This window comes from Pyrus communis, chromosome 1 (genome assembly GCF_963583255.1).
Source record: "Pyrus communis chromosome 1, drPyrComm1.1, whole genome shotgun sequence".
NCBI lineage: Eukaryota > Viridiplantae > Streptophyta > Magnoliopsida > Rosales > Rosaceae > Pyrus > Pyrus communis.
In genome coordinates this window covers 38605193-38676061 of record NC_084803.1, presented here as the reverse complement: position 1 = coordinate 38676061, position 70869 = coordinate 38605193, and the positions used below count along the sequence as shown (strand labels likewise).

Here is a 70869-nt window from a genome sequence, read left to right as displayed (position 1 = left end):
AAAATCTTTAGCAACCATTTTATATCTCTCTTTGTAATTCTACTTTCAAAAATTTAATAAGCACATGCATAACGTGTATACAGTTGTTAATGTTTAGAATGTCCAGCCCTAAACTAATACCTTATCCAAAAAGAAAACAAAGTTTTCAATTCATGTAAGTCAAACTTGAAAAGATTGCTAATTTGTGTTACCAAACCAACCCTAAATTGCACAAACTTTGGGTTTTGCAAAATTTATAAGAGTAATGTCCTCCCTCTTCCACACCAAGTTCAAATTTCTCTCGAAATTTAGATAAATGTAATTTGAATTATGTTGTGAGAAAACTATAAACTTCATGAAACCCATGATTTTCTTTTTCATTATTTTAATTAAAATAAATAAGGAAAAGTGGTGTATAATTTCATTAGAAACTTATTATTTTCCACATTAATGTAAAACAAGCAAGAGTTGTAGAGAATGATTGTCTAGAGTAGAGCAGTATGTTGTCCCGCTTGCAATTTTGATGCTCACACCATTAAAAAAACTTTCATTATTTTTTTTTTAGTACAACGATATATTTTACACTAAATGAAAGAAAAAGTTCAGTTAAACCACACAATAGTCAACCTAATTTGATACCAAATTCGCTATCCACAAAATTCGAATCTAAAACCTCTCACTCACAAGTGAAGAGAAATACTATCAAATCGTAATACCGAGTAACAAAAACTTCCATTATTTGAATATTGCATTTTGGGTGCCACATTATAAGCTTATTTAGAAAAGCTTTTAAAATGACTAAAAATGTTTTTTGTGGAAATGTTTTTTAAACCAATTTTTAAAATCCAAGAAGATCCTAGAAAAAGTACTTAATGTGCTTCCTACATGAAATACATATCTATCTAGTGCTTCTTCCAAAGAACACTTAAAGTCCTTTTGAAAACCAAAACCATTTTCAATAAAAACACTTTCAATCATTTTAAAAGTACATCCAAATCAGCCGTATATGAACTCTACACAGTCCCGTGCCTGATTTAATGGAAAACCATGTTAATTTCGTTGGTGTTCTCTGAGTGTATCTACAAAATGCCATTAAAAATGGTGGATAGAAAACTAACAATATCAACACTCCTGAGTCCCGAGCAACACCGTCTAAGCAACAGAGCCAACAAAGGCCAAACCACCTACATCTCTTCTATCTTCAACAATCAAACACAAATCAGGGCTCCGGATCGATAAATCCTCATAGGCCACCTCAAATCCTACATCACTACGACGCCCTGCTTCAAACTTCTGGTATAAGACAATGCCAATGAGAAAGAGGAAACCAAATTCAAAGGTGGTTTTCCTTCTCATCTGTTGTTCTCTTCTGCCGGAGAGGACTTGTTGGTGCAGCAGGAATTCCAGCTTCCTTGTTTGCGCCTGATTGTTCAGGTTTTTCAACATTCCTTTCTCTAAATGGGTTGCCAATGTTTGATGCAGCAACTGATCGCATGGCCCTTGGTAGCTTCATAGGGATGCTTGCCTCATGTCCTCTGTTATCTGGCCTTCGAGGTGCTTCAGCAACTTCTGGCTGCGGGGGAGGCGGAGCATTTGTAACAAGTTGAATTGTGGATTTTCGCCACTTCTTTCTCTGGTTAGGCTTTGGTGCGTTGGATTTGACCTTCAGTTGATAAAACCATCAAAACGTAAGCCAAAATAAGTCTGAGACTTGTGAAATAATTAAATTCTAACCCCTAAAGACTTTGCACAGATGATAAGGGAAGAGTGAAAAGCAATTCGATAAGACAATCCCTCTAAATAGGTCTATCAGGCGAGACTAAAGTATACCAACGTATTTCCAATTTCGGAAAGAGCCTTCCTTCTTGGTTCACCATCATCAGTTGTCTCGCTAGAGTTATCAGCTAATGCATTCTGAAGCAACCTTGCACCATGAGTAACAAGAATCTGATTCTTCTCTTCTTCATCAGTCCCTATCTCATTTCTAATCACTTCAGACACCTCCGCGTGTGCAGATTCTTGCGCCACAAGTGACGCTGATTCTCTATTTGAACACCTTGCAGCCGTACAGCCACATGATGACCCACAAGTGCCTCTGGAAGACCGGCATTCGCATTTGCTAGTTTTGCATGAGGAGCTTTTGCTGCAAGAGCAGCACACGCCTGATTCACTTTTCTTCACAGACACAATCCCCTCACCTGAAGCATCTAATTTGAAGCCTCCAACATTCTTAATTTCTGACTCATTATATCCTCCCCCACTTGAACTTCCACTTTTGGACTTTCTCTTTTTAGATGGTCGTTTCCCTGACATTACCCAGTCGCCATCCTCCTCCGCATCAGATTTTTCTGAATCAGACGTATCCATATCCTCCCAGATAAACGATGCCCGGTTTTCCTAGATTCACAAAACACGTCAGTCATATAAAGATTAACAATTATAAGTCAATTGTAATCAGGAAATAGCAACAAGTAGTTTAAAACAAAAACAATAAAGAAAACATAGTATCAAGCAAAAGAGAATGTCACCCGCACTTACCAGTTTGCGCAAATCATACTTGTGTCCACCATTGCTTAGGTCCGCATCCTTGGAACAGTTCATGGCAAATTTCTTCAAGGCTGCATTCTGTTGCAAGCAAAGAATAATCAGATTAAAATATAAAAGAAAAATGAAGACTCTAAAAGCTAAAAATCAGAAACATTTCAGAAAATTCAGAAAAGCAAATCTGTCCACAAAATTTAAGAATTTAGAAAGAAAGGAAACAACTACTCAAGGATGAATGCCAGGAGTCAGTCGAATAACGACAGGAAGATAGAATATCATGGTTTCACACTGGCAACAACATAATCTAATCTAAGACTTTACCTGATGAACAAGTTCAGACCTCTGCATCTCTGATTTTCTAAGCAAACGACTCAAGCTTACAACTTTTTCCTTCAAATCTCTTAGTTCCAAATCCCCCTCTCTGTATGCAACTTCTTTATCTCGCAACAAGCACCTTGAAAATCAAGGAAACATTTCTTTTTTCAGCGGCATTCCAAAGTAACTACTGAAGCTAAAATCAATTACGCTGACATGCCCACACTAGAGGTTTTTCTTTCAGACATAAACTAGAAGAAATATTTCTATTCCGGGAAAATCTTTGACCTGAGTATAACCTATTACCTGGAGGAAGAAGCTAAATTGAACAAATGATTCATCACATTTTTTGCATCAGCAAGAGACCGAACTTGGTTCCAGCGTGCCCTCCCAGTAAAACCCCGCTCGCGCTCTTCTGCTTCTGATAATTGTGATGCCATAGAAACCAGGGTGCTAGATGAAGTAGCAAGCATGTTTTCAAGTGCATAAATCCTCGAATTTCTCGCACCAGGAGACATAGATTCGGGGTAATCTCTACAATTGGCACAATTCAAAAGAGAGTTATGTATGTCAAGTTAGCACCAAATAATAAAGAAAATTTGTTCAAACAGAATATTCATCTACAAAAAAAGCTCACCTGAAATTAGTTCGTTTTAACATTTCTGCTTCTTCTTTTAGCTTTGCAACCTCCTTGGCCATCCTAGCCCGCCTGAAATTCCAAGATTTAGTGAAACTGATTCTGCACAATTGTGACTGAGATAGAATCTCTACACAATCTAACAAACAGGTACAAAAGAATTCAAGGGAAAAAACAACCAGCATTGGATATGATTCTTGGCACAACTAAATACAACATTTCAACATAATATTAGGCATGGAATTTTTTTCAAGTTAGTCAACTCTAAAAATCTCATAGACCTAAGTAAATTTATAAAGTAGTCTACTAGAATGGAAAGACTTACTCCTCCATTTGACGCTCATACTCAGATCGTACTTCATGCACCCGAACTGTGACTTCAAGCTCATGTTCAATTGCCTGCATCAAAGCCTGTATGCAGAAAAATTACACACAGGATAAATACATACCAGTACATAAAACAGATATACTAAGAAGTTACAAGCTGTGAAATGGACTGAAAAGCAAATTTTAACCCTATCACAAGCCTTGCAGTTTCCACATTATAAGAACACAGGAAAATTCTTCTCTAAATAGCTTAGTAAAAATTTCAAAGCAACTGAAGCTGAAGTTTCATTATCAAGTGACATAAAACACATGGACCTCGTCCAATATGGCATAGATGATGTGACACTATCAATTTATGTGCAGATCTACAACATTATCCATCTCCATATCATGCAAACAAAAAAATCCTTCTGATAAATGACTTCTTTCTCATTAGATTCTTAATAGAGTGACAAGTACCTGAACTCCAGGACCATGTCCACTGCCAGCTCCTGCATAGAGTTGTAATAAATTGTTAATACATTATAATGACCAGAAAATAGAAACAAATAAGGTATGTTGCATGACCAGAAGTTTCACGTGAAGAAGTCTTTCGCGATTCTAAAAGATCTTTTAGCCTTTTTGTGGCCATAGAAGCTTCTTCTGTCTTCCGTTGCAAAACCTGACATTATGTGTAGAAAAGAGTGAATATCTTTCTATAAATGAAGGAAGCACATCCTAGCAAGCATTTTCTTACCATTTTTTGCCTCTGATTCAAAGCTAATAGTTTATGCATTTCATACTCATTCCTCCTCCCCTCTTTCTTAAGCTGATAATTGGCAAAAAATGAAAAGGAAGATTTCGTTAACTCTCCAGTTTCAAAAATAGATGGTGAAGATAAAAGAGAAGACATCATAGTCATGCAGTAAACTACACTATAGGCTATAAATAGCATCTCATAATTGTTAACACAAAAAAGGAACACATGTTTTTTTTTTTGGTCCGAAAAAGGAGAATTCATATTATTCATCAGAAAAGGTAGATTTCTGCCAACCCAAAATATATGAAAATGAATAAATAATACTTCAAAAGATAAAATGAACTTTAGATAATTTATAAAATTATCTAAAATGTGATTTCTAGATCACAGTTGCCTTTGAAAATCAAATAAAATAAAATGTGTTTTCCATATCATGATTTGAAACAGTATTCTACAAAGCACCATCACTGACACACTTGCAGATTCCAAGATCATTCACATGATAAGCATATGACCAGTATGATTTGGCTTACACCATCAGAAATCAGATAGATGCAAGCTATTTAAAAATTTTATATACCTGAAGAACTTCTTTTTCTTGTGATGCTTTCCATAATCTAAACTGCTCAGACTCTTGTTTGATCTTGTGTTGCAGTTGAACCTAAGAAATAAAAATTGCATTTAATATTGAAAACAAAACGTTACTAGTATCTTTTTGCATCAACAGGCACGTTCTTAGCAAATAGCACCTTTTGAGTCTTTATTCTCTGTATTTCATCCTGAAGTCGCTTCGCAGCCTCATCACTTTTTTGTTTTTGTCTCAAGAGTTGAGCTTGAGCATCTTGTTTCTTTTTGAGCTCAGAAACCTGCAAAGCAAAATTCAGCCCAGCCGCCCAAGACATGAAATTTCCATCAAAAGGTTAAGGCATTTGAACTCACCTGCCCTTCAAGGATATTCAACTTGTGTAGATAATCTTCCTTCAACTTTTGAGCACCATCATCAGAAGTAGATGATATATTTGAAAGATTGTGTCTCAAATCCTCAATCTCTTTCTGCAGAACCAATAGGCAGAATTTATAAGCCAGACCTTTGAACAGACCACAAGTATTGCAGAGAGAAAACAAACCTGCAGTGTTTTCTTTTCATGCTCTAACTCCTGAACTTTCTTCTCATAATGTAGTTTAAGAACCGAGGTATCAGAAGTAGTAAACCGCTTCATTTCAGCCTTGAACAAGTCAAAAGTAACCAAATTAGAATAAAATAGAGCAAAATGATGAAACACCCACACCAATAGAAAACAAACAAGCATAACTTAGACAATAGTAGGATGTAAAGAAATACTCTTGAAAGTTAAATAGACTTCTTTAAGAAAAAACAGTTGGCAACAGTTAGCATGTCATTCAAAATAATATTTAGTGAAAGGTTTCTTCAACTTTATGGATCCTCGAAAATCTATTTCAAAGAAGTAATCCAAAGGGAAAGGATGGAAGCTCAACAATAAATCGCTTTAACATCTCATAGGATTGAAGTTATCCAATTAAAATAGCGCAACAAAGATTTTAATCAAAAGTTAAGAAACCTTACCTCCTTCTGTTCAAGAGCTTTGTCCAATTCTTTGAGCTCCCTGTCAAATTTTTCTTGAAGAGAAGAAAACTCTTGCTCCTTTTGCTCCTTTTCATGATCTTCAATCTCGTCAACTAGTAAATTATATGGAAACATAAATATTTTATTAGGATAATAACAATGGAACAAGTATAGAGAACACTAAAACATCTAACCTACCAGCTGCTAAAACATAACAAAAATATAACAATACAACACAGCTATATAACATGAAACATTAAAAGAAGCTTACAATTGGCATGAATGAGAAACAAGGGGATATCAAGAAAATCGAAGCACACAATGATGCCATGTATGAAACTCTATCCCACAAGCCCCTTGCTTCCTCCCCCATAGAATCCTCAAAAATCCTCTTACTTGGTATAAATTGTCTCACATTTACATAGACATTACTAGTTTCAAATACAGGAACCCAAAATTATTTATCAATCAAACCCACAAGCAATCCACAGCTTGAAATACATGCCAGCAAAGAAGACAATTTTTTTCTTTATACACTGAGAACAAAAAAAAACATACGAATAAAAAATGAAAAACTGACAAGTAGTTGTAAATGAAACAGTACTCATGAACAAAGCTTGGTGTTAGATGAAGTTAGAATGTACAACCAAATCAAACAAGTATAGAAGCAAATAACCAAAAATAAAAAGACAAAAGATTAAAAAAAAAATTCTACCTGAAATATCCCCAGCTTTAGTATCATAATCAGATGAATATTCATTGATAGAGGGGAATAATATATTCTTAGAGCGAAAGCTGTCATCATCTGACTCAGCACAGTCAACAAATCTCTTGTGCTTTGAGTTGTTAGAGTTTTTCAAGCACAATAATTCCCCTTCTAACTCCTGAATTTTTGACACATAACCTTTTAGCAAGTCATAATCCTGCAAAGAGTTTAAAAGCCATGTCTGAGTTCACATTCTTGATTATCGAAGAGAGAAAAAAATTGTGCAACATGAAAAAGAAAACGATTGCCTATACAAAAATAAAAAATCAAATGCATACTACCAAGTAATGAAAGATAAAATTAAAAAAACGAAAAAATCACTATATACCAACCTGAACTGAATTCGAGTCAATCTCATCCCAAGGTTTACCACTTCGTGCTGATTCAATTATCATGGCCAGTTTATCTTTTTCAACCTAAAATATTGAATATTAGTGAAACCCCATAGGAGATTGAACAATGACATAACTTTATAACTATTTATAGAAACCTGAGCCTCAAGAGCACGTTGCTTTAGATGTTCGCATGAAACTCGACGTTCTTGAAGCTCGTGACGCAATTCCACATTGCTTGCTTCGAGTAACGATACTTTGTGCTTCAGGATCTAAAAAAGTTAAAGGTCAATGAAAAGTCTGAAAGCAATAAACACATATTCTCACTGAGAAAGAGCGATTGTTATTGCCACTTGTCAATCATATACCTGAAGTTCCTCATATGGCGCACTAGCATCACCACGATAAAATAAAAGTTCAGTCTGTAACTGTTCAATCTGGCTTCTCATTGTTTGCAACTGAGCTGCCATGGGATCACGATTGACCTATACACAATCAAGAACAAAAGAGAAGATCAGTAGAAGACAAAAAGCAAAAAACCTTAACAAAATCATATTATTGCACAAAAACTCACAACTGCCTTATTCTGGATGTTGCGAGCACGATTAGCATATTTCAAAGTATTCAACGTCTCTTCAGCATTTGTGTCAGCTGGACTAACACAAGCTAGGTAAAGACAATAATTTTAGCAAAATTAGTATTGGATAATTTGAAATGCATATCTTAAATGGAACTTTACCCTAACAAGAAAAATCAACATACCAATCATCACTGTCTTACTATTTCCTCCGAGCGAATCCTAAAAATACACATTGCGAAGATTAGTCAGAAACAGAACTAAGGCATCTTTCCTTTTATTTATTTACAGTGAGTGAAGGACTTCGATTTGGAAAATAACCAATTATATTTTTTTTTAAATCAAATTAAATTATATAATTATCTACATAAACACTTCAAGAGATCAGGAGTCAAATGCTAAATAAATTATGATATACATATCATTTCCTATAAGACAATCTATAACCTCAAAAGGCAGTATAAGTTGTCAAAGGGAATTAAAATTCTGCACATTCTTCTTTACGTTGCTACTTTTTTCTCCTTATCTAAAGTAAACATGATGATAAATACATCTGAACATAAACGTATTGAAGACAGAAAATATGTCTCTAATTTGCAAGCTGTCATAACATGTATCAAAAGAATTCAAAGGAAATTTAAATGATTTGCATGCCTGTAACAAACGTGTTAATTTGCTATCACGATATGGAACATGGCCGCCTTCTTTCCGCTTCTTTTCATCTCCCAAGGCACTTATCACATTGCCAAGAGCAAGTAAACCCTTGTTGATATGAATGCCTAATATAAGGTAAAATATATGAGTAAGTAGTAGCCAATTCAAACTAAATGGGAAAAAACCAATCAAAGGATAATTTTTATCTCATTTATTTGAGGACAGTGACGTAAGGCTAATGCAGTTAAAGCTATAAATAAAAATGTTATTTTCATACAACCCTATGAGAAAGATTCCATATAAAGTACATCGTAATTACCTTCTTTCAACCGCATTCCGTCAGCACCTGTCCGTTTTGCCCGCTCAGACCCTGCTAAATCCACTAAATGGAGTTTGGCGCATAAGATATCATCACCAATATCATCATTATTTGCTCCATTCACAGAGTGAGCTATCCTCTTCTGCTCCATAGTTATTGTAAATATTGCATGTGAACGGCTGCAATGTGAGAAGAAGAAAATATAAAGGATAATATGTTAGTTCATCCGGTATGAATTCAGCCTTAAAGTAAGAACAACTAAGACTGTAATATAAATATGGTACTACAAAATCAAATCATAACTTAACAGATATAGAATTCAAAACACCCTGAAAAGAAAGTATCTTTATTCAGAAAAAAAAAAATTACACATATTACTTAGTATAAAACCATCTAATCCTAACTAATAGAAAGCGCAGGCATCGCACCTTGACTGGCTGTTCATATTGGTGCTCCCAGTAGCACGAGATAATGATCCACGAGTGAGATATGATGCCATCTCTTCTTTTGTTCTAACCTCTGCCTCAGTGACACCAGCAAGGGTTATCCCTCCATTCACTGTTTCTCTAATTTGTATAGGGACCCTTGCTGGCACAGGCTTTGCCCCTTCGTTTTTGTGGAGTGATGATGAATTTGGGTCAAGCAAATCAAACACTTCCTCCTTAAATATCTGCCATAATACACATTCAACATCAAAATATAACTTAATAATTTAAAGAGAAATACTATTAAGGCTTTTTAGCCAAAATGGTCCCTGAGATTTGAGATCAATAGAAGTGGTCCCTGAGTTTGTCCACCATCAATTATTTTGGTCATTCCATGAAAAATTATATTAAATAAGGATCAAAATGACAAAAATGCCCTGAGCCAAATGATTTGACATAATTAAGGGTATTTTTGTCATTTTAGCCTTATTTAATAGAAATTTTTCATGGAATGACCAAAACGATTGCTGGTGGACAAACTCATGGACTACTTCTATTGATTTCAATTCTCAGGGACCAAAGTGAGGAGTTATGCAAATCTTAGGAATCATTTTGGCTAAACATCCTACTATTAATGAACTAATGGGAATCTTCATACCTCAATAAATGATACCCTGATCAAAAACTCTGTGTTATCTTTCGTTGTCTCCACTTTCTTAAATATACTTTCCATCACTTTGGGTATTATTCCACCATTACTTCCTTCTCCAGTATAGTTAGTCCCCATTGTATATGTCTTACCGGAACCCGTCTGCAATATTAAACGAATTCAATGTGGCTACTTTGTTTTAGCTCAAACATAAAGTAAAACAAACCCAACAACAGTTTTCATAAACATTATACCTGTCCATAAGCAAGTACAGTCGCATTGTATCCATGGAAAAGGGCATCAACAAGCGGAGCAACACAATCGTCATACACCGCATTGGAAGGAAGTCCGGAGCTACCATACACATAATCATATGTGAATGAATGTGTCCCAATTTGCACCTGTTCACATATCCCAATCATAAATCATTCATTACAAACACATTCATATTTCGGTTATCAAGAAAAATTGAACATGCATTGCATTACACATATACACAATCTTACACTTCAAAAATCAAATAAAAGCAACAGTAAGCAGCTAAATCAGACACATTTGACATTCGAAAAACCAAGAACCAAAAGTTTAACCTAAAAAATTGAGAAGAAATTACCTGGGGTTCACCGGGAACAACGGAAATGCAATCTGTGCAGCCTACCAGAAGCTCGGAGGTAATCAAGGGCCTCACATTGACGGCCACTCGAACACATTCCGAACTATCCATCTCGACCTAATGAGAAAACCCCTCGATCCCAAATCAAAAAATCCTAAATCCTCCACCACGCCTCCAGATTGAAGAACGAATCCCTAATCACAATCAAATCAAACACCACCGCATTAAAAATCACCAAACAAAAATCAACACAAGATAAAAAAATCCGATACGAATTGAGATTGACAGCAATAGAAAAGAGGAGGGGGAGATGAAAACGGATCTGGGAGGTAGCTTACCTGAAGGAGGTGGACGAAAAGTGGGATTTGCTTCCTTCCTGCCTTCCAATTTCGTTCGTTTTTGGTTTTTGAAATATGCGTTTGCGTTGTGTGGTGGGAGGAGAGAGAGAGAGAGAGAGAGAGAGAGAGGAAATTTTGAAAGCGGGCGATTGGGGTTGAATTAAAGCGGGTTTTAGAGAAGGCGGACAAGTAAGAATTCAAAAATATCGGGGGTCACGTGACCGGCGCGTGAGGTAGCGAACGGTAACTATTATCATTAGCGGAGTTTAAATGGAAGTGATCCGGGACAGGCTGGCCCACTGTAACGGATGGTGGCGGGGGAAAGGTTGTGTGTGGGTTTGAGTTGGGCCAACAGCTCTTTTTCGCTTCAAGTCAACTTTTGAGTTTTGATGAACACCCCAACAATTAGTTTAATTTTTAATCTGGAGTTTATTATTAGTTTAAATTTCAGATTAAATCAAACAGTTGTGTCTGTTTGAATTTGAATCACACGGTTGTGTTTGCTGTGAAAAAGCATTTGGTTGCCTGTATATCTATCTGAACGTCCACCTACCCTATTTTCACGTCAGTTTTGCAACTTTATTTAGGTTAATAAAATTAACATCCGTTGAGGTTTATCGAGTTTTTATAAAATCTTTTCATGTTTGAAACATTATACTAACATCTTTTAAGTTTCAATTTACTTACGTATAACCCCTTTAGTCAAAATTTGGCTAATAAATTGACAATTTCACCCTTATAACTAATTATTTAAACAACGACCAATAATATTAGAAAAAGAAAATATTTTTAAAAAATAAATTAAACAAGAATAAATTCATTAAAAATACTTTAAACAATAAAAGAATAAATTAAACATTAAAAAATAATTATAATATTGAGAACTTCTGTGACATCCCGTCCCGGAAATATCGGAAACGTGCATATGAAATGACCCTTTTACCCCTAGCTTGTTTTCGTATTATTATTTTTGGTTGTTTTGTGTGGTGTTGGCAAGCTTAGGGCCACACACACACACACTGTCTCACTCTCACTGTCTCTCTCTGTCTCTCTCTCTCTCTGTGAGTTCCCCGAGCCCCATTCCCTTTCTTCCTCTTTGAAAACGTACGAACAAACCCCAAAACCCCTCAAACCTTAACAGATCGAAGAAACCAAGTGCACCATCAAGTTCGTGAAGCTGAGAGGAGTCCAGTGGTACCAATTTCAGGTAAAGACTTTGACGTTTTCACGTCGATTTTACAAGCTCCGTTTTAGTCACTGTTCATGCAAGATTAATCTAGTTAGTTTTTGAACTTTTGAAGCTTGTAGTTGTGTTGGTGAGGTCCCAAGGAGCCTCGGAGTGCTTCGTTGGACAAAATTGGACGTCGGGATCGTCCTGTTCTAAGTTGGCCGGTTTTGGAGAATTTGCACAGGTATAATCTAGTGAGTTTTAGGCCTTAAATTGTGTATGGTTGTGTTCTACTAGTTTAGGGCTTTATTTTGGTGCAAGAAACGTGAAGAATGGTGGAAAAATGAGCGAGAAAACCCAAGTTGCAGGTTTTCCCAGTTTCCGGCGCCGGCGATTGAATGAAGAAGGCGACGGAATATTCCGTCAATTCTGACGGAATATTCCTGACGCCGTTAACGGAACCTGTTAGTTTTAACGGAATATTCCGGGGTTTTAACGGAATATTCCTGACGGCGTCTGTTGACACCGTCAGTGTGCATGGCACGTGACCGCGCGTGGGGGGCGCGTAGGTCCGTGCCTTAGCCGGCGCGTGGGGGCGCGTGCGGCGGAGGAAAATTATTTTAAAATTATGGTTGTGATCCTGAGGTTGTGTAAAGCACGTGGGTATATTCATTTGTCCATTTTGAGCAATGTATGAGAAGTTATTACGAGAAGTTAGTTATGTGCTTTAAAGTTAACGTTTTTATAGTTGTTTCGCATTTAGGTGACACGTACCCCGAGGACGAGCGTGCACACGCGAGGCAGGGGGCTACGACCCTTCTACATACCAGTGAGTGGGCTTTTGTTTTCCGTATATACCTATATACATTTATATTCCCAGAAATTGATTTGAAAAAGGGTTATTTGCCTTATGCCATGCATGTTATTATTATCGTTTATGCATCATTGCACGCATTAGTAGTGGCATACATATATATGCATATTGGTGTTGTGGACGTGCAGGTAAGTGCCAGGTAAGTGTATTCACGTTTATATTTCAGTAGTGGTTAGAGATGCTTAGAGAGCTCATAACCTGCACCCCCGGTGTTAGTGCTCCCGCCCAGAGTAGGGCACAGTCTTTCACGTGATGTTCACCTCCCGCACCACACGCTCAGCTTGGATCCAAGTTAAGTGCATAGGCCTGTCGTACAGACCACATTAGGTGGTTCCGACTCGTAGGTGACCCGCGATTATTCGCACAGCCTTCACGTGATCGTAGCACTAGAGCGTATATATATGTTACACCCAGGCCTGTCGTACAGACCACTTTAGGTGGTTCCGACTCGTGGCCAGGTTTAGATATTGAGATTGAGATTTGAGCTCTAGATGTAGCCGTACAGGTCACGTTAGGTGACTCCGGCTGCCAGATTACATGATATTGATTATGTTTATACCTGGGCATTTGCATATCGTTACGAGAATTCGGCATGGCATATTATCGAGCATGATTGATATACCTTGAGCATATTTGGCATATGTATTATGTATATATATTTTCTGAGAAGTATACAGGTTTTACGGCGAGGGGTTAGTAAGTATTTTATAAATGATTTTCGAAAGCTTTGTTTTTGCCCACTCACGCTTTTGTTTTGCGCCCCTCCAGGTTCTAGTTGCTTAGCCGTTGCGGTGGTTTCCCTTGAGGGCTTTTCGGCGTTTCTGACAGACACTCCCTATTGTAGGGTCGCCTTCGGGCGTACTACTGTTGTCGTTTTTGTTTGGACTGCTTTAGACCTGCTCTGAAATTGTATCTTACTTACTAGCACTTATATTAGTACCTTGTATGCTAGTTTTTAATTATTCGTACTTTTATATTACTACTTTATTAGCTTCCGCACGTGCACATGGCTACGTCACCTTCGTGTGACGGCCAGCACGCTTCGATCTCGGTCGGGGTGTGTCAACTTCCTCCCCGCAGCCCACCTTCATCCCTTTCCTCTCCCCATGCCTGCCCGCTGCCCAGGTCCTTCAACTCCTCCCCCAAGCAGAAGTCATATATCTATCAAGAAAGAAAAAGCCATCAATTGATCATTCTACTACGGCAAGAAGAGTTCTAGATTTTGGGTTCTTCTCTGTTTCTGAAAATTTGCATATAATCTCATCTGAGGTTTGTTCAAATTGATCATAAACCCCAACTTTGGTGAAAAATTTGTGTTGGAATTTCTGGGTTTCTCTAAAAAATGGTGACTGTGAATATGTGTATGGTGCATCAATTGATGGCTAATTCCATCTTATTCCTTGGAGAAACACCAGCACACCATCCACTCTCGCTAGCTTATATGGAAACGCTTAGCGCATCCTGCTTGCTGGCTTCTTCTGGGAGTTGCAGTAGACGGTGGAAACTGGCAGTCCAAGGTCGAGCTGCGCCACAAAAAAGCGGGTGTTGAAATGGGCACGAGATCAGGGTGGCTGCTCCACCAACCCTTTTTCTAATGTTTTTTTTTTTTTTGTGATATTTACTTTTTCTAATATAATTCTTTATTGTTTAAGAAATTAGTTATAAGGTGAACTTGTCATTTCATTGCCAAATTTCTGACTGAAAGGAGTTATGTGAAAGTAAATCCAAACTTGATGGGATGTTAGTGTAATTTCTCAAACGTGAAAGAGTTTTCTGAAAACTCGGTAAACCTCATAGGTGTTAGTGTAATTAACCCAACTTTATTCATACAAACTTCCGATAGACAAACACAAAGAAGTTTGTCAAAATCAAAATTTTGGTGCTGGAATTTTGATTATAGATAGATAACTGCTGGTGGAGTGGATGCAATGTGTAGGGACAAAATTTTGTTCAAGGACATTAAAAAATCTGCAAGTCCCTATTTGCAAAACTTGTTCGTTCATTGTTTTCAATCTCGTTTTATTTTTGTTAATTACTCTATTGTAACTTGTATATTTCTGTTGTAGTTTGATTTTAATATTCAATACATTGTTGTTCCCCCAATTGTAACAAGTGCATAGCTTCTTCCGTTTTGTCAATCAAAGTAAATTTCATAGAAAGAGAACGTATTACAAGGTAAGGACAAATCCAAAAGAGAGTCCAAAATGGCCAAGCAAAACCCAAATTCCATAATAGAAAATTATAATCAAATAAGCCCAAAGTGAGCAACCCATAGCAGCAAACAAACGAAAAACCTAGACAGGAAAATGTAAAGTAGCCACCTCCACCAAAACAATGAGTAATGATAAGCAATCACATGAAATGTTGCCAATTTTCATTATTTGAATAAAATTTGAGAAATGCTAAGGAGAGTCTATGAAAGTGGGACTCTCCATGAACTCTTTGCCACCTAATGTTTTTTGGCGCAAGGTTTCATAATGTTGTGACGGGAATTGTGTCAAACACATGAGGTGATGGAAAATTTATAAAGAGATTCACTTTTGAGAGTCTTCTTAGCATTTTCCATCAAAATTTGCTAGCATCTAAATAAAAAAATTTAGTTTTTTTTTTTTAATTGCCTATTCAAATACTTTCTATGTTACTATAATCATGAAGAGCCCCATGCTTATTTTATCCCTATGCATCCTCGAGCAAAATTTAGCTCCCTAATCCTTGAAATGATGTTTTTCTTGTTTGTTATGTTGAAGTTGGTTACTTATCAAACCTGCATAAGGCAAATTTTCAGACGGTTATGTCTTTACTGTTATGGATACCGCAATATCTTGGTGTTCTACTTAATAGACCTTAGTTGCAATGTTTTAGAATCATGCCAAACTCATTGCTTTACATAAGTCACACATTGTTAAGGATATCGAAGCACATACGGATTTTCATCCATCATTGTGTCCCAAAAGTTCTTCTTCACTTGTCAGCAAAGCATCAAAAGATTGAAATAAAGCAAATCCATTTTCAAGACAACATCACCGATCTCTACACAATGCCGGTGTCGATATCTACCTTCCAAAAGCTTTCTAAGGTATTGGATTTTGTAAACTCTCTCTTTTGTAACACTAATAGTTCTAAGGAAGAGTTTTGTCAAACTTATGGGGTGTAACCTTATCATAGAAAGAGAAAGCTATTACAAGGTAAGGATAACTCCAAAAGAGAGTCCAAGGCCAAGCAAAACCCCAATTCCATAACATAAAATTATAATGAAATAGGCCCAAAGTGAGCAACCCATAGTAGCAAACAAACGAAAAAACCTAGACATCCACCTCCACCAAAACAATGAGCAATGATAAGCAATCACATGAAATGTTGCCAATTTTCATCATTTGAATAAAATTTGAGAAATGCTAAAGAGACTCTCTGAAAGTGGGACTCTCTATGGACTATGCCCCTTCTAATGTATTTTGGCTCAAGGTTTCATAATGTTGTGATTGGAATTATGCCAAACACATGAGACCATCTCCAATCGAATGAGGGCCAGATGACTCGTTTTAGCCCTCTGGCCCTCCAAGAAATTAATATTTTAATGAACAGTGCATGATCATATTTCTTACCATCTCCAATCGATGGCCAAATGGCCATAGGGCTCGTTTTAGCCCTGTCACAAAAAACTGTCTCCAACCGAAAGCCAAAGGGCCATAGTTTGAAATGTAAAGAATTGAAATAAAATGAGGTAAGATAGTATGGAATGGTAAAAAAATATGTGAGAAATGGTGTAGGAAAAAAAATTAGAAATTAAAAAAAAAAAAAAAAAGTGTGCTGGGATAGGGGTGGGCATAGGCCGGCTCGGGCCAATTTTGAAGGGTCCACCTTCCTCAACGTCTTATCTCCCTCCGCCAAGGCCACGCCGTCCATCAGAGTTGAAACGGCCACACTATGCCCAAAAGATGTTGTTTTGTGAGCTCCAGTCTACAACGGCGTAGAGAGCTTCCTCTACAACTCTCGATCTTACACAGCCGCCGTCCATCCCTTCATTTTTACCTTCGAAACCCTAAGGTCACAGCTCTCTCTCAAACCCTTTCAACTATTGACCCCTATTTCTCTACACACCTGTCACTCTGCGAGCTCAGATTGGAAACCTAGAACCCATCTCTATCAAACCTGCAACCCCCACACCCAGGTAGTGAGGCTGGTGTAAGCACTGTGAGGTGAGGGGAAGACGATTGAGAGTTGGAGTCGAGGGAGTCGAGGGATAGGCGATGGAGTGAAGGGAGTCCAAGGAAAGGTGATGGGGTCGAGGGAAAGGGGAGGGAGTGATTCTAGAACCTCGAGGAATTGGCTAAGGTTGATCTTGAAACTAACGGTTGATACAGTTATGTCTTTACTGTTATGGATAGGGTTGATCTTGAAACCTGCATAAGGCACATTTTCATACAGTTATGTCTTTACTGTTATGGATACCGCAATATCTTGGTGTTCTACTTAATAGACCTTAGTTGCAATGTTTTAGAATCATGCCAAGCTCATTGCTTTACACAAGTCACACATTGTTAAGGATATCGAAGCACATACGGATTTTTATCCATCATTGTGTCCCAAAAGTTCTTCTTCACTTGCCAGCAAAGCATCAAAAGATTGAAAAGATTGAAATAAAGCAGATCCGTTTTCAAGACAACATCACTGGTCTCTACACAATGCTGGTGTTGATATCTACCTTCCAAAAGCTTACTAAGGTATTGGATTGTGTAAACTCTTTCTTTTGCAACGCTAATAGTTCTGAGGAAGAGTTTTGGTGAACTTATGGGGTGTATCATGAAGTATACTCACTTGATCTAACATGTTCTTTTTCCCTCAGATTAGTAGTAGCATTGTCTCATTGGGTTTTTGCTACCTATCAAGGTTTTGATGAAGCACCCACATTGAGCTAGTCATACTATTGCACATGTCATTCTACAACTTGCTTGCATCTTGAAGATGTCAAATATCAATATGTTCCATTAACTAACATTTTTCTTTGTAGACTACGGGTCTGTCCTACTGGGTTTACCATAACAAGTTTTTGGTGAGATTATGCTCCTATATGTATTCCCACTTAGAGACTCGCATATGCGTTGCTTCTACCAAACAAGATGACTTCATCATCTACTTCCTCATTTGCATGAAGACTTGATGTGACTACTTCTTAAGTTGTACACACTCAAGAAAGAAGTGTTGTATAGGAATGTGATTGTATAAATTAGAAGTTGGTTATAGGATCTAAAAGATTATTTCCTTGTAAAATTTGTATTACTTAGGAATCAAGTAATTCTCTTCCTTAAATAGTACAAATAAAGATGCTAGACACAAGAAATAACACACATATTTCCTCAAGTGCTTTTTCTCTTTGTCGTCAAATTTTAATTTGTTTGGTTTTTCTATCTAGTTACCACGGCCTTTTATATTTGAAATTAATTATAAGGCCAAATTCTTCATTTAAGAGTGATGTGAAAGTGGATTAAAATATGAAAGGATGTTAGTATAATTTCAAAAACTTGAGTGCTTTTTCTATAAAATTATGATAAACCTCATGAGGTATTAGTAAAATTAATATTTGTAACACTTTAATATTTGTTAAAAAAAACACTACTAGTAAAATTCCCGAGTTTTACTAAGGAGTAATATTTTCTTTAGAAAATGGAGGAGGGTTCTCTCATCTCCTAATTTGTCTCTCCTTCTCTTCCCTCTTACCTGAATGGTTACGGTTAAATCACATCAACATCTTATATTGATTTTTTTAATAGAGATAATAAGACAAAAAATAAAGTGTGAAATAATGGAAGGAAAGATGATAAAAATAAGAAGTGAGAGAATCCTACTCGCTAGATACCTAAACGAAAAATGACAAAAGAGGATGAGATTGACAATTTCTTAGGACTAGGATCCTCCCCGGAGGGCTTGGATCCTTTCCAGATCCAACCATGCAGAGCCTCCTTCAAACCACGCAATCTTGACCGTTCATACAGACTAAAAATCTATTAAGATTTTTTTAATTTTTTCACAAACGGACCCATCAATATAGGATGAATTCCAAAATAATACGCAAACAGCATCGACACACCCAAAACATGTTGGAAAATGATAGCAACTTGGGAAATAGACAAAGATAATTCACCCTCAAAATGTAAGGTCATAAAGTAATCAACTAAACAATGCAGGAGGAAACAACTCGTGTCAAGTACGCACAGCGCGCAAGTTAACGCTCCATGCGCCACGTAAACGACATCCCCTCCCAGTTGAACAGAGAAACTTCACGGGTCTACGCAACCTCACACAAAGTCCAAAACGCTGCACTTTCATTTGACCACGCTGTCCACCGTGGACGCGGAAGCTCTGTTACCTTGTACCTCCCGGCGCACGTTACCCCTTCCCCACAGTTCCCTGGTACCTTTTCTCTCTCTCTCTCTCTCTCTCTAAACCAGTTTCCACTACAAGAAAGCTTATGCGAGAGAAGTCGGGAAGTTATCCTCTGCTTCGCTGCATTTGGTAATTCTACTTAATTATTTCCTTGTGAATTTTCCAGCTATTGCTTTTCCTTCCTTAGAAAGTAGAATTTCTGGTCATTTTTTTAACTATTAATCTCTGTTTTAGTTCTGAATTTTGGTTTATTATTTCATTGTTTTTTCACAAATTTTTGTAAGGATTTTATCTGTGTAATTTGTTGTAAGATTTTAAGAAACCATGAAAAAGTTAAACGTAAGTTCACTGGCCTGCTTTAAATTGCAAATTCTTAACTTCATAATCTTTATAATTCTGGGTTATTGTTTAGGATTTGAACATAAAGTGAGAAGTTGAATTTTGAGTTTTGGCAGGTGTTGGTGTACATATTTGCTAATGTGAGACTGAAACCCATAATTTGAAGACATAGTATGATTAGGGTGAAAGGAGTAATCTGATTTTCGACGACATTATCTTATTTGTACTCAAAGTTACACCTCTACTGGTTGAGAATCAGCCATGCCTCATGCGGCTGCTACGCGGTTTTTGTATGATTGGAGAAGCCACAGGAATCGTGGATGCCGTAATCCTGATGCTGTATGTGAGATTTCTTTGTGGTCTTCATTGCTTCGTACTATCTTCGCGCTTAAGAGTTTACTTTTTTATGGAGTACTAATGGAGTTTTGTAATTTTTGTTTGATTAAAAGTGTTTTGTAGGAAAGGGTCGAGTCCATATGGTTGGCATCAATCTTCCGTCACATGGTTTGGTATGGTTTTCTCCTTGGTTCGGTTATTTTTATCTTTTCAGTTGCTGCTCGGTGATTTGGCATGCATAATTATCACTAGAGTTCTGGTTTTCTTTTTTCCCTTTGTGGAACTGTGGCGTGCATGCTCGTGTGAAATTTGCTCATCATTCATTGTTTCAAGGTTTTGTCCAGTGGATGATTGATTCTAGTGTAGTGCTTGCTTGGTCTGTGCGTGTGAGTTTAAGGGAATTCATTTTCTTTTGTTATGTTTGATTGTCAACGACAGGGTGCCTGCAGTCTCCATCTTTTAAGCAGTGTACGCGGCCCAATAGGTCCAGTTTCTTCCAGATGCAATGTTTTCTTGTGCAGATCTGTTTTAGGTCCAGGTGGACGAAACGGAGTTCCTGTTGTGAAATCTGCTACTCTTGTCTTAACAAGGTATGTGTACACGTTCCCAATTGAATTCTCAATCCCTTTTTTGTTTTGATTCGACAACTGCACACAACAGCATACAAGGTTCTAAATTTTGGGTCTTCCATTCTGTTTAATTGGAAGCAATGCCTCACCATGTTTACTCTTGCATTAGTATGGAAATGTTTGGTGTCTAAAGAAATATACATGTTGACATATTATGCAGGTCCTATGATGCTTTATGTGGAAGCCCTGCTTTACTTAAATTGATCCCAGCAGCGGCTATCATTGCTTTTGCTGTTTGGGGTATTGGGCCACTATTGCGTCTCGGCAGGGTTATTTTTCTTCGAGTATGTTATTCTTGCATCACACCTTGCCTGTAGACATGGTTTGATTATGTTATTGAGCTGATTAATTCTTCCATGGTGAGTGTCTGCAGCGGAATGATAATACTTGGAATAAAAGTAGGTCCCACTATGTCATGACTTCTTACCTTCGGCCCTTGCTTCTCTGGACTGGAGCAATACTTTTATGCAGGTTCAGTTCTACATTAGAAGTAGTTAGTTTCATACTACACTTCAGGGAACGAAAAATGATGTAACCTATTTGCTTGTTTTGTTTCCAGTCATTTTATCTGCACTAACTGCCGCGATGTTCATTTCAGAGCATTGGATCCTGTAGTCCTACCTTCAGAAGCAAGCCAGGCTGTCAAGCAACGTCTTATAAATTTTACACAATCGTTATCAACGGTGCTGACCTTTGCCTATTGTTTGTCAAGGTGAGTACAGTTCTCTGCTCTTATTGTGTCTCAAAAATATTTATTTCATTATTCCATCGGTCAACTAATAGATTGGTCTCCAATGAATTGCATTTTGATATTTGTTTCTTCCAGAAGTAGTGAAGCAACTTCTTATATTAGTTAAAAGTAATTTGAACATTGAGAATGGCCAAAAGGCCTCGTTCAACAAGTTTAGTTCTTCTGTCAGGATGTAGTAATTTCGTTTGTTGGCATAGTTTTTTATTTTGCTGTTATGCTCTATACGCAGATGTGTCTGTGTGAGTGTTATTTTTATTTTTCCCGCACTGGTCTTTTTGTTTTGCCCACACTGGTCCTGTAATCACTGTGCTCGTTGATTGTGATGGCTCTGGTAAGTTTGATTTTCTACAGTGATACTTTTTGTTTACAGCTTAATTCAACAAGTACAAAAGTTCTTCACGGAGACAAATGACACAAGAAATGTATGTTTTCTTACTTTCTCAGTAGGCAACTCCTGTAGTTACTTGTTTTAATGTTATGTTTTCATTAGTTCGTATGCATTCGTTTGCATTCATACTTTGTTTTGGCAAAAATTAACTTTCCTTTTCAATTTGCAGCACTGAGAAGGAAAATGTCATTAGTACCTATGCAAATCATAACAAAATATTCCTCGCTATCATATACATTAGCTTCTTTTTACCTTTTTGTAATATATGAAGCATAGTTTTTCTTTTCCTGTCAAATTTCTGTTATTGTGTGATTTTGTAATAAATAATATAGTAATATAACTATCTTGGTGGCACTTATATCGCGTAATATCATTTTTCTTTACAAAAATTGTCCCTTGCTTGGGCAGATGGGCTTCAGTTTCGCTGGAAAGGCTGTTTATTCTGCAGTTTGGGTTGCTGCGGTATCATTGTTCATGGAATTGCTGGGATTCTCAACCCAGAGATGGGTAACGGCTGGGGGTCTTGGCACAGTGTTGCTCACCCTTGCTGGTCGTGAGGTAGTGATCTTCTTCCCCTGACATTGTAAACTGAAACAGCTGCAGTTCATTGATCATAACCACAAATTCTTGATTATCTATGTGTATACTTTTGTTCAAATACTATTAAAATATATAGTTTCTTTCAAGGTTTTTCTGACCGCGTTGACCTTAATATTTATTTTTTGACTCAGATATTCACAAACTTCCTTTCAAGTGTAATGCTTCATGCCACACGCCCATTTGTTGCTAATGAATGGATTCAGACTAAGATTCAAGGTTATGAAGTTTCTGGTACTGTTGAGGTTTGTATATATCTTTGTTAATCCATCATATGAGAACAACTGTGAGGAGGAAAAACATAATGTATGTGCATGATAACTTTGATTTCTTCCACCTTAAACATAAGCTGGATTCAACAATTTAGTTCTTTCTGCAAAACAAATATTTGGAAGTGAATTTCTTATCTGCAATTTGGCCCTTTTTATTTATTTTTTGATGAATTTGTTTTGTTTTACCAGCATTTGGGTTGGTGGTCCCCAACAATTATAAGGGGCGATGATCGTGAAGCAGTTCACATTCCAAATCACAAGTTCACTGTAACTGTTGTCCGGAATCTTAGCCAGAAAACTCATTGGCGAATCAAGACCCACCTTGCAGTCAGTCACTTGGATGTAAATAAAATTCATGTGAGTATTCATTTAGTTCACTGGTTTGTTACTCGTTCTCTGGAATATTGTTTCTTCTATAATGTCATACAATAACCTCGGTGGCATTGCTGTCTACAGACTATAGTAGCTGATATGCGTAAGGTTCTGGCAAAAAATCCTCAAGTAGAGCAGCAAAGGTTGCATAGAAGAGTTTTTCTGGACGATATTAATCCGGAAAACCAGGCTCTTATGGTAAGACTTTTATGCTGTCATTCTTTTGAAGTTACGAATTTTTTCAACTTTAAAAATACACGACGGAAACTTTTGGTCTTCCAATTCTTCACTTTCATTCCCAAGGTCTTCATAGAATGAATGGGAAAACTCATTTGATTTTCCAGTGGATCTTCAATCTCTATATAATACGCTCCTCTCTTTTGTTTTCTTTTTTTTTATCAACTTATTTATTTAATAATTGTTCTTATCTCAAGTTTATGTCTCATAAGCGTACAATTTTGTTACAGATTTTGGTGTCTTGCTTTGTTAAAACACCTCGTATTGAGGAGTATCTCTGCGTAAAGGTAAGACTTTTTTATTGGTAGAAGCTTTAGGAATGGACGTCGATACAAACTATATAAAGTAATGATGTCCGAAAAGCAAAATTATATAATAGAATCAGAAATAGTATAAATCTTGATCAACTTCGAAATGGACGTTGATAAAAATTTCGGGAAGTTTTCTAGAGATTGGTTCACTTTTACCTTATTTTTTTAATACCAGACCATGGATGCAGATTGTATAATTCGTGTTGTTTGCTAATTCTGGTTTCCGAGTGCCTGTTGTCTGCCTGTACTTTGCAGTTGTTGTTTATGGATATCGCAATGCCTTTAAATCTTTCATTGTTAATTATAGGCTTTGAGAAAACCTTGAATGTCTATCTCATGGACTATATTGATGAAATAATACAGGAGGCAATACTTATGGATCTTCTTAGAGTTATTAGCCATCACCGTGCCCGGCTTGCCACACCCATCCGCACAGTCCAGAAATATTACAGTGAGGCCGACTTGGAAAATGTGCCATTCGCTGACACCGTTTTCACTCATTCATCTAGGGCATCCACTAATCGTCCGCATCTACTTATTGAACCATCTTACAAAATTAGTAGTGACGACAAGGGCAAGGCTTCAACTCACACAACCCGTACAAATGGAGAAAAACATTCTGAAGCGGCCTCAACATCTGACTCCAAGGGATCAAATACTAAAGCTGGGCCAGCAGTAACTCATGCACAAACTGACGACAAGGTTGTAGTGACTTTAAGTTCCAACTCAAGCACAACCTCTAAGGCTTCCGAAATGCCACCATCTGAACCCCAAGCAAGGAATTCCGCTTCTGATGGTTCAGTTCGAAGTAACTCTGAGATGGTGCGGTCCAAGAACGAGAGTACAAAATATGCAGGGAAGGATACAACAGGAGTTAATTCCAAGGATGCATCTCCACAAAAGGTGACGGCTAAGAAGCCCCCTGATGCTTCACCCGAGACTGGTAGCGAAAAAGCAGATATTCCTTTGACCGCTGCGCAGGCAAAGCAAGATGGTGAGAAACCTGTTTCAGCACCATCAGCAGCTAGGCCTCCGTTAGAAGAGAATATTATCCTTGGTGTTGCTTTGGAGGGCTCAAGGCGAACGCTTCCAATTGAGGAAGATACCATTCCATCTCCTACTGCAGGATCAAAAGAGTTCAGCGGCAGCCGTAATGGTAGCGGGTCTCCTTCCGGTGGCACGGATGTGAAGGATGGTTGAATGGTTGTGGCTATGCAGAGCCATGGCAATGAATAGTAGAACCGAGAAGGCTACGATGTCATATCCTAAAGAAGTTATTGAAAGTGTAAAAAAATTGTATGCCGCTGAGTTTTTGAAGGTGGCATTACATGGGAGAAACTGGTCGTTTCTCCCATCACTGTAATGAATATTCAAGCTCAAAGGAATGAAGAAAAAAGGTAAATTAATAAACACTTGGGGACGTTTGTTAATTATTTTGTTTTCAGTTTTTTATTTTAACGTTTTGTTAAAGTGAAAACTTAAAACTTGTCTGGTAAGTGAACCAGCACTTAAACTAAAAATGAAAAGAACCAGCTTTCGAAATAAAATTTGTGCAAGTCACGTGTCTTTTCACTTAACTTTGGTAAATTTTTTTTATTTTTTTAAATTAAAAAAATAACATTTAATATAAAAGTTAACTAGAATTGGGTGAAAAAATACATGGCAGATGATTAGATGTAGGGTGAGCATATATCATAGTTATAGTGGTGAGCAAAACTGCATGAGAGCATTTTTGCTTGTCACCATAAACTATAGTGTATGCTCATCATACATCTAATCATCTGTCATGTGTCATGTCACTTAACCTTGGTTACAGAGGGACGAAAAATGTCACACTTGACATTAAATTTGGTGTCCAAGTAAGAGAAACACGTACGCTATCTTAGGCCTACATTAATAATATATTTCTCTAACTAGGCCTACATTGATAATATATTTCTCTAACGAGTGTAATGCTAGTACATCTTTCCTGTATTTTACGCCCAATGATGATAATCAGGCTGTGTGCCTTTTTCACATTTAGGTTTAGATAATTTGTGCTATGTACATTCTCCATTTTATTAATTTTTACTAACAATTGTACACATGCTATGCCTGTACTTATTAAAAATTTGAAAAAAAAAAATTATAAAGATAAAATAAATAAAATGATCGCTAAAACTTTTTGGTGACGCTTTTCAATGATTTTTCGTCGTTGAAGTTGCTATTCCTATTTTTAGATGACTATTTCGTTATAGAAGGTTTATTTTATTTGAGAAAAAAACACGCTGAGAAAATGGAGGCAACTTATGTGTTACTTGACTGTAAGGCTTTGAAAAAAAAGTTATTTTTCTTTCGTTTTGTCAGCTTTAACCTAGTTTGGGAAAAGGCAAAAATTGGCTGGACTTGGCCCTGAGTCCGAGAAGGCCCGATCCGTGGGCCCATTTTACATACCCAGTGCCCAAATTAATTTAACTTTGAGTCCTGACCCAATTTAATTTATAGCCGTTGTACAACCACAAGCCCCAACCAAATTCATCTCTCTCTCTCTTCGCGCGCTCGCGCTCGCTCTCTCTCTCTCTCTGAATTCTCAGTCCGACCCTCTCTTTGCTCTCCTCCATCATCTCTCTCTCGATCGCTACTGTTTGATAACTACGGTGGGACTTTGGCGGAGGCCGTCGCCGTGGCCTTTACCAGCCGAGCAGCCTCCTCCTCGTTTGTCGTTTGTGGAGGTATATATCTCTTTCTCCTTGTTCTCTCGATTTCTTGATGGAATATTTTGTTCAATAGTTCGATGTGTTGGATTTTTTTGATTTGTTAAATTTGTTTAATTTGTCCGAGTTTTCCCTAACTCTGAATTTTGCCCTAATCTCTGAATTTTGCCCTAATCTCTGAATTTTGCTATGGAACCTAATTTTCCGGCCGCCGATCCTTATTCGGAATTTCTAAGAAATGTGCATAACATTGTCAGGGAGTCGGTGGCGAGTAATAAGAGTCTTGTTCTTGACATTTTTGCTGTAAACGATGTCAGGGAAGAAGTTGAGAGGTTCAAGAGAACCCCTTTTGCACAGAAGGCGGAGAGGGACCAAAATGTAAAAATCCTTATGTCCTTCCGCTGATTGTTCTTTTCTTCTTATATATCTAATTTTTGTTTAATTAAAAGTGTCTTGGAGGAATGGTTAGCCAATTTCCATCACATGGTTTAATATGGTTTTCTTATTGGTTTAGTCACACACACACATATACACATATATTGTCCAGGTGCTGTTCTTTGATTTGGTATGTCCACTTGTCACTAGGTTTCCGGTTTTTCTTTGTCCCTTTGCAGCATTGTTGTGTGCGTGCACGTGTTTCTAAAATTTTCTCATCATTCCTTATTTCAAGGTTTTGTCGAGTTCATGTATCTAGTCTACTGCTTGCTTGGTCTCTGTAAGTGTGAGTTAATTTGAGGAGGAAGGGGAGGGGCGGGGGATGTTTCTAAATAGAGCCGGGAGGCTTGAAGTTCAATTTTGTTTTGTGGCATTTAATTGTTAATTTGTTAGCGATAGGGTGCCTGCAGTCTCCATCTTTTAAGCAACGTACGTGGGCCGATAGGTCCAATTTCTTCCAGATACAAAGTTTTCTTCTGCAGATCTGTTTTAGGTCCAAGTGGAGGAAACAGGGTTCCTGTGCTAAAATCTGATGGTCTGGTTTTAACAAGGTACGTATACGTGTTCCCATTTGAATCAGTTCCCTTTTTGTTTTTATTAGAAAACTGCACCACACAAGCATATAAGGTGATATATATGTTCTCGGTTCCGTTTTTGCTGTAAATGTACAAAGATCAGCCAAAAACATTCTTATCTTGTACTGATATCACAGTCCCATTTTGCCCAAACCACTTATCGGCCAGGTAATCAGTGTTCCCTCTCTATTTAATATTCTTTCTTACAAGTTTATTTTAATTTTATGTGTACTTTGCGTTGTGAATGGTAATATTGTATACATCAATCACAAGAAGGTTGACTTCATTTTTACTTTTTCGTAATTGGTTTCATTGTGAAGTTTTAAATTTCCTTTGACATCCAATCTCCCCTCAACAGTTTTGGGTTTGTCTGTTAAGTTAAGCTCAAGGGAAGGACATCCAGCGAAAAAGGTGGTCTTTACCTTTGGACTTACTCAAGTGTTGTTATTCTTTTAATTATTTTGCATAAACTTGGCATACAGCAATGTTTCCTTCTTAGCTAACATCCTTGATTGTGTTATTTTCAGTTTACTGTTTATATGATTTTTGTTTAATTTTGAAGTTCTAAAGGGGTGCAAGTCATAATTTTAATTTGTATCATATTTGATTAATTGATATGTTGGTATATGTTGGGTGACCAATTCGGACTTAAAGTTTGTAATTTTACTGTGTTTCTATTTTGTTTAGATAGAGGGTTGGATTTCGCTTTGTAGATTAATGCTGTTTTGTGTGGTTTACATGCGGGAATATTTAATGACAGTTGTTTTTGGGATATATAGGTGAGACCATCAATGCAAGGAGTGTACTATGTAGGGAATCAGGATGATGGGTTCACACGGTTTGAGTTCTCAACTACAGCCAGCGGGGGTTCCGGCACACCATCCACAGAGACCAGTCCCCAGTCCGCTCTTAGACCACCACCTACCACGAGTAATCAGTCCCCATCTTCCCAAGTGAGTATTTTGATTCAGTTTCCAATATGTGGTTTCTGCACATGAGCGAATAAATATGTAACGTAAACGTGCTCTACCATAACTGATAAGGTGATATGTGTTGCCTGCTAAGGCTATTCTGATTGGTTTTATTAATATTGATGAAGTTAGTTTTTTAATTTCAACATACTGTTAGTGCTTGCATCTTCTCCGGTTGTCCGTCCGTTTGGTTCATATGAATGCCTGGACATTCTACATTTTAGGGAAGCAAAGAAATGATTGGCGTCGCACTGTTAGGTTCGTTGTCCCTCAAAGGATTTGATGATGAAGATTTACAAATATGTTTTAGTGTTGTTTCTTTTTCTTCAGTATTGTACAAGATGAATATGCCTGGTTTTGGTGCCATTTATTTTTATATGTTACGATTTCAGTTTACATTCTTTATCCTCTAAACTCACAACATAAACCGAAAGAAATGGTATTGTAAGGAATATTTGACACAATTTGTTATTGTTAAGATCAATTTCGTATAATTAACTGTTATAGTTATCGTTTTCCTGATCTCGTTGAAATAAAAATATGTAAAACACGTGTAGCACCCTTTGATTAAAGTACACCTTAATACATCACGCACAAGGCTCCATTTTGCAAGCGCATGAGCGTGTGCAGAAAGGCTAGTTCTAAATTACTCTAAGCCAAAAAACTCACTGTATTGAAACAATGGATCTCTCTTCTGCTGGTGAGAAACAATGGTTGCCCATCGACACATAAGAAGCAGAATGTACAATATAATTAGGTCAAATGAAGCCTATACAAAAATGGGATTGGATAACTCCAACACATTAATTGATTTCAATTATGATTGACACATGCAATCAGGAGCAGGGTATGTATAGATCGACTGCTTCTCCTTCCTCAGCCTCATCTGCCCCTGTCTAGTTTTGTGTCCATCCAAAACCGCACGTTGGAAATCAGACCATTCCATGCTCTTATTCACAAAGAGCTTGCCCAACAATGCCATGTTTGGTCTAATAGTCTTCAAGTTCATATAAGCCCGGTGACCCACCTGACGATACAAGTTTAATCCTGTCAGTTCAGAATTTCATATATATTGTTAAGGAAACAATTCTTCTCTAGTGACACTGATTTTATAATAGGGCAAAAACATGCTATTTACAACAGCAGAATTGATGACTTGATAATCGGAACCATTCCCCCGCCATCTTAAAGAAGACAAATATTTACCAAGTATTGAACTTGATATGCTTACCAGTGCGTTGTGCATATTTCCGGGAGAAGCAGAAATGAAGATGTCGCTTTGCATGCTCACATAATAGTCAACTGCGGCCAACAAAGAAGCCTTGCCTTCAACTTTGGCCCTTTCCTCTGCAGAGGCAAGGCTCTTCTTATCATCCATATGTGGAAATAATCTTCTCAAAGTCGAGATCCTTGCTTCTCCACCGTAAACCTAAAAAAAGGAACATACAATTGTTTACCCAATTTCAAACCATAATGAAGACATGATGTCAACATTTAGTGAGAAGGAACCTAAGGAATCGCATGAGATGCTTGGGGCTCGTTTGTCAACATTTTCGATTTGTTTCTATTGAAGAGAGAGGGAAATGAAAATGACTGAGGCGAAGAGAAGGAGAATATCTAAACAAAACTTTTCCGAGTATTATTTTGTAACCATTCTATGTTTTTTTTTATCTTTATAGAGTTATTTTAATTTTTTTTTAAATAAAAAAAAAAAACATCAACAAACGATCCCCTTGCCATTAGCCCCTAAATAACAGCATAGACATTCTGCTTTAAGACAAACCTTGTGAGAAGCAAGATAGAGTCGGGTCATATTGTTGAAGCCCAAAGCGGCCAGCAGCAATCCAATCTCTTCAGGAGTCAATGGGCAACGCCCCTGATTTCTTAACTCCTCGTCTGTGAACTGAGATTTTAGGACCCTACCCTGCCAGATTACTTGCCGATATTTTGCAAGGGCGAGTTTCTCAGCTTTACCACCACCAAAATCACAGGCTGAATGGGCAGCCATATCCTGTGTGTATGTGCATGCAAAGAAGATATTAGGAAATACTAATCCTGCAGATGTAATTAGGATTCTTAGGACAAGCTTTAAGATTCTTCAAAAATTATTTTGGGCAACATATATTTCATAAAACTTATATCAGCCCAAAGACTCCGAAACGATTACATAATCAAACATGCCAAGGATCTAAAGCTAATTAAGAACATACTTTATCAAAGCGAAGATGCAAAACAACATACTTCCCAGCTCCCTGTTTCTCGATTTCATTTGCTTTGTCCTGCGAGCCAGTACCTGCCTTTTGGTTTCTATTGGGATAGTGGAGACGATTAACAAGGGTTTCTCCCAATTCCCGGATATGAGGAACAAAGGCTAAAGCTTCAAAGTTGACTTTACAACGTAGGCGCTGTATGTTTTGAGGCAAGTTTTCAAAAGCCAAACGATGAGAAAATGGGGAGATAGCAGCAACTCCATATCTGTGGCAGTGAAACACCTTTTAAGTCATGAAAAGATATTTGTTTAAAATTTAGGTCCTAAAAAGCAACCTATTGTAGTGAAACATATGCATGCACTTCAGATTGGTAGCTCAAGTTGTGCCCAGAAAAGATACTCTAACATAATACCAAAGGATATTCCTGGCTTACAGTTAGACCTAGAAAACCGTACTCTTTCTGTCCACTTGAAGTAGTTCCTTCATCTTTCTTGCCTTGGAGCAGCAAGAAGTACACGGTAATCGATTTTTGTAATTTAATATACCTTCCCTTCGAGATCTCTTCTGAAGGTGCAAACATATATAATGAATAGAAGTGAATTCCGCTTATGGTATTGAAATTTTTAAAACATTGGCTTGATCCCTCCATGGTTATCTTATTGAAATCCCAAGATATAATAAAACTTGAAAACCCGATGCCTTGACATGCAGAGACAGAAGTATTTCTGTGGTGCACTACTAAGTTCTAAATATATACGATACACATTAACCAAACAACCAATTTCCCAAAGTTATGTCTCTAACATCATAATATTACCATGCCAAAACTTTCCTTGCCATGACAACTTCTTTCTGCTATTTACCCCAGTAAAGAGATGACAACTTATGTCCAAGTTTACAACACAAGCTATCACAATCAAAACTTTAAGGATCGTACACAGCATGATCCAATACAAGATGGAATCTAAACTATAGGACCTACAAGATATATGATACGGACAACAGTATACGAAACAACTTTGCTCTCAATAAAGGGTCAAAGCATTTACTAACCTCTGCAATATGGGCAGGACGTTTTCCAGATACCAATCAGAAGAAGCATGAACAGGTGCTGTTTTTATTCTAGTTATCCGTATCCCAGTAGCATAATACTCCCTAGTGCTCCAAGAAAATTCAATAGGAACGACTTTAACTATAGAAACTTCACCCTGTAGGGCTTCAATAAAGTGATCCACATCAAAAATTTCCTCAAAGGAACTGCAAAAGCACAAGGAGTTTCACATCAATGGCTCCCCTTTGGATAAAAATAATAATTTCTAGGGACGGTTCCAGGTTAGCGTACCCACTATATACCTCGAATCTTGCCACACAGGATTAACTTCAAGGTGTGGAATAACCAAAGTGGCATTCAAAATTTTAGCAACAGCAACTGCATCACAAATCTTTTTTATGAAAAAAAAAGAGACCAAATAAATTAAATTAGATAATCTCATTTTGTACACCCATCTGACTATAGAATTACATGTAGCAAGACTTTCCTCATAAACTTATTAAAACTCACCCCCATTTTCTGCTGGTTCAAGCCTCCATCAAGGAACACCTGAATATACCCAGTAGATTCTTTTGGCAACGCTGCAAGAAAATGAACGGTAGTACATCAGATAACAATCAATACAATGTAACAAATAATATGGCCTTATCTTTAATACTCACATGATAAACTTCTAGGCTCTTCAGGACAATGCTTCCATCTTTGGTCGGGCAATGGAGCCCAAAGCTTGCTCTGTTGATCCACAGACTACACAAATTCAAAACCAATATGCAAATACATGTAATCAGATCAACTGTTTATAAGCAAACACCAAATCAAAGGCACAAAAAAAAAAAAAAAAAAGGAAAAGGAACTGACAGATTGAAGAAGTAAAGCCGGACTTAGAAGGCGCGAATGCCGGGGTTGCGGGGCATTCCACTCCTGCAGAAAAAACCCATTTCAGTTTAATAATTATTCAACAAAATCACGCAGTTCCATTAACAAAAACTTCAAACCTGTGGGAGTGGTTTGCTGGGAAGGAACTTACCGAGAAGATGGAAGGAGAGGCGTGGCCCAATGGGCCAAAGAGGTTTGGCAGGAAGGCCGGAAAGAGGACCACCAAAAGGCCGGCTAAAGCGGCTCTCTGAGACTGGTTGGGGTAGTAGTAGCCATAGTAGTCTTTGTGAAGCTTCATGGGTTGGTTTGATATTGATCGAAGACCTAAAGTTTCACCATTGATTGCGGGTTTTGGTTGAGGGGGAAGGTAGGGCGGTGGCGAAGCTCACCGTCGTCAACGAGGAGGACTGTGAATCGGATCTAATTTTAACGCGATAAAACTGAGAAGGGAAGGTGTATCAAGGCTTACGGTTTGATTAAGCGGAATCCGGATCTTGTTCGTGAGGATCTCGGAACCTACAATCATGTCCCTTACGATTATAAATTATTTTAAATATTTTTATTTAAAATTAAATACGATAACTCTGTTTGACAGCTCAAATTGTATTAACTATTTCAGTCGAATAGAATAATCTATCATCAGACTGTACTGACTAAATTAATTAGACGTATAACGCAGTATCATACTAATAATCGTATTATTTATAATATATTTGATACCTATATTATTTTTACTAAAAAAATTTGATGACTAACGTAAAAAAGGGGATGTTTTTTGATAAAAATTTCACAACGGTTGGGAACCAGAACAAAAATACCAAGAGCAATACTGCAACTGACTCAAGCAAACTGGGAGAATGACTTGTTTATTGAATAGAAACGTTTGCTATTATATAGCCTTACATAGTTAACGAAACCCTAAAAAACAACCCACGATCCACACTAACAGAAAGTGGTAACGTGCATGAGGAAATAGTCTACGTAGAACTAGTCTTCCTACATAATAGGAACTTATTGAAAAAAACAATCCTAAGTAATAGAGTCCTACAATGAAAAGGACAATCAAACTTATCAATCCCTCCCTTAAACTTACTGTCATCAAACAGTTAGTTTATACTAACAATCTCGCAAACCCCTAGCATATTTCGAAGTTTCTGGAAAGCATCAACCTTTAACGGCTTGGTCATTATGTCTGCCACCTGATCCTCGCTCCCACAGTGAATTAAAGCAATCGAACCCTCCTTTGTGAGATTCCTGAAAAAGTGATATCTCACGTCAATATGTTTACTGAGACCATGCATCACTGGATTCTTTGACAGCTTAATGGTTGAACTGTTATCACATCTAATTAGAGTACACGCCTCATTGTTGTACTCAAGCTCCTTCAGCACCCTCTTCATCCATATTGCTTGACATGCACACACTGCAGCCGCTACAAATTCTGTTTCTGTAGTAGACAGTGTAACAATAGGCTGTTTTTTTGAACTCCATGTCACAGCACCCGAACTTAGCAAGAACACATAACCACTGGTGCTCTCCCTATCCTCCACATCTCCTGCATAATCACTATCTGTGAAAGCAAACAGTCCATCATCTCCATCTTTCTTCTACTGAATACCATAATTCACCGTCCCCTTTAAATATCGAAGAGCTCTCTTTGCAGCCTGTAGATGAAGCTCAGTTGGTTTTGCCATAAATCTACTCAAGAGACTGGTGACAAACATCATGTCTGGTCTTGTGGCAGTAAGATACATTAAACTTCCCACCAATTGCTTAAAGTATGTCTCATCCATAGTAATTTCATTCTCATCCTTACTGATCTTAAAACCTGGGACAATCGGGCTGCTTACTTCATTACTTTCCAACATTCCAAATCTCTTTAGAACCTCTAGGGCATATTTTTTTTTGATATATGAAAATACCATCTGTTCTTTGAAGTACTTCAATGCCAAGAAAAAAATCTTATGCTTCCCAAATCAGTCATATCAAATTCTCTCAACATGGACCTTTTGAATTCACATATCATGTCTTTGTCATTACCAGTAAAAATTAAATCATCAACGTAAATACTTACAATGATGATCTTTCTTGCTTCATTCTTCTTTGTGAACAAAGTTTGCTCACTGTCACACTTCTGAAAACCTTCCTTGATAAAATGAGCCTCGATCCGACTAAACCAAGCTCGTGGAGCTTGTTTTAATCCATACAATGCTTTGTGTAGCTTGTAGACCAAGTGCTCCCTTCCTTCCTTCTCGTAACCCCTTGGTTGCTCAATATAGACATCTTCACTAAGCTCTCCATGAAGGAATGCTGACTTGACATCTAATTGGAAAATCCTCCAACCCTTTTGTGCTGCCAAGGCGATAATCATCCTCACCGTGTCCATTCTTGCCACTGGTGCGAAGACCTCTGTGTAGTCTATGCCATGCTTCTGTGAGTAGCCTTTGGCTATTAGACGTGCTTTATGCTTGTCAATCTTCCCATATTCGTTGTACTTGGTCTTGTAGACCTATTTGACGCCAATTTTTTTTTGCTCCAGTCGGCAACTCGCTTAAAGACCATGTTCTATTCTTCTCTATGGAGCTGATCTCACTGTCCATAACTTGCTTCCATTTCTCTTCTTTCTCTGCTTCTTCAAAATAGAGAGGATATTCGGTTGGCACGATTTGAACCATGTGTACCTTGTCGTCACTTAGCCTTTCTCCAGTGACATAATCACTTAAGTAAGAAGGAGGGCGTCTGACTCTTCCTTCATAAACCCTCCCTTCATCCTCGCCAAGTTCATTAAAACTTCTCTCCTCATAACCCTGTGTGTCTTCACTGCTCTCACCCATATTTCTTTCTTCTCTAACCCCACTGCCATTTTCATCTTCATTTTCATTCACCCTTTCTTCTCCCTCACTGTTTTCTTCATTTTCTCCCCATTCTAAATCTAACATGATCTGTCCCTCATAACTCACATCCCAATCCCACTGTTTTTCTTCCTCAAAAATAACATCCCTGCTCACAACAATTTTCTTGGCTATAGGATCAAACAATCTATATCCCTTGGACTCCTCACTAACTCCCAATAAAACACAAGGAAAACTTTTATCATCTAATTTACCTCGCTTGACATCTGGAACGTGAACATGTGCTAAGCTTCCAAAGACACGGAAATGCCCGACTGAGGGTTTTACTCCACTCCAAGCCTCTTGTGGAGTGATATCCTTCACTGATAATGTGGGACATCTATTCAGAACATAGATAGTCCAGTTCACTGCCTCTGGCCAGAACGTTTTTGGGAGCTTCTTATCAGACAACATAGATCGAACCATATTCATGACAGTTCGATTTTTCCTTTCAGCCACTCCGTTTTGTTGCGGCGTGTAGGCAGTGGTTAACTGCCTCTTGATTCCATTTTCTTTGCAAAAATTAGTGAATTCAGTTGAGGTGAATTCCCTCTATCTGTCCGTAGACACTTGACACTTAGCCCTTTCTCCTTTTCCACCATTCTTTTGAAAAACTGGAAGCAATGCAGTGCCTCACTCTTTGCTGTTAACAAGTACACCCATGTTTTACGCGGTGGTGGAACGGGCCCGGGAAGTGGTCCCGCCGGGGCCGGGATGTGACAATTGGTATCAGAGCCTAACCTTAGCCGCGTGTGTGCCGACGAGGACGTCGGGCCCCTAAGGGGGGTGGATTGTAACATCCCACATCGCCCATGGGAGTGATCCTTATATGTATATTCTCATCCCTATCTAGCTCGAGGCCTTTTGGGAGCTTACTGGCTTCGGGTTCCGTAGGAACTCTGAAGTTAAGCGAGAAGGGGGTTAGAGCAATCCCATGATGGGTGACCCACTGGGAAGTTGCTCGTGAGTTCCCAAAAACAAAACCGTGAGGGAATGGTAAGCCCAAAGCGGACAATATCATGCTACGGTGGTGGAACGGGCCGGGGAAGTGATCCGCCCCGGGCCGGGATGTGACAAATTGGATGGGTCCACAAATGTCTGCATGAATGAGCTCCAAAGGCTGACTTGCTCTCCACGTACTTCTTGTTGGCATGTCATTACGATGCTGTTTACCTTGAATGCAGTCTGTGCATGTGATATTTGAGGTTTGAAGCTGAGAAAGTCCATAAACCATCATCTTCTGTTGCAACGTTCTCAATCCCTTGTAGCTTAGGTGACCATATCTTCGATGCCAAAGATAAAAGGGATCCTGCGAGCTTGTGTGAAGACACATTTCTGGTGGGGCACTTGTAGAGACTGAAGTCTGAGCTAGCAGTATAAACATCATATTCTTACTCATCTTAGTCTAAATAATCAGACCCTTAGTCGGATGATATATTTTGCAGGCTCCTTCTTTAATTAATATAGCCAAGCCCCTTTCTTGAAGTTGTCCTATGCTCAAGAGATTGTTTTTGAGCTCTGGAACATAGTACACCTCATTGACAACATGATTGATTCCATTTAAAACCAGCGAGACACTTCCCTTGCCAACCACATTCATCCTACTGTTGTTCCCCAATTTAACTGAATGAACAAAGCTTTCATCTAGGTTTGTGAAGATATCCCGATCGCCACACATATGGTTGGAACATCTGGAGTCAAGAAACCAAGCATCAGTCCGTTCATGTACCTCAACATATGACATCAACAACATATCTTCTTCATTCACTTCAGTATAATTAGCTTCCTTATCCCATTTAGGACATTCATACTGGTAGTGTCCAAGATTATGGCACTTGTAGCATTCCACCGTATCCTTGTTGAACACCTCTTGGCCTCCTCTTCCACGTCATCGTCCTCTATAGTTACTTCTTCCACACCCTCGTCCTTTATGATTGTTGAAACCTCCCTCAGTTTTGGCATCAGTTGTTGCCTTCAGAGCTTGCTCCACACTCCTGCTTCTGTGAAACTTTTGCTCATGTACAGTGAGCGAGCTTTGAAGCTCATCAATGGTAATTGCATCCAAGTCCCTAGATTCCTCAATCGAACAAACTATATAATTAAATTTGTCCGTGAGAGACCGCAGGATTTTTTCACAGATCGTGACGTCAGTCATATGCTCCCCATACACTCTCATCTTGTTTGCTACTGTCATCACTCTAGCAAAATAGTTAGTGATCGTTTCACTAACCTTCATCTCAAGTGTCTCAAAGTCTCTCCGTAGGGCTTGAAGAGTTGAGCGCTTCACTCGTGCATTTCCTTCATATTTCGTCTTCATGGAATCCCAGATCTTCTTGGAGGTGTCATTTTCCAACATCGTCTCTAGGATGCTCCTATCAATTGCCTGGAAAAGATAGTTTTTTGCTTTGAGATCCTTGAGTTTCATTGCATCAAGCTCTTTTTGTCGTGCTTCTGATATAGGTTGCGACCCCTTTGCTGGTTCTTCATAACCAGTTTCAATCAAGCTCCAATACTCCTTGCTGCGAAGGAAATTTTCCATGAGCATGCTCCAATGGTCATAATAACCATCAAAACGTGGAATGGAAGGCTGCACGAAGCTTCTTTCAGAAGTCATTTTTCCTCTCTTTCTCTCTTGTGTTTGAAGTCACTCAAAAGCTGCAGCTTTCCGGTTCTCAAGCCCCAGTGAGGGGCTCTGATACCAGTTTGTTGGGAACTAGAAGAAAAATACCAAGAGCAATACTGCAACTGACTCAAGCAAACTGGGAGAATGACTTGTTTATTGAATAGAAACGTTTGCTATTACATAGCCTTACATAGTTAACAAAACCCTAAAAAACAGCCCACGATCCACACTAACAGAAAGAGGTAACGTGCATGAGGAAATAGTCTACGTAGAACTAGTCTTCCTACATAATAGGAACTTATTGAAAAAAACAATCCTAAGTAATAGAATCCTACAATGAAAAGGACAATCAAACTTATCAACAACAACCAAATGCATCAAATTTAAACCAAATTATAAAAAAAAAAAAAAACAAAAAAAAAATCCTTTCTTCCCCAAATCTTCTCCACCTCACAGCCCCCAGACACCCTCACTCCCTTCTCCTTACCAGTTCAAGCAAATCTTCCCCCTCTATACAGAAGAAGCGGATTGTCGGTGCTGGCATTGATGGATTTGCTAGGCTTACAGAAGAAAAGAGATGGAGGCAAAGGCTTATAGAACGTGAAAGCTTTCCGGAGTTGATGATGTAAATTGGAGATTCCTAGTGATTCTATAATACCTGATTTCCCAAATTTAATCCACAATTTTATTTTCAATTTATGGAGAGGTTACATTCGATTGCCGATATCGTCGGACGGTGATGCAGCGATGTTGGGCAGTAGGTGAATGCAGGCAATTCTAGTGCTCCGACGACGTGGGTTTCAGTCGGATCTAGTTCAAATCCAGGATCGATGGCACGCGAACCTGCACGGATCTCGCGACGAGGAACTGAAGTGAGTTTGCAGAACGATGCGAGAGAGCCAGATCAAAATAGCGCGGACATACACCGTATAAAAGCTGTGGGCCCAGTTTAAGTAATACGAGTACTATACATGGTTGCACCAAACACTAGAGTCCGTATTACTTATCCTATCCGATTCCTTATACGATCTGCCAAACGAGGCCAAACAGTATTTGACAAAAACTGATCGCACGATGTACGATGAGTGGATACGATTCACGGATCCCCAACCCTCACCAAAAGGATCATGATGGGATTAAGTGCGTGTGAAATTTTTTTTATTTTTTTGACAAGGGATAGAAATGTATTAATAATCAAATACGAATGGAAACATTTGCATCTTCTACTAGAACATTAAACAAAAATTTAGGTCCTAATTCATCCCAACCAAAACTCCCGCCATACTTGAGAACGTGTGCCGCCACCATATGGGCTGCATGATTGCATTATCGAGGAGTAAATATAAACTTCGCTGATTGGAATGACTACATCATATTCCAAATATCAACTAAATAGACCTCCATCAACACATCAGCTTGACTTTCCTTATTTAACATTTAAACCAAACCTTTTGAATCAAACTCCACCACCAATGCCTCCCCGGACGCATGAAATCCCCTCAAAACACACATCTCCAGACCTTGTCTTATGGTTGCCGCCTCAGCCGTATTTGACAACAAGAAATAGTCCCCATCATTTCCTCCCACCATCTTTGGAATTCCTGCAAAGTCACACAAGACCCAACCCCACTCCACCTGGCTTTGTTTCCTTCTGCCATGCCGCATCAGTATTTAATTTAAACCTGCCAAATTCAGGTTTCCTCCATCCCTTTGCACTGACCTCAACCTGGGAAACATCCTTCATCATTTCCTGCCGTCCACTTCTAGCCCCCTCCCCATGCTCCATGTCCATTGCCGCTTGAAACTCGGATACTTGATGTAACCACAACTCAACTGCAATACGAGGCATGATATGATCAATGAAGGTGCGTGTGAAATTTTTTACTTTTGTTTTTAAAATTGAAGAAGAGAGAGAGGAAGAGAGAGAATGTGTGAGTCGGGAGAGAGAGAGAGAGCGGTTTGTTTTTTATTTTTTAAAATTAAAGATGATAAAATCACATGTAAGTGAGGTTTAAACAAAAAGCGGTTTGTTTTGTGAAATTACGTTATTATTTTTAACTTTTTTGTTGTGATAGAAGACAAAAATGTCGGGTCATTAATATGTAATTTAGATTATCGATATGATGGGGCATGTTTAGGGGTGGTCCGGGTTGGGATCCCAAACCGAAACTCCCAAGAATTCCAAACCAAAATATTTCGGGACGGATTTTATATCCTGAAACCGAACCGAACACTCAAGATTCCTGAATTTCGGGTTGCTCGAAATTTTTTGGGGATTTTGGGGTCACTTCGGAATTGGACCTTGAAGCCCAAAGTGTTGGGCTTTTTAAAATTTTTGGATTTTTAAACTTTTTATACAACTCAGCCTACCTGTTTCACTAATTGCATAGCATACTCCACACAATAAACAATAAGCTCAAGTTTATATCAAAGTTCATACCAAAAATTGTACAAAACCAATTGCATAGCCCACCTGTTTCTAATTTCATATCAAAGTTTATAATCTCATAAATTCATACGAAGCAAAACGTTAAGCTTATGTTCAAGCCACCAATGTTCACAGTCTTCTATCAAACTACTTAATTAAAAGTGCATGCAACCAAAATGGAATAAGTTACTTTTGAGATTATGTCTATCTGCTACACAAATCTCAAAAATTAAATTCATCTGATGTGGTGGCATCATCGTCACTTGATAGTGATGAGTAAAAAATATTCCTTTATTTTAACTTTGGGTAATAATAAGGAGACTAAAATTTTAAAATAAATTTTATAAATTAAATGATGTTGATAATGATTAAATTATTAATTAACGTTCTTATTCTTCATTGATAAGAAATCATTTTTCATAACAAATCTTGACCAAACCTGAAAATCCAAAAAGACAAAAATAAAAGAGAAGGAAGTTGTCCCTGATTGGTTAACTACAAATTTAAAGCAACACGCTTCATCGTGGAAAAACCCCCTCGTCTTCAGACTCTGCTTTCTCTCTCCGATTTGACCCAGTTTCACAACCCCGTCTATGCTCACTCGCTGAGTCAATTTGACTCGCCCGAGTTTCCACTCCAAACCCGTTACCTTCGCGATGAAGACTAGCGGCCTCGAAGTCTTCGACTTCAGCGAGGAGGACGAGCACTCGGAATCGGTCCAGGGGACGTATTTGGGGAAGTTCAAAAACCCTAGCCTCGATACCAATCGGATTTTCAAGTACGATTTTCTCCAGAATGGTACGTTTGCTTTCCGTAATGTCTAAAATTAGTAAGCTACATTTCTGTGTCTGGTTGCCGAGAATCCGTGGGAAAATAATCTGGTGTGAAATGAATGAAAGTTCAATAATTTTTTCTGAATTTTTATGTTAATGCTTCGAATTACAACTTTGGAACTTGCTGCTATGATAATCCATCGTTTGGAAATTGTTACTTAGTAAGGTTTGAGCCACGATGGAAATTTGGCCTGTTTGGATTCGATCTTTGTCGATAGGCTAATAGTTTTGTAGGACTAAGAAGTGTTTTTTTTTGAGTTTCTGGTTAATTATTCTCACAGGTTTATTTGTGCTAAAATGTTGGGATATGTATACAATTTACTATCTCATACTTAAAATCATCTTCATATGAATGTTGAAAATTTTGATAATATGGTTGATTTCTGAGTTAACCGCATTGTTTAATCTGTAAGTTAAGGTTGATCATATCGTAGAAAGGGGTAGAGATTGTTTGGCGAAGTTGGATGTATGTTTGAAAGAACTAGGTAATTACAGATGGATCTCCCTGTAATCCTAGTATCATATATGGTAACGTTTGAGAGTTAGGGCTGGCTTGGCATTGCTGAAATTATTTTAAAAGCAGCTTTTTAAAAAATCTGGGGCTAAAATTGTGTTTGGTAAATGAAAAAAAAAAAAAGTGCTTTTTGTCAAAATCAAACAGCAGAAAGTAAAAGCAGCTCTACCCCTGCTTCTGAAAACAGCTTTCTATTGCACAGCACAGCAACCCAAAATAGCTTAGTAATCAGTTTGCATGCAGTAGGCTATTTACGGTTGTGTATTTTCATAATGTGGTAAGTCAGTAACATTGTTGTCAGGTCCGTCTGTATGTCAAATCTGCATTCCAGTCCCTTGTTTACAATGGTTTCTCACGTTTTTTGTAAATGCTGATTTATGTGTTGATTCTTCGAGTTTTGCTTGATGTAATAATGAAGCCACTAATCTTCTGACATCTGTCAGTCAACACTCCCCCTCAATCTCAACTGGGGAATCCCAGTTTTTGATTGGAAGAGTGTTTAGAAAATACGGGACTAATGAACCCCTTTTGAACAAAATGTCTGCAACTTGTCATCATTTGGGTTGTAGTGCACATTTGTATCTCCCTAAAGCACCGTTTAACGAACAAAGTGGTTGTCAGTAGCAAGATGTTTACCCTGAGTCTTGTTGATATGCTGTTGTCAGTGTTTATTTTTCTTTTTCTCTGTTAGCTGAAAACTAAAGATGGTTGATCTATATCATCAGTGTCTTTGTTTAAACTATGCTAATTCATCTAAATATTTTTCTAGTTGCCCAGGGAGCCAAACTTCAAACAAAAGATATCAGCAGCATCCCTTGTGTAAATGATGATTCAGTTGACCGTGATCATTGTTGTGATAATGCTATTTCACATTCCCCCGTGGGAACAATTGAAGAGAGCCTTGCTACCGAGAAAGAGTATATGGAATTGGATGCTGCACCACAATTCAAATGTTTGAGTCATGAACAACAATCTGATTCCAAATTAGATAGTCATGGATCCAGAAGTTTTGTTTCTGAGCCAGAGAGAAGAGGTTCAAATGCTACGTCATCATCGTCTTGGGAAAGCCAGTTACACTTTGCCCTTGCAGTGCCTCCGTCCAGTGTATGTCAACTGTCATTTATCTGCTGAAGTATATCCTTAAAGGAGAGATTAACAATCAAAATTATGCTTTCTAAATTTTGTTGTTGTGTTCTTTTTTTTCAGAATGAGCCAACTGATATGATTTTAGATGCTGATGAAAGCACGAGTGACTCTCCGTCAAGTCCTGCTTCTGAAATTGAAGATGATGACGGTATTTCCTTGTTAATTGGAGGATTGCTAATCCTTAGTTTGTGCCGTCCTTAGGCATTTCTGTCATGCACCAAGGTGTTCTTACTATCATTTGTTGTTCACTTTCAGATTCTTTGGGTACTTATAAATCGTATCATTGCTCTGGCGATTTGGAAATGGTAATCTCTTTTCTCTGTTATTAGCGGTCCAATACATGTGAGATTGCCTCTTACATAACTACATATTTGGGGTTGTAAAAACAGAAAAATAAAGAAGTATTTTATTTTTGTTGATGTTTAAACAAAATAATTGTCAAGAAAGAAAGTGGGGTTGTCTGTGATTTTCTAAATAGTGTAATGGGTAGTTTAGGTGGGTATTGGGTACTTTTTATTTTCATGTCACAAATACAAAGAATAATTTTGTGAGGTAACACAGAAGTAAGACTGAAGTATGCACCGTCAAAACATGTTTCGGTGACACTATCTATGCTTTGAATAAGTGTATGCAACAAAATAAATAAGAAAAAAAAAATAGGCCTAATCAGATAAATGGTCCCCGTGGTCATAAGGTATTCAAAAGATAGCCCCTATGGTAAAAAAATTCGGATGTAAACCCTTGTGGTCTAAGTCTGTTAGGATTTATACCCAAAATTAAAACTTCCGTCATTCCTCCGTTAGTAGCATGCACGTGAGTCTCATATGTGAGGATAAGATGGTCATTTCATAGTTAGTAGCATGCCAATAGCTTACCTAAAACCTTCATGATGTTCCCAATTCTAAAGCACGAACAAAATTCCCAAATCTTGCTGCCACTGGGACTTCAAGTTTTGGGATTTCAACCAATCCCACTTCCATTTCGACAGAACCCATTGCCGCATTTTCAGAGTTTGGTTCTCTGTCAGCGTTGGATTTGGTCTAGCCTCTCCGTCTCCCTCCTCCTTATATGGGAGCTCAGTAGAATTCTTAATCTCTTCCATGGAGACTTCTTCATCAACTTGGCAGCGGGATTTTTTGTTCTTTCTTAGTCCTTACCTTTTATACGTGTGGTGCTTCTTGGGTTTTCAGTTTTTGATTATTTTGATTGCAAGCAGTTTGAGCATTATCCTACCAAATGTGCAGAAGCATTAGAAATACTGCAGATTTTAATCAGTCAAATTTTGGGAAAAATCAAATCCTCCGCATAGAACTACAACAAAGTTCACAAAGTGTTCATTGCAAAAACAGTAGAAAGGAGATTGAAAGAGTTAATTTGTTTGCAAAATTGAATGCTGATTTGTATTCGGGGATTGTGCCATGAGCAAGATGAGAAAGATGAGATTGGGAACCAAGGAGACAGAGGAGAAAGAGAGAGAGAGAAGAGGAAAAGATTGAGAGAAGTGGCGACCATTGATGGTACTAGAGTTCACGTTATTGATCAGTAAAAGATGTAGGGGTGTAGTTTATCAGCAATGCTAGGATGGTTTTTTTGTTAGTCGACATGAAAATACAATTCTATCCAACATTTAACAGAAACTTTACTTCTAGGCTAAATTTGCTAAAGGTGTTGACCACAGGGGTTTAATTCCTAATTTTTTTACCACAGGGGTCATCACGCAAGTATCCTATGACCACGAGGATGATTAATCCAATTTGGCCAAAAAAATATCTTCTTCATGTGCACAATGTTACTTGCCTTCTAAATAAGTGTTATATACCATTTTTATTTTTGGTGCAGATTTTTTAATACTTTGTTAATCCACTATTAGAAGGTTTTTTTTAGTTGTGACTTTTATACTGTTGCATAATTTGCAGGATAATACAAATACGACGGTTGTTCTTTATCCTGATTATGTTATATATCGGGATAGTTATTGTACAGAACCTCGGTTGACCTTTTCTCGCAGTTGCTTCAAAGTCAGTGGTTCAACATCTGAATGCCCTGGAACCTTTAGTTCTGAATGGGAAGTCGATGATCTCATTGATGTAGAGTGTCAGTGGTTTCAAAAAGTGAGTCCTGAAACTCTCCTATTGGATGTCACCATTTACCATTTATACTCTGTATTGAATACGTACAGTTTATTGTACTGCATTCAGGTTGAATTTGTCATGATAAAACTTCGTGTTGTAGCAAAGGATGCCACTGAAGATGATAGTGCACCCAATACTTCTGGTCAGTGCACTTTTACTAACAAGCTTTTTTCTCTTTGTTGGTTTTTGCATTCATTTGGTGGGATTAGTGCTGCAAGTGTATTTTTAGGGGACTTCTCTTTCATGAAATTCTACCAGATTTTTTACGTGTAGATTATTTAACTTGCTGTTCACTTGTTGAAACTAATGTGATCCTTCTGAAAAAGTTTGGTCAATTTTCACTCTGGTTCTATACAAGCTCTCAGATCTCATTCTATGATGTTTAAGCTATGAAGTGAGGACACTGATAAATAGGGTTTAGGGTTACATGTTGTGTATACATTATATAGTCTTATGGCGAGGACACAATGTAATCATACTATATGTGACTTTAAAAATATTTGTGACTTAAGTGTTATAAGTAAGATGGACTAGTACTTTGTAATCCAAGTATTAATGATGCACCTTCAAGTACTGCAGATTAGTTTTAGCAAGTAGTATGTATCATATGGGAAAATGTGCTTCTTTGTAATTCAGAAAAGAAAAGAAAGTTCTTGATTTTTAGTCTTGTTCTTGAACACACTGGTTTAAATTCTGTCCAAACTTCTTAGTGTTGTGTCTTAATAGTTTTATTTTCTTTTTGGGACTTGAAGCTCTTAAGCTGAGTGTGGCTCCTCTCTTTTTTTTTGACATTATCTGCTATCAAAACTTCTCCTAGGCATTGAAGAGTTGAAGATTGCAATTGTTGAACCCAACTGGTTCAAGCAACAGGAAAGGATAATGTCTTTGAATGCGAAATATATCAATTCATGGGTTTTGCATGAGTAAGTTTGTTTATGTTGCATTGGCTAATACAATAATATAATTCATATTTCTTGATGTTCTAAGCTTTATGCCAAGTAGCTACGTAATTTGATGGCGTATACTCTGATAATACCGATTCTTTTTTCATCTACTTACGTGGTTAAGACTAATTGTATTTGAATTGAACTTTGGGAATGACAGCATGTTTCTTTTTGGTAACATGTTTCCTTTTTCTCTTTTGTGTAGAAAGGCAATATTTGATAATTTTGTAAAAGGAACAGGATATTCTGCTGATTTTTACTTGAGATAGACGAGGATATTATGTGTTTAGTAGTCTTAGTTTCAGGCTTTCCGTTCTGCACAGATGTTTGATTACTGTACCTTAATACGTTCAATATGCTTTTAATAGTCTTAACTAGATTTAAAGTTCCATATTTTCTCTTTACTCTCAGTTTATACCAACATTGACAAAAGAGCCACCAACATACTCAAATTGGAGACAGCTTATCTAAAACAATATCCAAGATATGGTCAATGTAATATGATTTAAGATTTACGCTTTGTCAGTACAATGAAATTCAATTTCATCAAGATCATAAATTTCTTTTTTGTGTTTTCAAAGGGTTAGTGTTAAGATGAAATGAACTAAATGGCAATTTTGGGGATTACAATGGAAGATTTAAGGGGATACATACTTCAGTAGCAAAATGGATTCCTGTGAGAGCCATCTGATGTCCACTCTTGAATTTAGAACTTCTAAGTAATAGTGTGAAGTGAACCATCTAGCTTGTGGTTTTATTATAAGAATTTATACTGAAAGAAACTCTGTAAACATTAAATCTTAAGGCTCTTGGTTTATAACTATGTTTTATTACACTAGTGCTGAGTTTGTATGCATTTAATTTATACGGTATCTGTTCAACCATGCTTCTGTACAAGGATGGTGTACTTCTGTGGTGATAAGTGTTGCGTGTCTTGTTAGTGGTTTGCAAATTAGAATGGTTCAACAGTACATTTGTGGTGAAATTTTTATTTGTGCATATTCTCTCTCTCTGTCCACATATATCTAGCTTAGAAATGCAAGGTAAATTGTCTGAATTCAAATTGTATTCTTTCCTTGGTGATTTATTTGCCACAATTGTAAAATATGTACTAGTTCTTCTGTGTATTATGTATTATATTAGTTTATTTTACTTCAGTAATACTGCACAATCTTAAATTCATCTTTTTCTCCCATTTTGATACAAGTAGCGTGCACACGGAAACAGATGAGGAGGATTCACTTGGGCAGAGGCATCATTTTCCGAAGTGAGTTAAAGTGATCCTAGTTCCTTTCTATGTAACTACGGATATACAAACTAGATTGCTTTCTGTATAATTACTAGTTAAATGATGTTTCCTTAACCCTCCTTTTCCTTGCTTTGTTTTCAGACTCTTTGTTTTGTCCTTTGAGTTCTTTAATTGTTTACGGTTCTTATGCTTTCTAGTCTTTCTTTTTCTTTTCTTTTCTCACTTTTATGGTGAGTATTGGATAAAGTATTGAACCCCTTGTTCCTCGGTATCACGTAATGTGGATGTATGCTGTTTTAGCTTTAGCTCATACTCGTGGCCCAAAATCCATCATTAGCTAAACCATCATTCAGTTTTGCCTCATACAACAAACAGATGAAGGATCAATTTAAAGAGACTTGAGAATCAATTTATGTGGTCCCTTTTCTTGTTACCACCTGTGGAACTATAAATATTTATGGACTTGGACTCTGGTGGCAACTGTTTGCGTTTATGTTGCTTAGTAATATACCAAATGGTAGAATTGATTTGGTTTTTACAGTTCAGTTTCTATTTCTTTCTTGGTGTTGCTTTCTAATGTATTCTAAACATATTCCAAATGTTATACAGTTTTGATGGGCCTTTTGAAGATGTTGTATATCCAAAAGGGGATTCAGATGCTGTTTCCATCAGCAAGAGAGATGTTGATCTCTTACAGCCAGAGACATTTATTAATGATACAATTATTGACTTCTATATCAAGTAAGCTTGCGTGGATACGGTCACATGCATAATTTATATTCTTTATATTAAAAACTTGCATGTTTGGGGTTCTGAATATTTAGTTCCATTATGGACGACATCTATTTCTGGGACTTGGTTTTGTTAGTTTTATTAATAAGAGTTTAACGTCAAAATTAAAAAAAAATGTTGGGAGGTAACATCCCTTTCCTTGGTCTCACACGAGATATGAGAACTTTGTGCGTTTGTTAAGGTAAATGGTTTTGTATAGCTATATATGTACATATTTAGTTGCTTAGTTCTTAATATTTCAAAAGGAAAATATAACTACTAATAAATTCATGATTTTACTAATAAATAAAGCTAATTTAGTATTTATTTGTGTTCAAGTGACTCTTGCATACCTTAATATAAACAAATGCCTATAATCACATACTAATAATCATTTCGTTGTTAGGGGTCAGCAAATAAAGCAAGTTAAGCAACTTGGCCCGTTTGTTAACCTTTTTATTTTCAGGTTGAGCTACTTAGTTTTCACTTTTTTGTTAGGAATATAGGTGAAATACAATGAAAAATGGGATGAGCAAAGGTAGAGGAAGGATGGTTGGAAAAAAGTGGAACAAAGTACACAGTGAAAATCAAAAACAAAAAACTGAAAACGATTTTAGTATGTTTTCTTTTATAATTATTGCTACTTTGATCTTCATTTCTCTCTCCTCCCTTCCTCCACCCTTCTTCATTCCTTAATTCCTCCATATAGATTTCCTGTATGAAGAAAATATGAATCCTAAAACTAAAAAACGACATGGGTATCAACCGAGCCCTTACCTTCAGAAATTTATCTTTACTTTGTAATTCTTTCATCTGGTTAGTCCCACACTGTATCAATCTTCTCTACCATCAATATCCTCACCGTCCTCAACAAAACCCTTGGGTTTGTTTTATAGGAACTTTTAAATTGCTAGACTTTTTTACCTGACTATATAAATAAATAATATATTTCAAGTGAATTGATATAAAGATCATGGGAATGGTAGATGAAAGCATTGAGAAACTCTTAATTTTGATGTTTCTGCATTTTATGAACTGTTAATGAATTTAAAGACAAGATAATTAGAGTCCATAATGTAATGATTTAAGTTCATTGAAATACTAATACTTTGAAGTTTGAAACAGCATTTGAAAATGTAATAAATTATAATTGCTATTACCAAAAGACAATGCTAATGCCTGACAAAGCTAATGCTAATTGCTATTGCCTTTATTAGCAATTAGAATTATAATGTGATTGTAGGTTTTGAATTTGTTTTATAATTCACCTGCTAAAATGTACTCTATTGACAGGTATCTGAAGAATCAGATTCAACCTGAGAAACAGCATAGGTACCACTTTTTCAATAGTTTTTTCTTTCGGAAGCTGGCTGACTTGGACAAAGATCCATCCAGTGTTTCTGATGGCAGAGCTGCTTTTCATCGAGTTCGTAAATGGACGAGGAAAGTGGATTTATTTGAAAAGGATTACATCTTCATTCCTATAAACTTCAAGTATGACCCTTTGACCAAACTTTTTAACTTTTGTAATATGCTCAATTTTCTGGAGTGCTGATACATGGCTTTTGTGTTTTTTAATGTCAGTCTACACTGGAGCCTAATAGTCATATGCCATCTTGGTGAAGTGCCTAAACATAATGGTAACTTTTTCTTTGATTGTGCAATGTGCATCTCAACTCTTATTCATCCCGTCATTTATGTACTTTTGCTATGTTCAGGTGGAGACTCGGGAAATTTACTTAAAGTACCTTGTATTTTACACATGGATTCTATCAAAGGAAGTCATACGGGTCTGAAAAATCTAATTCAAAGGTATCTATTAGCTATTAAAATTAATTTTGTTTTATTTGTTTGTGCAGATATCTTTTTTCTTCTTGGAAAAACAGGTTTTATTGAAGTTCTTCCTTTTCGGATTTCTCTAACTATTCATGTATTCTCATGCAAAGTTTGACTTCTAAGAAGTGAATAGCCAGTTGGGATTTTGGTTGAAGCTGTAAAAGTGGGTGAGATATTGGAGAATTTGGGTTAGATGCTTCCAATAAACCAAAGGAGGGAAAAGAACAAAATATGAAATTTATGTGACAGGATCTAATTTGGACAAAATATTAGCTATAAGAAAGAGTGTCATTTCAATTGTAACTTCCCTTTGACTGGTAGAATAATGACAATTTTAAATCAATTGAAATGTTTGACCTTGGACACGCACAATATCCTTTTAATACAATTCTAACCACATAATCTCCTGACTCTTGTTATTAATTATATGAAAACTTAATGACATTAGAAATAGTCTGGTTATTGTGATATAGATAACCATGGGATCAATAATACAAGCATTAAGTTAGGTTGAAGTTTCTTATTTTTTTGGGAGGATGGACAATTGTCAAGTCAGTAGATATGGGTTGTCTAGTTTTTTAATGGGATAATATTGGATTTTGTGTGTTTCTGTTTGATGGTTTGATTTTGTGTGTTTCTAAATTGTGACATCAAAATTTGATCTTGAAATGATAGTTATCTGTGGGAAGAGTGGAAAGAAAGGAAAAAGGAGACATCTGAAGAAATCTCAACAAAGTTTCACAACCTGCGGTTTGTCCCACTTGAGGTATTGCTCCAGTTTAGTGAAACAGTTTTAGAGAGGGAAAACAATAAAGAACCTGTATTAGTTGGGTATATTTGAGTTTTATGATCATATTGTTGTGTATGCTTACTACCCTTGTGGTTTCGTAGGCCACATGGAAGAATGATTTAATAGGACACTGAAGTAGAGATAATTTGATGTATCATATATAAATGCTACCGTTCTTGTTTTATTAAAAAGTGCTACTACCTGTGTAAGTTTTTTGTCCAATGTCCTTGTTTCATTGGCACGGGATGCCAAGTGGCGGTGTACTCGTTCCATGTAAGTTGTTTTCTAAGTGAAGGGCATTACTATCTTGAAACCACCTTTTTATTTCAAAGAAAAATATATAAAGAAATTTGTGGATATTAAGATTGTCCTTTATTTTTATGGGGCCGAATTATTTTGATTGCCTGGTATTAAAGTATATGCATTAAACCATTATAGGTTAGGTTCTAGATACAGTATGGTAAATTGATCATTTTTTTAACAATAAAACCTACGAAAATGTTCTTTTCCTTTTGGTCTAATTTTTTATAAATAAATATCAGATGTATGGAATTGCTAAGATGCACGTGTGCATCTTCATTTGTGATCATTTTGTCTTTGTGTTCCTGCAATAGATATATGCTCTCTTTGTTCGTGAGATAATTTTTGTCACTTTAAAGTTTTATCATTTGCTTCCTCATTTTTTGGTGTGGTTTTAGATAAAGAAGTTTTGAATAGTTTTTCCTGATGGTAACATCTTAGCTTCTGACACTGGTTCATGTTCTTATTAGCTACCGCAACAGGAAAATTCATTCGATTGTGGCCTGTTTTTACTCCACTATTTGGAGCTCTTTTTGGCAGATGCTCCTGTTCATTTCAGCCCATTCAAAATAACCAAGTTTTCCAACTTTGTAAGTGGTCTACTTTGTCTTTTGTTTTTGCTTAATTTAACCAAGTCTTTTAAATTTTATTGTTTACTTTGTTGAAATTCTTGATTTGGCATGTGAATTTTATATATCTGATACTCAACCCTAACGTTTAATATTTAAAATTGTACCACCCACCACCTGTTTGTGTGCGTACTTTGTTTTTTTCCTTATTGAAAGCACAATTACAGTGTTTACAAATTAGGGTGATGCTTGTTGGAAGCCATTCTGAGGGGAAAATCAAATATTGTTCTCTTGTTCGTTTGTATTATTAATTTGTTACATACAAATGGAGGAGTCCAATCACTAAGCAATTTAAGAGGAACATAGCACATTCAAAGCCATGGGATGCAAATCTCATGGTTTAAAAGACAAATGAGAGTCTGAGAGCACTTACTTTCTAGTAACTGCTGGATAAAAACCCAACTAAGATATCATACTTTAAGCCTTCATTTGCATGTTTTCCTATTAATTGGTGGATGAAAAGTCAAACATATCAACAATTACTTGGTGTATATTTGAATTCTCGAAAGTCCTTAATGCCAAGTGTTTGAATGCTTCTGCATACATATCTGTGTTAGTATGTTGATTTACAGTTTATGCATCACGTCCGAAGATTGAAGGATTTTCTTTTTCTCAAATAGAAGGTCTTTTGGGTTCTGTTGCCTAACAATGAATTGGGACAGAATCAGATATTACATACAAATGTTGGAACTTTAAATGGGGTTTCTGTTCTTAAAACTCTTGTACCCTTTTCCCATTATTTCTTGTTACCTTTTAAATATGATCCTCCTGTAATTTAATTGCATGCTTTATGTTTCAAGTTTTTGTTATGTATTATCACAATTTCTGTTGCCAGCTTAATGCAAATTGGTTTCTTCCGTCCGAGGCATCTCTGAAGCGTACTCTTATTCAAAGGTTAATTTTTGAGCTCCTTGAAGATCGTTGTCGGGGAGTCTCTTCAGCGGCTTCTAGTGATGAAGACCAGGCTAAGTTTCCAGAATGTAACAATCATGAAACTGGTGGGCAGTCTTTTTCAGGAAGATGTGGTCCTGCTATAGCTTGCCAAGAAAATATGTCGAGTTCTCAAGCAGGCCTGGGGATTGAAATTACTCTGTTATCCTCAACTTCTCTAAGGAGTTCTGAGTGCGTTAAAGATGCAGGCTTTGTTATCCAGGAACTTTTTGAGCCAGGAGCCACCCCAGGCTCACTATTTGGAGAATATCAATCAATTGACCAAAAGTCATCTTTTTGCCGTCTTAATGGAGCTGTACCACTGATGGAGGTAACATTACTCATCTTGTTCTGTTTGGAACAGTATATGTTTTACTATGAGATAGTTGGGATTGAAAAGCATGGGCATGACTAGTGTTGACTTTTGAGGCTGTTTTGAAGTTCTTTTGGGTGTTGCTTTTTAGTGCATGTGTGTGTTTGGGAGAGAGAGGTATTCAAAAGGCCATGTTATAGGTTTTCTTTTTATCTCTTGCTTAAAAATTACTTTAAAATGATCTTCCTTTATTTATTTATTTATATTTATTTATGAGAAATTGGAGTATGGTTTGGTATTGCTGTGCTTTGAAAAAAACTGCTTCTGCTATGCTGTGAGAATAAGCTCATTTTTGCTACTTCACGTTTTCAGTTTTTTTTCACCCAAAACTGTGAAAATAAGCTGTTTTTAAGTGTTTACTAAACACCTTTTTGAGCTCAGCTTTTTTCGATACCCACTTTTTATAAAAGCACTTCAGTACCAAACCAGTACTTAGTATGACACTCAATTGGAGCTTCGGTCACCAAACTAAAAATCTGTTAGTATTGGTCCCTAAACATGTTACAAATTGGAGCAATGGTCCTTTTGGGTAAAACATTTTACAAGGAGTTAAGGGACGGAAGTTCTAATGGAGTTACCCAAAAGGATCATTTGTCCAAGTTGTGACAAGTTCAAAAACCATTACTCACATATTTTCAATTCAAGGATCAATGCTCCAAATATCTATTCTTTAATTTTCTTTTAACCAATAAATGCTTTGAGAATCATTTCTGTCATTATTCAGAAATCCTTGATTTATGTAGACCTGTGATGCAGCCCGGTACACTCTTTTTTTTTGGGTTCTGTTATGGGCAAAGAACTATATAGGACAAAAGGAAAACATATTATAAAGGGATACATGATTTCATTTAAGAGACTGCAATACTTGCACTTGACCATTTGTTTCATAACAGGAAGACACCAAAACTGGAGAGCAGTGTGCTTTTTTGCCTACGGGAGAGACTGGTTTTCAGCAAATAACTGGAATTACATCTCAAACTTGTGACATTCCGTATACATCAAGAGCTTATGGCGTTGAGACTTCCTTTGACTTGGCACAAACGGAAAATGAAAACACAGATTTATCCCCTAAACTATCTATGTGTGTCTCTGACCATGCTGAAGATATAGGGGTCATTGAGGATTATCCAGTTGGGGAAGGTTTGGGTCTGAGCCAGAAAGAAAAAATGGATGTAAACCATTCTCAATCAGTGGAAAATGTCACATGTTTAACAGATTTCCTTGTTTCTGCTCCAGGCAAGATGCAGGGCGCTTCCATTATAGAAATGGAAGGTTCTCAAGATCATGATAAGGTGAATGACGGGAATGAAAATGGAGATTCTCAAGACCCTGATGGCAACGAAAGTTGTCAAGAACATGATAAGGGGCATGATGGCAACAAAAATGGAGGTTCTGAAGACCATGGTAAGATTGATGGAAAAAGTGGAGGTTCTCAAGACCATGATGTAGTGCAGGATGCCAATGAGAATATGGGTTTTCAAGACCATGATAAGGTGCATGATGGCAATGTAAATGGAGCTTCTCAAGACCATGATAAGGTGCAGGATGGCAGCGAAAGTAGAGGCTCTCATGAGCATGATAAGGAGCAGGATGGCAAAGAAAATGGAGGTTCTCGAGACCATGATAAGGAGCATGATGGCTATGAAAATGGAGGTTCTCAAGACCATGATCTGGTGCAGGATGGCGATGAAAATGGAGGCTCTCAAGACCATGATAAGGTGCAGGATGGCGACGAAAATGGGGGCTCTCAAAACCATGATAAGGTGCAGGATGGCAATGAAACTGGAGGCTCTCAAAACCATGATAAGGTGCAGGATGGCAACAAAAATGGTGCTTCTCAAGACCATGATATGGTGCAGGAAGCAGTTCCAATTCCCTCGTGCCAAGAAAATCCTGACATACAAATGGATCAAGACTCCGATATGGTAGACAACAGGACTGTCTCATGTGATGATGTTCAAATGGCCGATAGTCCACCGCCTGATGATGTTCTGATGCCCGAATCGCTAGAGCAACGTGCTGCAAAAAGGCTGCGGCTTACACCTCCAGTTGAAGGGGATAACTGTGTCACATGAAGCCTTGTTGAAGATTGAAAGTTGTGAGGCCACCAATGCTCTTTTTGGCATTTCACTAGGTGTTTGACTTGATTGATCTGGCCACATGAGGTATGTGGGATGTATTTAGAGAAGAATAGTTAGATACTAGGATGCATAATCTAAAATGTTAGTGAATTTAATTCCTCACAAAAAAAGAGATTTGATAAAATCTTAAGGGTAAGAAAAAAAACATGGTGAAGTCATGGCCTACTTGGAGTTTTGAGGTTATGCGCATACTTTACAGGAGTAGGATTCTTTTCCCTCTTTTTCCTTGGCTCTGCTTGAACTAGGGCTGGGCGTGGGTTGGAGTAGTCTGGTTTTGGAAGTAAATTGCGTACTAAACCGCACGCTGCGGTTTTGCCTAAATTCCAAACCATAATTGAACCGCAACAGCTTAGAACCAAGGTTGGGGTATGGTTTGCAAATGCTGTAGTTTTTAAACCTGTCAATTTATAAGAAAATTCAACATCAAATTGTAAATCTCATAATTTTAATTTACGATCTCACAACCTCAAAATACACCACCTCATAGCTCAAAAAAGTATCCAATTCCAACCTCATAACTTGATGAGTTTAGTAAAATAGTAAATTATAATATAATTATACAAGAAAGTTCCCCAGTTTTATACTTTATATTATTTGTTTTAATTTTTTAGTATACAAAATTTATTGGGCTCTAATGATCATTTTTTGATATTTAGTTGCAAGAATGATTATTTTTTTTTTTTAAGGAAAACTAATGAAAAAGGTTTGAAAAGTTTTAGTTTTAATAAAAAACCGTGTTATAAGTTTTGTTTAATGATTAGTACAAGACCCATATTAAAGTAGTCCAACTAAAAATGGACTAATTATAATAAATTATGATTTTTCGGTTTTACCCTTAACTTTTTTAGGTTTGAGTTCCAGATTTTTGTCGTTAATGGAGTTCATCGTTGCTTTGTAGACCTTCTTTTTCTTTGAAACAAAAATATAGATCCTCATGCTATTTAATTTATATTTTGTATTATTTCGTTGAAACGTGATCATTGTCATTATTCATAAAGTCTTCGAGGGTCTGTTTTTCAATTTTTCTTCGTTAGTGGAGTTCATCGTTTGTTTCTCCAGAAAATAAATTTGAGATCTGCATGTTATTCAATAACAACGAGTCATTGTTTCTGGATTGTAAAAGTAAACTGTTTATGGATTTTAAGTAACACTGTTTTTGGAATCTAAGTTGCTGTTTCTGGAATCTAAGTCACTATTTTTTTATCCAAATGAAATAGACACACTGTTCATTAAATGCAAGTTAGAAAAGAAATAGTGAAATTTATTGTATTTGGATTCAAAGCAAAATAAGCATCATGTTTCTTAAATATAATCAATTGATGCATGAAAGAAAAGAAACAATCAAAAGTTAACACATAGACTGTTTCTGGAATTTAAGTCACTATTTCTGGATTTTGGTTCTTTTCTTTCCAGATACAGTGTGTGTTTGTGCATAGAAAAAAAACAAACACTGTATCTGAAGTTTTGGTTTTTTTTTTTTTTTCCCCTATTTACAGATGCCTGATATGTATGTACATCACTGGGACCATAGGTCCTTATTGGATCTGATTGGAATAAAATACTAACACTATAAATTGTTCATGGTGCAGATAAGAGGATGAGGATGAGGACGATGATGAAGAAGATGAGGATAAGGGCATGAAAAAGGTAGACAATAGTTTTGGATGATTTTTTTTATTAAACTTTGAGCCATTTTGGTTAAATAACATTTTAAGATGATTTTTGGTTAAATATTTGTTGACCCAAGCCCTTTTCATTAAAGCTCTCCTTTTTTTAATAACGACGATATATTAATACACGACGATGAAATAGCAACACTTGATAATTTAATTTTAATCAGGCGTAATATACGACTTGTAGGTGGATGGGAATATACAGCTTGTAGCACTACTGCATCGTCTAATAACTCAACCAATTTTTTGTCTTGAAGTTTACCACATAAAACGGGCAGACTCCACTTTCTCTCACTTCTTTATTCTAGCATTGACATTTGCTATAAATAGCTTTGTATCGGTTAAATTCGCGAGTTAGAGATAAGCGGATTCGAACCGTTGACATCCGCCATAGGGTAAACTACCACCTCCAATCAAATTCCAAATTGAAGTCCGGTCGATGACACCAGCTGCCCGACCTTTGCCAATCCCATCGTGGCTGGTGTAAGCCCTTCCTTCTTCCCTAATCCAAGCAACGACAATATAAGGCAGAGTACCGCGTAGCTGATCTATTCGAAGCTGCCATCGGCATGAGAATGATGCATACTTATTTTCATATCGGAGGAGTAGCGGCTGATCTACCTCATGGCTGCTAAAAGTTAAAGTTTCTCTTGACCTAAAGCTGCCTTTGTATTCGTACTTCTTGACCAAATAGAATATGCTTCTCGCCCCAATGGTTGATAATTTAGGTCCTGTAGATGCTCGCACAACATCAACAGAGACCTCATAGGCCTTATTCTTCAAATCAAAGAGCGACGTAATTCCACGACGTAGTCTTTTAGTATAGAACATAGACTCTTTGAGCTAACTAGGCATAGAGGAACCACACCAATCCATCCTGAACTTGGTGGTTAAACTTTATTGCTGTAACGATACTGAAGGGGAGGTCCTAGCTTTTGAGGTGCTGAACGAAGTGAAGCGGGAGACTACTACACCTCTGTTAGCTTTACCTGACTTTATTATTTGAAACATAGATGTTTTGAATCGAATGACAATCGTAATGGATGTCAGCTCAATCCGAAGGAAATTATGTAGAAGCTTTACATGATTATTATGAAGCTATGCGATTAGAAATTGATCCTTATGATTGAAGTTATATACTCTATAACATAGGCCTTACCATCACTCCAAGGGCAGATCCACAGAGCTACTATAACTATAAGATATAAGAAGTAGAAACAAGCCTACTTGGAGCATGTTCATCTTCCTCTCATACGTTCATGGACGTTCTAAAAATGGGTACTATTGGATCGGGTGAATTAAATTCAATAATAGATGCCTGTTGGCAGTCCAGCCAAAAGTCAAACCATTTGTATGTACCACCTCTATATTCCCACTTGAGACCAGCTTTATCAAATTGTCTTAGTTCATCACCATGCACTACCTTAAAAGTAAATATATCAACATCATCTACAAAATCACACAATCAAATGCAGCATAGGAATTAAAAATGTAGCATAGAAAATTAGAAATTAGAGATGGATTAGTGTGATTTCACTAGCATATATACAAGATTAGCATAAACCCCCCAATACAACATAACTTAATCAGGCGTAGTTATAGTTTAATCCACATGTGATTATTATAATTGCTCTTTGTAGTGTAGTAGCGCTGTTTTTTAAGGGTATTGCTTTGTCTCTACTTCACATGAAAATATACCTTCCAAAAAGCTACATATAGCCACACATAGAACCCTACCACACTACCCTCGCTAAACCCTTTTAACCCAACAAACAGTCAAACAAATGCACACAGACAAGCACACAGAGACCACAAGTTTATTTTATATCCTGAGATCCTATATACAACCTGAAAAGCGCTCTCAAACAACATATTGCACAATAAAATACTCATACAAATAAACTCCAAACATACAATAATCCCTAAAACCCACGACCCCAACCAAATCACAATCCACAAGCATAGTTTAAGGTCTAAACTCACCATAATCTGGTTGAGAAGCTCCAAGTTCTCTTGGGATTGTCATTTTAAGTTCTTCTCTTATTCACAGATATTCCAATCACCATACTTATAATATAACATACTTGCAAAAAATAAGATAAGCCGAATCTATAATTCGAAAAGCATAATATTAGGGTTAATGCATTATGGCGAATTTTTCATGCAATCAAGGCTAATTAGAACATTGAAATTAAAACCGTGTTTTAAAAGGTACTTGATTGATGATGAAGATTGTGAAAGGATTTGTAGAAAAATCACCTACAACTCCAGAGTTCGTTCTTCATTGCGTTGCATCACGTCCAACATAAACATTGAAACAAGGAGTAATTAAAGTAATAACAAGTAGATCAATTTAATAAAATAAAAAGTTAATCATAGTAAGAATGATTGAAACATAATACTCCTCTAATTGAAGATGGACAAACTCTCTTTAGCGTAGCATTAAAAGCATGTTGAAACCATGTTATAGGCTATTTTTGGGAGAAAGAGGAAAGGGAAATCGATAGAGAAAACAATGAAAGAAAAGAAAGGCTTGCAGAATTTTGTATTAATACTCTTCATGCCTTATGATCTTTTAGATCTCATAGAATTCCTATACATAACCTACTAGGATTTACAGAATCACATTCTTAATTAAATAAGAATAACAACATTCTTCTAATTTCTTTTTTTCTTTCTTATGTGGCATTTTAAAAAAGGGTAATGCTGGGAGACTAATTTGTAAACTAAATATGACATGCAAGTTGATGATTGATTATTACTTAAGTGTTGATTCGCGTGCTTATTTCTTATTGGTGACACATTATTTGGTCTGCAAATTTTGATCTACCTATGCTCTTTTAAAAATGATTCTTAACCCTTTGAGAATTGTTACTTTACTTTTATTGTAGTCCTTTTATTTTCATTTTTTTTTTTTGGAAAAAAGACATATACATGAGCATAAATGTGGATTTCAGGCTTGTCAAGTCATCATTTAACGAATTGATGAACAATAATTTGACATTGCATTGAATTTGACTTTGTGTATGAAATTGCAATGTTTATTAGATGAGATGAGTTTGTAATGTCACTCAAGCTTGGGGTTACTGTAATTAACAAAACAAAAAAAAAAAAAAAAAAAAAATTAGCTAAGCAAGAGCACCTGAGGAGCCATTGTTATTGGAAATTGTTATTAGAGTTCAAAATTCTCATTTTATATTCCAAACTTTTTATATTTAAAAAGAAAAATACACTTGTTTTCATTATTTTTTGTATATCTTAGATTTTTTTTTTTTGAGACTTAGTGGTCACTTTTATTTAACAATTTGAAAAATTTGTGCAACACTTTCAGCTTATGCTCAAGTAGACCTGGCAATTTCTTATACAACCCATTAACACGACACGAAAACAACCGGTTTCAGGTCAACACGATAACTAATCGGATTGTTATTGGGTCACATGATAATAACGGGTCCTTAATAGGTTTACATGAGAGTGACACGATAAGAAAAAAGTTATTTTAATGATTTTAATTTTTTAAACTACTAAAAAAACTTACCATAAAATACAGTAGATATAGTACGAATATATTGTTTATTAATTATTGTATTACTATTTTATATGAATTTCAAAAATTTAAGTTTTATTTATTTATTTATTTTTATAGTATACTATAGGCAAAGAGTGAGATTAAAAAATTTATAAAACACATTAAAAATGTTAGATCCCACATCGCCCAGGGGAGTGATTCTTATATGTATATTCCTATCGCTACCTAGCACGAGACCTTTTGGGAGCTCACTGGCTTCGGAGTTCATCGGAACTCCGAAGTTAAGCGAGTAGCGCGTGAGAACACTCCTATGATGGGTGACCCACTGGGAAGTTCTCGTGTGAGTTCCCAGAAATAAAACCATGAGGGCGTGGTCGGGGCCCAAAACGGATAATATCGTGCTACAGTGGTGGAGTGGGCCAGGGATGTGGTGGACCTCGGGTCGGGATGTGACAACATCGCCCAGGGGATGTAGTGGGGGCCTGGGCTTGAATGTGACAATTTGGTATCAGAGCCTAACCCTGGTCGTGGTGTGCCAATGAGGACGTCGGGCCTCTAAGGGGGGGTGGATTGTGAGATCCCACATTGCCCAAGGGAGTGATCCTTATATGTATATTCTCATTCCTACCTAGCACGAGGCCTTTTGGGAGCTCACTAGCTTCGGGTTCCATGGGAACTCCGAAGTTAAGCAAGTAGCGCGCGAGAGCACTCCCATGATGGGTGACCCACTAGGAAGTTCTTGTGTGAGTTCTCAGAAACAAAACCGTGAGGGCATGGTCGGGGCCCAAAGCAGACAATATTGTGCTGTGGTGGTGGAGCGCGCCCGGGATGTGGTGGACCCCGAGCCGGGATGTGACAAAAAAAAATCAAGTAATTTAAAAATAAGAAACACATTAAAAAAATTATAATAATTAATTTATAAGTGCGAAAAATGTGGAAAAAGTATGCAAATACTCGAAATCGCATCCTCTACGCTTTGAGATGTGTACATTGTAGTTTGAATTTTTAAAACCATAAAAATCCTCATGAATAGTATTTTAAGGGAGTTCAAAATAAATAAAATTCATAAACATTAATGCATAAGTATGAAAAATGTGAAAGCAAATATAAATGTTCGTGATTGCATCCTCTACGCTTAAACGATGAGTACATGACAATTTAGAATTTTTAAAGCCCTCCAAATCTCATGAATAGTGTTTTCATTTGAGTGCAAAATTAATAATAATTATTGTAGAAGTGTGAAAAATGTAAAAGAAATATACAATCAGTTGTAATGACAAGCTTTACAACTTTCGTAAACGGGTCAACTTTGAAATCTGACACCATAGTCTATAAACTTTAGATTTAAATTTAACCATTCATTGTCATTTACACTTTATTCTACTCACCGAATTTTATTTTTTGAAAAGTGATCTTATAGCGGATGTAAAAAAATGAATGGTTCGATAGTTGACATGACATTCGGATATTTACGGTTAACTAAAATGTGAGTTTATTTTCTAGAGACTTTATAAACTTCGAGCTATATTTTCACTAACGGTAAAACTCTGAATGCAAATCAACGATGCGAACCGTTCATCTTCCTACATCCTCTAAGAGATCATGTTTTCAAAAAAGAAAATCCAAAAAAAAAAAAAATATATATTTGGTGAGAAGAATGGAGCGTAAATATAAACGATAATCAACGGTTAAATTGAGATCTATAGTTTACGGATTATGAAAAACCTTAGTGAAGACATGGTCAATATAACCCTTGAAGACAATATATTCAGCCAAAGTTCCAATACCGTTTCCCTTGGTGATTGATGAAAATTGAAGGGTTTTATTGTAAAAAATGTGCAAGGTTTCTCAACCTTAAAACACAACTCTCTTTATTTTGCATATCTTTGAACATTTGTATTTTGTAGTATGCACTAATATTTTTTCATTAGACTCTTATTCTGGGGTATGTAAACTTGAAAGACAAATGTTTATTTATTTATTCATTTATAAATGTTTTGAAGTAATATTTATGTGATAATATGGTATGTATATACTAATATAGTATAATGTTTTACATTTTTTTGGGTCAAATTATATTTTTCATTTTCATTATTTATTGATTTAAAATATTTTTTTCTTAACAGGTAACGGGTCGGGTCATATTAGTCGTTTATTTTAATGGGTGTTACACGACACGACCCGTTAAGCTATCAAGTATAACACAAAAGCGACACAAACACGAGAAACACGACACGATTGCCAGGTCTACTCAAGTGGGAGGATGTTAAAACAAATACTCTAGAAGTATTTTGGCCAAATATTTGAGTTCAAATTAGTTTATAAAAGTTTTAAGTAAAGAAGATTACATAGAGATTTGAACGAAGAAACTACATATATTATGGGATAGGATCAAGGAACAAAGTTTTGATAAACATTTTTACTTTTTTTTGATCCTTTAGATTACATAGTGTCCAAGGTCTTCATTTAATCATTAAGTGACATAGATGCTTACATGAATTTTAATTAGCATTAAAAAAACATAAAGAATAAAAACTAAAAAATAATTAAAATCTAAAATGAGGAATAAACCTTGCGTACAAAGGCCTGCACTGATTTGTGCAAAATATCAAGAAGTCTTTTGAGTCTTCAGTCTCGTCTTTGCTTAAAAAACCCAAAAAACCCTTTTGACTCTATCTCAAATCCACACTGAGGTTTAATTGTATGAAAAAAAAATATGAGGGAGGAAGTGAGAGTTGTTGATTTAGCATCTTTGGTAAAAAAACCCAAAAACCTCTTTTGACTCCTATCTCAAATCCACAATGAGGTTTAATTGTATGAAAAAAATACGAGGGAGGAAGTGAGAGTTATTGATTTAGGTTTAGTTTTGTAAACTGAGGGAGTGTAGTTAATTTGAATTTTAAAGAATTTTAACTGACTTTTTTAAGTGAGATTTTAAATGATTTTAATAGACTCTACAATCTGATATGATTTTGGTAGATTTATATGGATTTCTATTTATAGATTTCTATGAATTTGTATGAACTTTTTTTCATGGATTTCTTAGGATTTAATTCTCCTACAACATAAAATGATATATTTTTTTCCCAGTGAACGATTTGAAGGGAACATAAACATATACATACATACATACATACATACATATAAGAGAAAATTGTAGCAATGGTCCATCAAGTTTAATTCAATTGGAGCAATGGTCCTTCAACTTTAGTTCCTTGACCATTGGTCCAAATTCGTCAAAATGTGCAGTTATGACCACTTTCGTTAACACCATCAATAGTTCTGTTAAATTCATTCACGTGCGTCGCACATGAGACTGATTGTAGGGGCAATTAGGGAAACATAATATTTCTTGTGGGTTGAATTCTATCGAACGTAGAACCCATCCCCAATTGAAACTTCCTCCCATCCCCAATTACAAGTTCCTCCATGCCCATCCTCACATTCCTCAAATTCCCACCATGTATTGCAATAATCAGTCTTTAAAGTAGCTCTACCGGAGCTGATAGCCCGGTGGACAGTGGATTAAACAGTGTCCAGTTGCTCGAGCAAGAAGGTCTAGCCCAAGCTGGCTATTGAGCCATGCGAGCCCAAGGGAGAGGCCTGGTGATAGGAGCTGGCTCGAGAGCACATCAGCCACTTATTTTTTATTTTTTTTCTGTCAGGCGCGTGGGCTTCAAGCGCACGTTCGCGCGGGTCGTCTAACAGGATTTCAGAAGCTGGGGCCCGCGACGCACTCTGAAAATGTTACCGTTGGGAGGCCACGTGGCTTCCCTTCATCTGTTGGATTTCAACGGCAACAATTTGTGGACCGTTGGATTTCCAACGGTAACAAAAATTTAAAAACCTTATTTAATTTCAGCCGTTGGATTTGAGATCAATGGTCCACGTTATTCGCCTTTATAAATTAAAAAAAGAAGAAGAAAAAACAGTTTATAATTCTGAAATATTACCATTGTGCCACGTGGCATAATCTGGAGTGTTGGAATTCAAATTTTTTTAATCTAACGGCAGAGATTAATTATGTGAATAAAAATTAAAAAAATGTAAAAAATTAATAAAAATCAGAAAAATTTAAAAAAAAAAAATGATTTGATTTTTCTATAAATACTTTCTCATTATCTTCTACCTTATTTCAATCTTTCAACCATATTCCAATCTTTATCTCAAATACTTTCAACCACAACCATAATTTCATATTTTCTAAAAGTTTCAACCACAATTTCATATTTTCTTAGCTACTTTCAACCACATTCCTATCTTTCTCTCAAAGTTTCAATCCAATTTTTTTCCAACAAAATGACTACTAATGTAGGTACGAATTGGATGCTTATTGAAGATGTTGCGTTGTGTACTAGCTGGGTTGAAGTTACTCATGATCCAATTACGGGTAATGAGATGCAACTGTGAGAAATGTGGAGTCTTATTCATACCAATTATCTTGAGAAAATGGGTGGGAAAAGAACCAAAGAATCGATATCCAGTCGTTGGAAAATACTTAGCCAATTGTTTGGTATGTGGAGAGACGGTTTGGCACAAGCTAGTAGTAATCTTAGAAGTGGAAAACATTTAGCGGATCAGGTAACAATATATTATTTATCGTTTGGTATGTGGAGAGACGCTTTGGCACAAGCTAGTAGTACTCTGCAGTGTAGATAGATTCGATTGCTCCGCAAAACCTTATCAGAGACTCAAGAATGGTTGATTTCCCCATCCTCACTATCGTCCACTTGGTCTGCAGATGTTCCATATGCAAGCATCCGCAAGGCAGCAGTAATTTTTTGCTCAGGAAGGAGACCCATAACACCAAAAGCAGCATTCTTTTGCACAAAGTAAGAATCATGGTTGCAAACAACAATCATGATTTTGTTGAACAAATGTCGTTCTATTCTAAAACGACGTCTAAAGTACGTATCAACGAATGCACTGTTACAGACAAAATAATCGTCCAAGAGATTTGTACCTCGTCGTTGCCTACTTCTATGAAGGTTTGGGGAACAGCTTGGCGTGTAGATTTGAGCCACAACTTCGATGACTTGACGGGAATGTGAGGCTTTTGCCATTCTTGCTTCGTCATCTCTCCTTCTACACTCCTCGTCCTCTTCCATCTTATTTTGGGCCACCTGGAGATTGAACATTCCTTCTGATTGGTTAAACAATTCTTCCTCTTGCTGATAGATTTTCCACATCATCCTTGAAGAAGAAGACATTGTAAGAAGGAACGAGAAACTATGAATAATGATACAGATTTTGATTTTGGTGAAGAAGGAAGCAGAAACTATGAATAATGATAGAGATCTTGAGAAAATGGATGGTGGATTATATGGAGGATTTAGAAAGGATTAGGTTGTAGATAATGCCACGTGGCATGCCGTCATTCGTTAAAAATATGATCGAAATCTATCCTCAAAGACTGTAAACAGATTGTGACACGAGGTGCGATGTGATTGGTTAAAAATCTTATCGGAAATTTATCCTTAATGATTCTGAAAAGGTAACGACACGTGGCACGACGACATTGGATAAAAATCTTATCGAAATCCATCACCAATAATTGTCTTTTCGGATAATGACACGTGACGCAACGAGAACGATTAAAAATCTTATCTGAAATTACAAATAAAATTATTTGGTATTATTTTATAAATAAAAAAAGTACCAATATTTTATTGCCTATTGTCAGGGCTATTCAGTGTAAGGGTGGAGATACAAAAGACAGTTACTGTTCATTAAGGCAGTTACTGTTCACTTGGTGGATTAAATAGTGAATAGCCCTGGGGGGCCTTAGCAACGGTGGAGTTGCTATTAGTGAAGGAAGACAACATCGGAAAGTAACCAATTTGGTGCAAAATATCGGCGAATTTGAAGCAGGTATGACGATGTGGTACATAAGAGCTTTACTGCACTGGTATAGATTGGTATAAAGGAGAAGGCATGGAGCAGTAGGCAATTCACTTAACCTTAAGAGCAAAATGGACGATTTGGAAGCAACTGCCGATGAGGAGAAGACATATGGTAACATCAACTAATTGAGGCCTTCTTGGTCCATGAACATAAAAAAACAAGTACCAATATCGTCTATTTCAAAGCCTCCATGGTCTTCCCATCTTTCCAGAAGCTTGTGTCCCAGAATGTTGACCCACAAATCCATGTAAATCTGGTCTTGCTTGGTTCCCCATCCCCTTGTATCGACTTCAACCCACGAGAAATGATGTTTCCTTAATTACCCCTACAATCAGTTTCATGTGCCACGCATGTGACTGTATTTAACGGAATTATTGATGATGTTAACGAAAAGGACCATAGCTGCACATTTTGACGAGTTAAGAGACCAATGGTCATGGAAATAAAGTTGAGGGACCATTACTCCAATTGGATTAAAGTTGAGGGACCATTACTACAATTTCCTTTACATACAAATATATATAAATACCAAATAGTGGGAGACTGATCATTTCCAATACCATAAGATATACAATAAAACTCTCATCAAGTCCCGTACGTCCTTTTCATCAAACTTGTAACAGATGCAACACGAACATCTCTTGCAAAATGCATCTTCTCGAATTAAGGTAGCTTTGCAAGCTGAGTTTTTGCAGAATTTAGTATTGGCTAGGTCACTCCCACTTCTATGGTTAGAAACACTATTCTCCGGAACATGTAGTCGAGATGGATTCTTAGTTTTCCTATGCCTTCTAGTAGTTCTTTGGCCGGTGGCATTAGATGACTGGTTTAAGGTCTGTTCCATCCTCACTTTCCCCTGGTTCCTTTTCAGACGCAACTTTTAGAAGGTGCTCTATTATTTTCATGACTGTAACACTTCAGAGGCACCATGTGACCATTTTGATACCTCATTGACAAGCTTTTTCTCTTTTTATCCTTGCTTAACTTGCTGCTGTTTGATTGATCAAGTGCAAGTCCTAAAGCCAAGAAGAAAGCAACGTATATCAAAGTAGAATCGTTGAACAGAAGATAAAAGCTTGAAAAGAAATGCTAGGAGAGATAGGATTCTTCAGATTTGTATGGACTATCTTAGAAGTCTTTTAAAATTCTAATTGACTACATCTGGATTTAGATATATTCTTTGAAATTCTATGAAATTTTACTTTGATTACATCATGATTTCAAAATATTTTAAAATTCTAATTGACTACACAAATTCTAAGGTCTATTAAAATCCTTTCAAATCTTAATTGACTACACCGTCTTCATGAAAAAGTGAGGAACAAATACTTAAGCATGCTGATACTTGATTTATTATTATTTCAAAATTTTGTATCGATCAACTAAAGAATGGCGTCGAGTTTGACAGCGTGAGTGAAAGGAATGCAAGGTGTTGTGGTTCTGCACTTGTATCCAAGACGGCCACCATTTTTGTTTCTTCCTTATGTTTTCAGGGGTTATTATTTATTATTATTTTTTTATTCCCTCAGATTTTATTAATTTTTTAATTTTATTTTTTTATTAATTCTTAATTATAAATTTATAATCAACCTCATTTAATAATTAAAATGCTCCACATAACTCTTAATCTTATAAGATCTAAAAGCTACAAAGAGATGTAAAAATGTCAATCAAACGTTTATCCTTTTATCCTATCCCATATATTATAGTCCATTTACACTGTGGTTAACAATACTTGTAGACACAATATAGTCTATGTTTGCAGCATCAACGATATCAACAATAACTATGTCGATGATGTATTTGATTTGATTGCATTATCGACAACATGTCGGCATATAAACAATTGCAGTTAAACTATATATATATATATGTATGTATTAGGTTAAAGTGAAATCACGCTGACACCTAAAACTTTACAGGGGCCAAAAATTCAGCCTTAAGGCTCATGTGTCATGACAGAATGGTCAAATAAGAGATTAGCTGTCATTACTCAGAAGCATCTGTACATCCTATCTTAATGTCAGGAGATGAGAGTCTACTTGAAGATTGACTGGAAGAAGACGAATCTAAGTCATCTTCGGATTGACTATGATCTATGTCTTTTGAGTTGTAAGACTTGGATTAAGTGGGTTTTCTCTTCTTCAGAGATTTTCAACTGGTTGATTGTTTTCTTGACTCTACATTTATTTGCATAATGACCAAATTTGCAGAATGGTTTACAGGGCTGTGATTATCATCTCATATGCCAATAAGAGATTAGGAGTTTTTAGGTTTCAACTTGCATTTTACACAATTCAAATTTCCCTATGAAAAGTAAATGAAATTGCACCGATACTTTCAAGTAACCTCCTATTTTCATGGCTACAGAATATCAATCCGAAGTTCAATGTAAAGTGACCGAGAATATCACCTATCTATGGATTTGATAAAGTATAGAGTTGAGGGTAAAAAGATAAGTCTCTTTCCCCTCTCAGCCTCTCTTGTCTCTCCCTTTTTGGGTCTGCCCTATGGTGCAATCAAAATGATTTCGAATAGACATCAACCAATTTGGCGAGATGTAAGAGGTCGGGGTGGAGATATTTTTTGGGTATTGCTAACCACACCCATTTTACCTTTCATACACTATTTTTAATTTTCGGTTGTTGGATCAAATGATTTGCAGAAGATAAATGATAAAAAATTAACAAGTGTGTAGAAGGTGAAAATGCGTGTGTGAAGCGCTATCCTATTTTTTTTTGTCATTAATTTTTCACGCAACAAGTGTTTATTAGACGAATAATTCACTTTTTAAATTGGGTAAATTGTCGTTTGACCCCCTGAACTCTTACTCTAGTTGAAATTGACCCCCTAAACTATTTTTTTTGCTAAACTAACCCCCTGAACTATTTGAAATAAGCCAATTAACCCCTTGTCATTAGATTTCGTCCATTATTCTGTCAAATTCAAGGCAAATTAGTCTTTTACCATCAATTCTTACATGTCACTTATAACCACCAATAAAATTAAGCTTTTTAGCTAAAATGGTCCATGAGATTTGCATAACACATAACTTTGGTCATTGAGATTGAAAATCAATAGAAATGGTCCCTGAGATTGTCAACCATCCATTATTTTGGTCATTCCGTTAAGTGGTCCCGGAGCTCATACCGGAAACTGAGATTTTTAGCCGGAAGTTTGGGCAATTTTCAAAGCTTCGTAATTCAATCGTTTCTTAACTAAATTTGACCCAAAATATGTCAAAATGAAGATAGGAAAGTGTTGAACAAGATTATGCCTATTTGGAAGCCCAATGGTTGCTGGAGATGGCTGGAAAGTAGCCTAAAAAGTGACTGCTCTGAGGGAAAACTGGAAAACTCGCTGGAAACTAAGTAAATTTTAAACGTTCATAACTTCTTCAATACTCAACAAAATCGAGTGATTCAAAAACTAAAATCATACTTCTCGACGAGAAGAAGAGAATGGTATCTTTCTTGATGGCTAACTCGCTGTGGTTTGGCCGGAAAATAGCCTGAAAGGTGACTGGTCTATGAGAAAACTGGAAAACTCGCCGGAAACTGGGTAAACTTTAAACGTTCTTAACTTCTTCAATACTCAACGAAATTGAGTGATTCAAAAATGAAAATCATACTTATCGACGAGACGAAGAGAATGGTATCTTTTTCCATGGCTAACCCATCGTGATTTGGCCGAAAAATAGCCTGAAAGGTGACTGGTCCGCGGGAAAACTGGAAAACTTGCCGAAAAATTGGGTAAAGTTTAAACGTTCATAACTTCTTCAATACTCAACGAAATCGAGTGATTCAAAACCAAAAATCATACTTCTCAACAAGATGAAGAGAATCGTAGCTTTCTTGAGTGTTAACTCGTCATTTTTTTGGCCGGAAAACTGCCCGAAAGTGGCTATCTTGGTCTCATTGAGTTAGCCAATTTCGAGCCGTTTTTCCGGCAAAACCACGGTGAGCCATCGAGAAAGGTACCATTCTCTACATCTCGTTGAGAAGTATGATTTTCGGTTTTGAATCACTCGATTTCGTTGAGTATTGAAGAAGTTATAAACTTTTAAAGTTTACCAGTTTCTGGTGAGTTTCCCAGTTTTCCTGCGGACCGGTCACCTTTCAAGCTATTTTTCGGCCATCGTAGGAAACCATTGGGCTTCCAAATGGTATAATATTGTTCTACACTTTCCTATCTTCATTTTGATATATTATGGGTCAAATTTGGTTAAGAAACGATTGAGTTACGAAGCTTTGAAAATTGCCCAAACTTTCGGCAAAAAGTATGAGCTACGAGACCACTTAACTGAGTTTTTTAGCGGAAGGACCAAAATAATGGATGATGGACAATCTCAGGGACCATTTCTTTTGATTTTCAATCTCAAGGACCAAAGTTATGTGTTATGCAAATCTCAGGGACCATTTTGGCTAAAAAGTCATAAAATTATGACATGTGGACATATAATAATGTGTAATGACCATATAAAATTGTCCTTATGTAACGTTTCGTTTCTTTATGTTTCTCACTATGCTATAAGTTTTTGAATTATTCCGTGTTAACGTGTCATTATTTTATTGGTGGTTATAACTGATAAGTAAGAATTAATGATGAAAAGACTAATTTGCCCTTGAATTTGACGGCATAATCGACGGAAATCTAACGACAAGGGGTTAATTGGCTAATTTTAAATAGTTCAGGGGGTTAATTTATCAAAAAAATAGTTTAGGGGGGCCAATTTCAACTAGGGTAACAGTTTAGGGGTCAAACTGCATTTTACCCTTTTAAACTATGACAACTGTCTATTTAAAGGATGATTCCACTCACACGGTGTATTGGTTGCAAGAAAGTTTTTCCCTAAAGGTGAATATTGTTGCAATCATTTGATAAGATGTAAATTATGTATTTTGCTTTATTTTTTTAAATACATACGATATAATCCATAATATGAAATGGAAGAGTGGGTTAAGCCAC

At 36.7% G+C, this 70869-nt stretch overlaps 4 protein-coding genes and 1 long non-coding RNA gene across 8 annotated transcripts; 3 read left to right on the top strand and 2 right to left on the bottom strand.

Moving 5' to 3' along the window:
• Positions 1–915: 915 nt before the first annotated feature.
• LOC137737616 (kinesin-like protein KIN-4C) lies at positions 916–10896 on the bottom strand. The gene is made up of 28 exons (XM_068477155.1): positions 10800–10896; positions 10462–10655; positions 10103–10249; positions 9858–10010; positions 9203–9444; positions 8775–8953; positions 8456–8580; positions 7987–8023; positions 7799–7890; positions 7593–7709; positions 7383–7496; positions 7225–7308; positions 6842–7049; positions 6127–6239; positions 5669–5767; positions 5481–5594; positions 5291–5407; positions 5122–5202; positions 4539–4610; positions 4370–4463; positions 4262–4293; positions 3801–3886; positions 3476–3547; positions 3145–3372; positions 2845–2977; positions 2518–2604; positions 1810–2376; positions 916–1642 (listed from the first exon to the last, which is right to left on the bottom strand). Exons 2-28 carry the CDS (start codon positions 10570–10572, stop codon positions 1313–1315), a joined length of 3834 nt encoding a protein of 1277 aa, XP_068333256.1. The 5' UTR covers positions 10573–10655; positions 10800–10896; the 3' UTR covers positions 916–1312.
• Positions 10897–19108: 8212 nt separating this feature from the next.
• Positions 19109–24866, top strand: LOC137711880 (mechanosensitive ion channel protein 3, chloroplastic-like). 2 transcript variants are annotated; one of them, XM_068451040.1, is made up of 15 exons: positions 19109–19351; positions 19678–19711; positions 19814–19900; positions 20011–20070; positions 20336–20487; positions 20687–20810; positions 20900–20997; positions 21125–21238; positions 21648–21699; positions 22074–22223; positions 22397–22507; positions 22724–22891; positions 22991–23104; positions 23374–23430; positions 23818–24866. In XM_068451040.1, the coding sequence occupies exons 3-15, from the start codon at positions 19823–19825 to the stop codon at positions 24652–24654; spliced, it is 2115 nt and encodes a 704-aa protein (XP_068307141.1). In that variant the 5' UTR covers positions 19109–19351; positions 19678–19711; positions 19814–19822; the 3' UTR covers positions 24655–24866. The 2 variants fall into 2 exon arrangements, with proteins under 2 accessions (XP_068307141.1, XP_068307148.1); XM_068451047.1 differs by lacking the exon at positions 19109–19351 and adding an exon at positions 19418–19561 and having other exon boundaries at positions 19678–19900.
• A 2068-nt stretch (positions 24867–26934) lies between these two features.
• Positions 26935–28589, top strand: LOC137747054 (uncharacterized). The gene is made up of 3 exons (XR_011069914.1): positions 26935–27568; positions 27937–28110; positions 28286–28589. It is a non-coding gene; the product is annotated as an uncharacterized lncRNA (long non-coding RNA).
• A 190-nt stretch (positions 28590–28779) lies between these two features.
• LOC137747044 (O-fucosyltransferase 31-like) lies at positions 28780–32780 on the bottom strand. The gene is made up of 10 exons (XM_068487049.1): positions 32417–32780; positions 32248–32310; positions 32052–32136; positions 31900–31970; positions 31692–31780; positions 31392–31595; positions 30339–30603; positions 29912–30139; positions 29360–29557; positions 28780–29155 (listed from the first exon to the last, which is right to left on the bottom strand). Exons 1-10 carry the CDS (start codon positions 32561–32563, stop codon positions 28946–28948), a joined length of 1560 nt encoding a protein of 519 aa, XP_068343150.1. The 5' UTR covers positions 32564–32780; the 3' UTR covers positions 28780–28945.
• A 7915-nt stretch (positions 32781–40695) lies between these two features.
• On the top strand, positions 40696–56629 carry LOC137708377 (probable ubiquitin-like-specific protease 2B). Of its 3 annotated transcripts, XR_011064786.1 has the most exons (17): positions 40696–41005; positions 42324–42658; positions 42761–42848; positions 42956–43005; positions 44617–44811; positions 44899–44974; positions 45650–45755; positions 46984–47043; positions 47635–47766; positions 49090–49290; positions 49381–49436; positions 49515–49608; positions 50308–50398; positions 51193–51312; positions 52187–52612; positions 53548–54819; positions 56385–56629. XR_011064786.1 is itself a non-coding variant. In XM_068447448.1 (16 exons), exons 1-16 carry the CDS (start codon positions 40864–40866, stop codon positions 54727–54729), a joined length of 3351 nt encoding a protein of 1116 aa, XP_068303549.1. In that variant the 5' UTR covers positions 40696–40863; the 3' UTR covers positions 54730–55014. The 3 variants fall into 3 exon arrangements, 2 of the variants coding, with proteins under 2 accessions (XP_068303549.1, XP_068303539.1); XM_068447448.1 differs by lacking the exon at positions 56385–56629 and having other exon boundaries at positions 46987–47043; positions 53548–55014; XM_068447438.1 differs by lacking the exon at positions 56385–56629 and having other exon boundaries at positions 53548–55014.
• Positions 56630–70869: the final 14240 nt, after the last annotated feature.

What these genes read in the sequence shown, in the direction of transcription:
- LOC137737616 (XM_068477155.1), bottom strand. Translation starts at nt 10,572, where the DNA reads ATGGATAGTTCGGAATGTGTTCGAGTGGCCGTCAATGTGAGGCCCTTG. An exon ending in CGCCATATGAGGAACTTCAG is followed by an intron (nt 7,497 to 7,592) that starts GTATATGATTGA and finishes TAACTTTTTTAG; the next exon opens with ATCCTGAAGCACAAAGTATC. An exon ending in GGTCTGAACTTGTTCATCAG is followed by an intron (nt 2,605 to 2,844) that starts GTAAAGTCTTAG and finishes TGCTTGCAACAG; the next exon opens with AATGCAGCCTTGAAGAAATT.
- LOC137711880 (XM_068451040.1), top strand. Translation starts at nt 19,823, where the DNA reads ATGCCTCATGCGGCTGCTACGCGGTTTTTGTATGATTGGAGAAGCCAC. An exon ending in ATCTTCCGTCACATGGTTTG is followed by an intron (nt 20,071 to 20,335) that starts GTATGGTTTTCT and finishes TGTCAACGACAG; the next exon opens with GGTGCCTGCAGTCTCCATCT. An exon ending in GCTACTCTTGTCTTAACAAG is followed by an intron (nt 20,488 to 20,686) that starts GTATGTGTACAC and finishes CATATTATGCAG; the next exon opens with GTCCTATGATGCTTTATGTG.
- LOC137747044 (XM_068487049.1), bottom strand. Translation starts at nt 32,563, where the DNA reads ATGAAGCTTCACAAAGACTACTATGGCTACTACTACCCCAACCAGTCT. An exon ending in CCTCTCCTTCCATCTTCTCG is followed by an intron (nt 32,311 to 32,416) that starts GTAAGTTCCTTC and finishes TTTTTTCTGCAG; the next exon opens with GAGTGGAATGCCCCGCAACC. An exon ending in TGAACCAGCAGAAAATGGGG is followed by an intron (nt 31,781 to 31,899) that starts GTGAGTTTTAAT and finishes TTCATAAAAAAG; the next exon opens with ATTTGTGATGCAGTTGCTGT.
- LOC137708377 (XM_068447438.1), top strand. Translation starts at nt 40,864, where the DNA reads ATGAAGACTAGCGGCCTCGAAGTCTTCGACTTCAGCGAGGAGGACGAG. An exon ending in AATTCATGGGTTTTGCATGA is followed by an intron (nt 45,756 to 46,983) that starts GTAAGTTTGTTT and finishes TTTTGATACAAG; the next exon opens with TAGCGTGCACACGGAAACAG. An exon ending in TGAAGTGCCTAAACATAATG is followed by an intron (nt 49,437 to 49,514) that starts GTAACTTTTTCT and finishes TGCTATGTTCAG; the next exon opens with GTGGAGACTCGGGAAATTTA.